The following is a 72089-nucleotide window of genomic DNA, read 5'->3' as shown; positions in this document are numbered from 1 at the left end:
TTACCTTATCACATCATGTCAGTTTATAGATTTAACAACAAAAAACATTCATATTATGTTCTTTACACACACACACGCACACACACACACCTCCTCTTTGACCCCTCCACCAACCTCCTCTTCGGGTCATATTCAGAGAGGGATCTGTAGGGGGTTGGGGGGGGGGGGGTGCAGCAATGCAGCAAAGGATTGTGGGGAACCGTGGAGAGGCCAATGAGAGCCCTCCAGACGGATTGCTGCCGGGCATCGCCACCCACCTATGACTGCTCTCCAGCCGTTGCCTTGGTAACAGCAGCGCTTGATGGGAGAAGATCCTACTTTCTGAAAGAAAAGTGTGTGTGTGTGTGTGTGTGTGTGTGTGTGTGTGTGTGTGTCTGTGTGTGTGAGTGAGTGTTTATATAAATCTTGAAAGCCAAACTCTTCACTGTTGACCCTGATACTTGATAAGAGGAAGAAGCACATGTCATGACCCCAAAGTCAGAAAAAGTTAGAAAAAAAATCAATAGTGGCATGAAGACTGTATTGATTTCTTTTCTTTGGCTTATAATAATCTCAGAAACAGGACTGAAACAGATGGATTTTGGATTTCAGCATTCAACAGAAAACCATTCTGTTCACGTGTGTGTGTGTGTGTGTGTGTGTGTGTGTGTGTGTGTGTGTGTGTGTGTGTGTGTGTGTGTGTGTGTGTGTGTGTGTGTGTGTGTGTGTGTGTATGTGTGTGCATTTGAGAAAGGTGTCTGAAAGTCAAGCAAAAAGAAAGATTGACTCTTTAAATGCAAAGTTTAAAAGAATTGTGTGCATGAAAGTACATTTTCAGATTGTTCTGCGTGTGTGAGAAAAGATGTTTTTGTGCATTTAAGAGAGGTAACGAAAAGAGATCGGCGTGGGCTGAGCTGTTCATGTTTATTCATAGCGGTGCTGATCTTTTCACAGGTTTGGCTATCATTTGCTCTTTTCTCCCATCCTTCCCTCCCCGTCTGTTCCTTTCTCTATCGTCTTCTCCATCATCATCATCATCATCATCATCATCATCATATCATTTTTATTTCTCTTTCTTGCTCGGCTAAGTAAAAGCTACAGCAGATTATGTTCCGTTTTCCCATCTTTCAAATCTTCCCAGACTCTGCTGTTCTCACTCACACACACACACACACACACACACACACACACATACACACACACGTCGTAGCTCAGAGCCTCCACACACTTGCACACATTTAGACGCGAGTCGTGACTAATGTGAACTTTGCTATGAATGCACTCTTAAATTATCCTCAGAAAAATTGGAAAAACACAGAAAAACACAACTCATGTTTTTAGAGTATGATCTCATATCAGATGGAGAAAAATCTGATATGGGAAAAAAAAAGGAAATGTAACACTAATTGCAACATTGGCTACTAACAGGGTTTCATTTGTATTTGTTAAACACCTTTAGCCAACTACCTTAACTGTTTATGCCTTAGTTTTAGCCACAGTGTATCAGAAAGTATTCGGACCCCTTCACTTTTGTCACATTTTGTTATGTTGCAGCCTTGAGCTAAAACGGTTTCAAGACGCCCTAATGACAAAGCAAAAACAGGATTCTAATGTTTTTTGTTGTCTCTGTGCTCTGAAAGTATTCTCTTTCACCTCGTGGCTTATGGTCTTTGCTCTGATGTGCACTGTGGGACCTTATATAGACAGGTGTGTGCGTGTGCCTTTCCAAATCATGTCCAATCAATTAAATTGATCACAGCTGTACTCCAATCAAGGTGTAGAAAAAAAAAAAAAACACCTTGGACATGATCAAGAGAAATGGGAGGCACCTGGATAAATTAGCAGAGAGTCTGAGCACGTGTGTCAGTGTGATATTTCAGCTTTTTTCTTTTAAATACATTTGCAAAAAATTCAAAAACCTGTTTTGACTTTGTCATTACGGTGTATTGAGTGTCGATTGATGAGGGGAAACAATATTTTAAATATTTTAGCATGAGGCTGCAACATAAAGTGTAAAAGGTGTGGTGATGGTGCAGTGGATATGACACATCCCTTTGGTGTAGGAGACTTGGGTTCGAATGCCACTGTGATACATCAACCAATGTGTACCTGATTAAGACACTTAACTCCCTAGCTGCTCCAGAGGCATGCAGCCTGTGACATATATAGCAATTGTAAGATGCTTTGGATGAAAGTGTCAGCTATATGTAATGTAAATGGGTCTGAATACTTTTTGAATGCACTGTATACTTTAATTTGTGTCTGTAACCTTTAGCTATCTCTATTACTTTAAGCTAATTATTTTAAATGTTTATTCATTATTTTTACCACTTGACTTATTTATTTATTTATTAATAGCTTAATGAGCTGCCATTTTAACCATTTATCCGACATATGGTGTTTTGGTGCTTCAGCTGACTGAATATGACAATATATTTTCTTAATCAAATCAGGTTTTCTTTCATATTAGTTGAGCTACTCTTTTCATGTATCACCCTGGCAAGTGCAGACGTGCCCCCTGGGATACCCCTGGGAATTACTTAGTCTGGATCAACGACTGTCTAACTCTGTTCTTTTTCTGGAAACAACAACAAACTTCGTGTTGCCAAGCTACACGCTGAAAATCTTATGTTTTGAAGGAAATTTGCATCGTAAGAAGGCAGGCCTGCTTGGTTCTTTCAGGGAATGATTGTAAAGATTTACAAAGAATATGTTTACGGTATTTACTAGGGATTTGCTATGAACAAAATTACACATTACACATTACTGCTCTGTGTCAACAGTTAACTTCATTTAATATTTTATGTGGATTTTTTTTAATTTTTTTCGTGGGGTGCAAATGTTCCACCAAAACAAGATCCTTCCCGAAACCATTCTGCGTCCGGAGCTTAGCGCCGCCCAAGCTGATTGTGATTGGTTTAAAGAAATGCAAACAACCCAGAAGGTTTTTTTTTCTCCTATCCTGGAACGTATGTGTGGAGGAGCCAGACCTTACTACGCAGAGCTGTGGAGATAGGTCTGGCAATGCAAGACTAGGAATGACTGATTTAATCTACACTGCATTATGTCATACCATTGTGACAAAATGAACGCAAATGTGATTACACAACTCAGTCTGTCATTAGATGTTAGGAAATGGATGCCTGGAATGTTTTTGTTTGTTTGTTTTATTTGGATTAGCTTCAGCATCAGCTAAAAAGCTATTCTTCCTGGGGTCCTACAATCTATCATGTGACAATACAATTTACAATATTATATTACACACCATACACACAAGACATTACTTCACATTACACAACATTTGAAAATACAAATCATATTTTACAGTTAACACAGTAATCACACAACATAAATAAATAAAGCAATTAAATAAAAATTACACTACTCCGAATAGATCCATTTTAAAGATAATATGTAATGAAAAAGCCCTATATCAAAATCTTTTTTAATTTAATATTAAGTATTGAATTCTCTTTGAAGGTAATATATCTTAAGTGATTTTTTAAATCCATATTGAGTATTTTGTTGTTTGATAACATTTGGGAGAGAGTTCCATTCACACATTGCTCTATACCTAACTGAACGTTGAATTGATTTGGTTTTCACTTGCATGTTATCAACATTATATTTAAACCCACATGAGAGAGCCACACGTGCCGCTTTATTCTGAATCACTTGTAGTTTCTTTATATTAATTGCTGAAGTGCTGGACCAAACCACAGAACAGTAATCAAGGTGTGAAAAAAACAAAGCATAAAGTACTTGTTTAACAGTCTGTGGTGTAAAGTGTTTTGCGCACCTTTTAATAACAGACAAAGTGTTGCCCATTTTAGTTACCAGTTTCTGAACATGTCTATCCCAACACAATCTGTTATCAATCATCACTCCCAAAAGTTTAACCTCTTCTCTTTGCTCCACAGAATTTTGCTCTATACTGAGTTCAAGTTTTGGTTTGGAACGTAAAGAAAAATGAGTTCCAACCACTAGACACATAGTTTTAGATACATTAAGAATTAATTTATTACTTCTTATCCAGTCCACAACTGACTGTAGCGCTCTCTGTAGTTTTATATTTACATCACCAATATCAGATCCTGCTAAATATATAGTGGAATCATCAGCGAACATTGAAATGCTTGCTTTATCTAAAACAGATGGAAGATCATTGGTAAAGATTGTGTAGAGGAGTGGCCCAAGACAACTTCCTTGAGGCACGCCATGTTCTACCACCCTTTCCTTCGAAAAACTTCCATTAAAATAAACTAGTTGTTTTCTGTCTGTCAAGTAACTTTCCATCCATAATAATGCAGTTCGTGAAAAACCGTAATATTCCAATTTTTTTAACAGTAAGTTGTGGTCAATTATATCAAATGCTGCAGTGAAATCAAGCATTACAACACCTATTATTTTCTTCTCCTCCATATCCTTGAACCAGTCATCAACCATCTGAGTCAGGGCAGTGGCTGTTGAATGTTTTCCTCTATATGCATGCTGAAAATGTGTGATTAAATCATTATTTGAAAAATAAGACTGAATCTGTTCATAAACAATTCTTTCCATTATTTTACCGAGAATAGGTAATAAACTTATTGGTCTACTGTTTAATCCAGAAAAAGCCATTTTCTTATTTTTGGGTATTGGCACAACTTTACATATTTTCCATGCTTGCAAACATATATTATCCATAAAAGACATATTAATTATATAAGCAACAATAGGAGCAATGATTGAAACTTAAGCAACTTATATTCAAGATAGTCAATACCAGGTGGTTTGTTTTTACAATTCATCAGAAGTAATTCCACTCTAGAACTACTGACATTCTTGAATTTAAAGCTACATGTTTTACCTTCCATTATATTATTTATCAATGTATTTGATAAATCTGTTTTGTGTATCTGTGTAGTATTTTTAAGATTAATTATTTTATTTATGAAATAATCGTTAAGATGATTCGCTATATCACTTGGTTTAGTAAGAAATTCACCTTCATTTTCTAAATAACCTGGAATTGATTTATTATTTCCTCTTAATATATTATTCAATGTATTCCATAATTGTTTACTATCATGTTTTATTTCTATAATTTTCTTATTATAATACAATTTCTTTTTCTTCTTATTTAACTTAGTTACAAGATTTCTAAATTTACAATATATTTGCCAGTCCGATTTGAGCTCAGATATAATTGCTGCTTGTTTAGTTAGATCTCTCTCTTTCATAAGATCTTTTAAATCTTGATCTAACCAAGGGGTGATGACATTTTGAACAGTAAACTTTTTTATTGGTGCATGATTTTCTACCAATGTCATTAAGGTTTGATCAAAAAGCTGAAATGCTTTCTCTGGATCCTTTTGTAAAAATACCTCTGACCAATCTGCATTTCTGACATCATCTTCATATTGTAATAGATTAAATCTTCTAAATGATCTTTTCATTATTACTTTTGGACCTGATTTAGGAACTTTTTTTTTCCTTACAATTACAATAAGATTATGGTCAGTACAACCAATCGGCACAGATAAGCAATTTGTGCAAAGTTCTGGTCTATTTATAAACATGTGGTCAATACAGGAAGCTGATTGAGTACCATCCCTTTTTATACATATTCTCGTTGGTTTATTAATTACCTGTAATAGTCCAGATGCCGTTGCTGTGCTCATTAATTTGATTTTCCTAGGACAATCAGAATAATTCCAATCTATATTGAAGTCACCCATTAAGTGAGTTTCAAGATTCATACTACTGGCATGATCTAGCATATCACATATTTTATCCAAGTACTCACTATTAGCATTTGGAGGTCTATAACAGCATCCTATAAGTATTGGCTTAAGATGTTTCAGACTAACTTTTAACCAAAGTACTTCAATACTAGAATACATTAATTCTGTTATCACTTTGACAGGTATATGATGTTGAATATAGATAGCAACTCCTCCTCCATATGCATTCCTATCATTTCTAAAAATGTTATATCCATCTATCATTAAAGTTGCATCATCAAATGTAGAGTCTAAATGAGTTTCAGACACTGCCAATATGTGCAAGTTATTTAGCTGCAGTATATCTGTTAAATCAATCAATTTATTCCTGAGACTACATATATTAATATGGGCAATTTTAAGACCTTTCTTTGGTAGTTTATGTAACATACCAAAGATCACTATCTTTCTTTAGACTCATACTTTTAGATTCTATGTTGGAGCAAAACAATTTACAAAAAATAACTAAATTAAACCACATATATACATTCATACACATAAATTCAAACATACAAATTTGTATTGCCACTCTAATTGTCAAGGTTGCAATAATAAGTGAGCTGAGCTCCTCTTAAATTCCATTTCCTTAAGTTCCTGCAAAATATCTTATCTGACATATTTATAATGCTAACAACTTAGGCAAAAATCAACAGCCCTTAGTGAAACGACACAGCTGTATTTTAATTTTGGAATGGAAGGAAAGAAAATCACAAATCCAAACCACAATGACATGGTTTGCTTAGCTATGATGTAAAGAGAGAGTACATGTCTACATTTCTACATACATGCATGCATTTTGGTACATCACTACGTCAGACTTTCTCAAGCACTTTGTCAGTTTTGATCCTGCAGATTCACTCCCCGACATTTCACCAACTTTCTCACTTATTCATCTGTGATCGCATTCATTCATCTGAGACTCTCCCTGTTTGTTGGGTAATGTGCCTTAACGCCCCGGCATCAGACCCGATCTGAAAACAGTCGAGCAGCCTTTTCTTCTTCATCACCTGCCTCCTCCTCCTCCTCCTCCTCCTCCTCCTCCTTTTCCTCCTCTTCACCACTTCCACCCACGCTCCGCTTTTGTTGACTCTTGTCCTAAGTGAGTGTGCTTGAGTGTGAGTGTGTGTGTGTGTGTGTGTGTGTGTGTGTGTGTGTGTGTGTGTGTGTGTGTGTGTGTGTGTGTGTGTGTGTGTGTGCGTGTGTGTGTGGTGTGCCATTTTACCATATATCCTCCTGTTTTACATAGTCTTTGACAGCTGTTTGCAGTATTTTGCTCTGAAAGGCTTCTTGCAGTCAGGGTATGGGAGCTGCCCAGGTACAGGAGGGGATTTGCTGTCATGTTCCATTCTGCTGGCAGGAGAGAAACAGACAAATATGTTAATTATCATCCTTAAAGAAGCAAGAAATAGCTGCTTGGAATTGGTTCACCAGCACTCTAAATATATGGGATTTAAACAGGAGTGGGTGTATCTCTCCTCACCCCGTTTGGGAAAACAAAAGAGGTGTTGGCAGGGTTTAAAAGTTTAAATTGTGATCCATTACATGTTGCTGATTGACATATTAAAGGCAAGGCAAGGCAATTTTATTTGTATAGCACAATTCAGCAGCAATGTGATTCAAAGTGCTTTACACAAGACATAAAGACACAGTTAAAAATATCATACAAATTGGTAACAGATGAAGAAACAGTTATAAAAAATGAATGAATAAAAAATAAAATTTTAAATTTTTAAATTTAAATACAAAAATGAATTAAGAAAAAGCATTGTTAAAAAGAAAGGTCTTCAGCCTTGATTTAAAACCTACAGTTTAGCGGTAGTTTGTTCCAGATGTAGGGACCATAGAAGCTGAACGCAGCTTCCCCCTTTTTTGTTCCGACTCTGGGTATGGCAAGCAGACCCGTCCCTGATGATCTCAAGGATCTCAACGGCTCATAGTGTAGTAGCAGATTCGAAAGGTAAATTGGTCCTAAACCGTTTAGTGACTTATAAACTAACATGAGTATTTTGAAATCTATTCTTTGATGCACAGGAAGCCAGTGTAAGGACTTCAGAACTGGAGTGATGTAATCTATTTTTTTGGTGTTGGTAAGGACTCGTGCAGCAGCGTTCTGAATCAGCTGCAGCTGTTTAATAGACTTTTTATGAATACCTGTAAAAACACCGTTGCAGTAGTCAAGTCTACTGAAAATAAAAGCATGGATACGTTTTTCCAAATCCTGTTGGCACATAAGTCCTTTTACCCTTGCTATATTTTTAAGTTGATAATAGGCATATTAAAGGGGGGAGAAACAAAATATTGCATTTGTCCTTAAATCTTTTGGATACTTTTAGTTTGCAGTAAAATCCTCAGCAGAATTGTTATCATCATTAATAACTACATTTTTTTTTTTTTCATTGTGAATTTGGTTTGTGCACGCCAACAATGGATTGCTGTTTTTTATTTTTTTTTATTGGAATTTAATTTCTCCATCTGTATTGCGTTGGCAGCTTTTTCTTTGCAATTACAAAAGACTCCATGCAGGAATCTATCATCCAATTTCTGTAAAGCACAAACACACTCTTCTCATCAGCGGGATTCACACTTGACTGTTGCCATGGCTCTGCGAATCTGCCAATTTCTATCCGTCAAGGCCAGAGTGTTTGTTTGACAAAGATATTGTCTGGAACGATGATTCAGTTTGCACTCAATAGCCAGGGTGTGTGTGTGTGTGTGTGTGTGTGTGTGTGTGTGTGTGTGTGTGTGTGTGTGTGTGTGTGTGTGTGTGTGCGCCAGAATGCAGACTGTTAGAGTTTACGTTTGTCCACCCTGTCAAGGGAAACAAGCATATGAAATTTCAACACAATGTCTTTCTTCGACAAGCAGGAGCTCCAATAAAAGAGGATTAGCCAAGGATTTGGCCTTTCAAAGTTCTGTGATCCCTACTGTTCAACAATGTTACCACTCAATACGCATACTTCACAAAATATATCTTGAAAATGCAGTGAACATAACAGTGCAGCAGTCTGACTCCTAAAAGTCTTCCCGAGCAAACAATTTGTCGCCAGAAATCAGATTGAATTTGTGATGGATCCGTGACATTCTACTGGCAAATATGAAATGTAACGTTTCGTGTCTTTGTTGTTAAGGAGGCAAAGTGGCTGTTCTTTGCCAGAAGACGCCCACGCGCCCCATGTGTTCTTGCTCGCTTCCCTTGTACACAAGATGCGCACAGAAATGCTTCAATATACATGAAATTCATAGTCTGCATCGGGAGGATGATGGTAAAGAATGCAGTAAATACCCAAGGTATCTACAGTAATCACCTGTCCGTCTAGTTCTCTTTCAAAGTGAGAAATGTCCTGATATTGTCGTCTTTGGAAAAAAAGATGACACTGTTAAAGTATTATTTTTGTCCAAAAAAACATCTATGTAGTTTTGAAATAAATTCTTCCCTTGATCCGCTTTCATCAATATTTCTGTACGTTCATGTAGTGTTTTCAGAGCAGTGCAGACTGTTTGCGAGGTGCCTCACAGTCTATCACAACGCAGATCTAAATGGTTTGCTGCTTTTCAATTAACTCATTTATGCACTTCAGCAGCATTTTTATTTTTGGTACTTTCATCCAATTAACAGCAGAATTGTCCTAGCTGTATCTCAGCACACATCGCCTGAGGCTTATTTGCCGGAAGGTGGATGTTAAATTCCAATTTATTTGTGCACAGTCTGAACATGTACTATTCTAATTTTGGTGTGAATTTTTTTTTTTCCATCTGTCACTCAGCTCCCCTTTCTCTAACATCCATGTTTAGCTGCTCATTCTAGTTTAAATATCACATTTTGTGCTTTGGGAGCGATTCATTTCCGATATGATTAACTCTACTCCACATGATACACACTTTATAGGGTTACCTCCAACAATAGATGATCCTGCTGCATAGGTTTGCATATTATGTAGAATAATAGAAACTCAAGTCAAGTCACAATTCACAGTAAACAAAAACAAAAAAAGACTTAACTTTATTGTTTTGTATGTAAAAAAAAGATTGTAATTAAATCCTGGAAGACAGAACATCTTTATGCTCTAACAGATGGCATACTGTAAATTAAAAATACCACCAACAAACATACACTAAATTTACAAATTTACATTAAACCGCCTTTCTATTCCATAATACTATATCCAACTGATCCATTGCTCTCAAAATGCTGCTTTATTGTGACTTTACGCTCAAACCTACAGAGTCCACGATAATCTTTCTCTCTTCGGATGCAGTGTTTTGAGCTAAATGCTCATGTGACAACGCTTACATGGTGTTGCATGCTGTAGTCACTGAACAGCATTCTCACAAAGGAACACATTATGTGAGACTGCCGTTTGCTTGACTATGGTGCAACATCCAACACCATAGTGCCCTCCAAGGTTGTCACCAAGCTTAGAGTTCTAGGACTAAACACCGCCCTCTGTGATTGGATCCTGAGCTTACGCTGCGTTCTCAGCCTTCTCCTTAACTCCCTGTTCATGCATAGCTCCAACACCATTATTAAGTTTACTGACGATACAAGCGGCATCGGCCTGATCACTGACGGCAACGATACGGCCCACAGAGAGGTCAGAGCCCTGACATCCTGGTGCCAGAACAACAACCTCCATCTCAACGTTAGCAAAAATAAAGAGCTGATTGGAGACTACAGGAAGTATATATATATATATATATATATATTTGCATTCACTTTTATTCATTTGCAATACTGTCTAAACAAATGATATTGCTTCATTTATGTTTTAGCCTCATATGTTAACTTGTGATAACTTTTCGTCTTAGATTCAGATTTTGCTTTTACTTCCATAGGGTGCCTGGGGCCTATGGAACTGTTATTGTTGTGCAGATGACAAATAAAGAACCTTAAGTAACCTTAACCTTAAAGCTATAGTGTGTAGTTTCTGTCGCCCCCATGAGGAATTCTAAGTAATGACAACAACACTGTCGTTGCATCCAAATGACACAAGCCTTCCGTGATCGAGCTTCTGCGCGCGAACGTCGCCGGACGTCCCCATTTTCTAAACACAGCCATACTGACAAATACAGAGAGAGTTTTGTAGAGCTAATATTTAGCTTTGTAGCAACTCATTTGGCATCGGGTTGCATGTAACAGACGTTACGCTTTAACATGCAGATATTTACCAGGCAATGTTTACCATTTAGCATGTTAACATTAGCAACTAATTAGCACTAAACACATATTTTGCAAGTATTTGGTCAAAGTGGAAAAGGATATAATTGTCGCTAAATGAATGGTTAAGTGATCACTAACGTTATTACAATATATTCTGTGAGGAAAATGAAGGTTTACTGAACAGTCAGGCGTATAGACGGAGCAAACAAAAATAGAAGTGGTGAATGAGTGGTTTCAATGGGAATGGTGGAGAATATGTATCCTGCTTCTTAGCTCCACCTCTCTGTGTGCATCTACAGCTATAGCTTCAGCTTGCAAATCCACCCGATTCATACACCCGGTGTGGAAAATAACAGCTTTGCCTGCTTCATTTTGGAAGACAAACACCACCCTGTAAAACCTGCGATCTGTCATTGATTCCAACGGTTCAATCTAGAAACGCAGCTGATGGCGAACAGTTGGAGATGGATGAAAAGCTCTTTAAAGCTCTTGGGCATTATTAAAGACACATTTATCTGCAGAGCACAAAAAACAATTTGATTGATCTTATTTGTTTACTGGAGAGTGCGTGTTTGAAACTGCTTCCTCCAAGGTTAGTTATCATTTATTCAACATGACACATTAGCCTAAAGCACAAATTCCTTGACAGTATGAACTCATGTTAAAATGAATGTTACTGCTCTCACACTTGCACCCCCACAATCCTGCTGCTGGTTTGCCCACACACACACACACACACACACACACACACACACACACACACACACACACACACACACACACACACACACACACACACACACGTGCAAATACATGCACGTGCATACACGCATACACACACCTACACAAACACACACATGCAGACTGTGTGTGGAAGCGAATGTTGTTCATGCATGTCTAGTAGAGTTGAGCTATGTGGAGAGGATCTTTGATCTCAGCCAGGCAGCCAACCAGCTTCTCCACTATTTGCATTTAGTCTCCTGGGTCTGTTGGCTTCTTGGCCCCTCACCAGCTTCAGATGCAGGTTATAGAGGTAGCCAGAGGGAGATTCCCACACATTCCTGTTTGTGAGAGTGTGTGTTTAAGGTTGTGTGTGTGATTTTGTGCATGCACGAGCCTGTGTTGTTGCAGGCTTAGAATATAGCCGTGCTTTGTGTGTTTGTGTGTGTGTGTGTGTGTGTGTGTGTGAGTGAGACAGAGAGAATGAAGAAAGAGGCCAAGCGAGAGTACCTGGGCCAGCACCACATCAAAGTACAGCAGCCTGACAGAGAGAGAGAGAAGGAGTGAGTGAGGGAAAGCGAGAAGAGCGGAGAGGGAAAACAAGCTTTGAATAGAGCGAGAGGGGAAGAGAAAGAATGAGATACAGAGAATGAGAGAGAGTGAGTGGACAAATTGAGGGAGAGGAGCAGGGAGAGAGAGTGAGGCCTCTCCAGGAGGTCATTGAGTTTCTGGATCTCCGCTCCTTTTGTCCTACAGCACATTCCATAGCAACAATCTGACCAGTCAGCCAGGGAGCCGCAAAAATGAAAAGAAATATAGTGGGGTAAAAAAAAAAAACTCACAGCCCACCTCAGACTGGTATAAAATCACATGCAGGGATGTTATTCTGCAGCACAGAGTTGGTTTTAGCATCTACTTCCCAAAAGCCACAAACAAATGATTCTATTTTTTATTAGACTTGCTTTATTGGCATTTAGATTTCCATTTCTTTGAATTATTTGTAACTCCCAGTGTCTTGAAAGAATTAAAGATTTTTCGACTAGTAGTGAAGTGAACTTTCTTTTGGAGTTCTTATGGTACCTACTCCAAAAAACAGCAATCACAGTCCACCAAATGGCTGACATCACAGGATAAAGCATATGTGCAGTATACTGTATAAAGGGTCAAATCTTTGCCCCTGCTCGGACATTGATTGGATGGATTTTGTAGTTTTGTGGTTATTTCTTCCTTTGGTGTTGGGTGGAGAGTACACCTGTCACTTATAAGAGCTCTGCTTAATTGATATAATTTTGGATAATGTTTGAATTACATAATTACTGTATATTAAAGCTGCTGTAGGCACTTTGTGGCGAGCTGCAACTTTAAACACCCAGATATCACATATGTGATCACATTAAAGCTCACGCAGCACATTCACCTTGTTTGACTGTGTGCCCCTTTAAACCAACAAAGAAAGTTCTGGTGTATATAAGTCATTGGCACCATGCTAGCAAAGAAATGCAGCTATGTACCTGCAAAATGTGGGGAAGAATATGGAAGAAGAGTGCTTTCAGCTTCAGATGCATTGGAAATATAGACCAACTCTCTAATTCTTAAAATAACTGAAATGAAATTGTGTAACACATTTTATGTGAAATGAGATGCAAAATAAATCTGATTTGTTGTTGAGTGAAGTGGCCCTTTAAGCTGATATTTTCAGCTATGCAAATCAGCGCTACCTAAACACAAGAATTCTAGAAATTACCTATTGCTCACTGATTTCAGCGCTCTTAATGCATTTCCCTTGCGGACCAAAGTCAGGGCGTTCTCTCTTGTTCCCATTGGTAATTTGAAATGTAATTACCTATCATTTTAGAGTGCTTCAGGAGCCTGACACCTACATCTCCCTCTTTGCCACTCTCATCCCCCCCTCCCCTCTCTCTCTAGCTGTTTTTGTATGCTGGTGGAGGATTGTATATTTTCCACCCCCACACATTTTTGAGCACTTCCACTACCATTACCTATGTAAATGAATCGGGCTCAGACAGGCGGTTTACAGAACCACCTCTCCTACACCATGACTAAATGAGTGCTTTTACATGCACGCAGGACGCCAGATCATATCCCTGCTGAGGTTATGTTCGGCAAAACCTGTTTATGTATGTGCATCTTCATATCTACATATGTCCACATAATGCATGAATGAGCATGCAGCAGAGATGTAAAATGTTATTTTTAACAATGTGCATATGATGATTAATGCTTTTATAAAGACAAATTAAAGCAGCGTTTCCTCACACACACACACACATGCATAAATTCATGCTTTCAAAGATAAAATAAAACATAGTGACAATGTGATACCTCTTCCTCCCCAGAACCTAATACACCATGTTGCACCTTTGCAGTTATATTTAAAGAATCAGGAGTTTGTGAGGCTTGGAGGAGGCCGCTGATCCTTATTTATTTTTTTGCTAGTCCAACCTGTCCACTTTGCAACCACACCACATTTTCTTCTTTTCAAGATGAGGTATATTAGTTTGGAAAACGTCCACTGAGTATTTCAGAGTCTGCCAGTTTATTAATGAAGCAGGTCCAGGGTCCAGCCCCGAAGACAGAGCAGGCAGAGTCGGGGCCAATATTATTTGCACATGTCATACGGTATCCACAGTACAAAAACACCAGACAATTAAATTCACTTCCCGACTTCCAGTGCTAACATTACAAGTGCAAATGCCTGACTGTGACCTTTATCATGGTACGATTAAATATCAGCATTCTGTGAGCATCACTGTAATCCAATCATCTTTGGCCCTCTCTCTTCTGTGCACATCCTATTTTTTGGTTCCGTCCATCAGACCAACACCTGGCGACACACCAGCACACGAGCCACAGGAGTTTGTTTGTTTCTTTATCCGCGATATCCAGCAGTTTGAAATTGTTTTCAGCTTGCAAAGCCAACCACGCACCGTCAACTACTTACATTACAGGCTTTTCAAAATGTCCTTGCTTTTATTTAAACTTGTTTACATTCACCATTCGCCTCGTGCGCGGAAAGAAGAAAGGGATGACATGCACGCTGTCAGTCTGCTACCTCTCTCTGTGTCTGTCTCATGGTCAAATAATCTTATGAGCATAACAAGACAGACGTACTCCCAATACAACTGACATCATTGTTACAGTGTTACCTCTGATGGTGAAATCAATCAACCGGTCAATTAAATTTGAATTAATCAGCTGCTTCTGATTTAGTTCAATAAATAAATGGAGGGAACCGCTCAGAACCTGCAGCACCTGCCATAGGTTTCATATATGGCATGTGTGAGCGAGGTCAAACTCTAACAAATGACCCCAGAATGCCTGAAAGATAAACTGATATCATCACAGACTCAAATATCATCTGCTGCCTTTCCCCTTTTCAGCATTATACGCCATCTCTTTCATTTGAGCTTTGTGTGTGTGCATATGCAGCTTATCAGAGACAGATATTTGAATGTCTTCTTTAGAAATCGCTGTAGCCCGTGTACTTGGCTAACCAAGGCAAATATGTTTCCTTGAATCCAGTGCAGAAGTGGTGGATTCCGCCACTGACAAAGCAAACTACTATAGAGAGAGGTAAACGAATGGCTGTAGCAGAATAATAAGAGGAAAACAAGTAATTTAATAAAGCAACGTTTCCGTCTAACAGAGATCTTTGTCAGGCATGGTTAAATGACTATCACAAAGCAGAACAAGAATCTGATCTGCATGATTGAGAGTCAATCTACTCTCAGACTGGACCAATCAGATCAGAGCTGGATAACACTGTCTTACACCCTTAAACTAAATTGCTGGGAGCTATCAGTACAGTGTGCAGATCTTTTGTCTGATTTGTGCCTGTAGCAGAATAAATACCGGCAATAAATAGTATCAACAATTTGCTTTAATATGACAAAAAAAAAGAGGATTAAGTTAAGGTTGGTTCAATTTTGCAAAAGTCCATGCTGACTTGAACCATAACCGCCTCATTCAGCCTATATAGCATTATGCACATATCGCCATAGGGGCACAATTCTGTCATTTTGCAGAGGTGGATGCTGGTATATCTGTAATTGTATTTAAAGTAGCTTGAGGCTCATTTTTCTCTGTAATTGTTACGTCAATCTTTGCTGCTATGAGCACCCATCATGATGGTATTTTTGCCCAGCATCTGTCACCTGTCAATCAGCCTGTCTCGTCTGTTCAGCCATGGTGCCAATCACCACGCATTACCCACTTCTTCTCATATTTGCTGCTTGCATGAAACATTGAACTTTTTTTTGTTTAAAACTAATATAAGGTTAAAGTTGTTTTTACCCTGCTTTCCTATTTCAAAGCTTAGAAATGCTGTTTTTCTTAAGCTTGCTGACATTCGGTCATCGGTCACCCTGGGGCGTCAAACCGGTCATTTCTTTACTGTTGTTAGATTTAACCCCTCGTGATGCCACCGTTGAATTGCCTGCATTTATTCTCATCTGATGGCTTCTCCACCTCTCGCAGCAGGAAATGAGTTCAGCTCAGTATTTATAACTATGTTGCAGTGCTGGTTGCTTAGATTCTCTTCGTTTAAAATTAGCTTGAGATGAGCGATTCAAACTGAAGTCTCAAGCCTGTTTCCTCGTCTCTTTTTCATTTGTAATCTCTAAAAACAATTCAAGAGGGTGTGAAAATGTGATTTTTTTTTCAGCTTTGGTGTTGCTTCATACAAAGAATGGATTCAAAATTACTATTTCTGTTATGTTCTGTTACGCTGATGGAATTACAACAACATAAGCTGTTCACCAAAGTCGCCGCATGGCCTGGAGCTGGCTATTCAACCACTAAGCCTTATGCATATAATGGATATAACTACTGCCGTTATGAGCTGCTCCTTAAGGAGAAAGATGAGTCACAGGTGTTCAGAGCTCCTTGCTTTGGTGCCCTTGTTAAGACATGCTGGCAAAAAAAAATCAACTTCAGGTGACAGTGTAATGTGGGCGTAGCTTTTAATGGCCCTAGTGTGTGTGTAGGTGTGCACACACATGCACACAATTGATGCGTAGGGGTGTGGAGTGGTCAACTGATGAGGCACTGTGGAGGCTGAGAGCTCTGGAGAGTGGTGTGTGGGTTGGAAGCCTCCTCACAGCGAACACACACACATACACACATACACACACACACATAAAGCTGGGGGAGGTGGAGGCAGCAGCACTTGCTTCGCCGGCTGTCCATTGATCAGTGGAGAGGTTGGTAGACTTAAAAGATCAGTGTAGAGACTGGTGGAGAGCAGAGAGATGGATGGATAGGAGGATACTGATGTTCTGTAGGATGCAGCGGAGGCAGAGAGTAACAGAAAACGGGGAGGAAGACAGATAGAAAGACAGACATAAGCAAAGTGTGTGTAGAGATAGAGATGAGGGAGAAATAAAGAGGCAGATCACGCATCTGGGGTTGTCCTGGGGTTTAACAGTCTGGATGAAGCCTGCTGGTAAGCCCTTGCTGTTTCTGTTTTTCTACTTGCCATGTATGTGCCTGGGTGCCTATTTGTATGCCTGTCTGTGCCTCGTGCTGCCCATGCTTCAGTGTTGAGCCACTGCAGAGACAGAGAGAGAGAGAGAGAGAGAGAGAGAGAGAGAGAGAGAGAGATAGAGAGAGAGAGAGAAGAGAGAGAGAGAGATGCCAGGCGTTTGTCTCCACGGTGCAGCAGGAGTACAAATCTTCCATGCTTCCTTTCCACTGCAGACGAAACCATTCGGACTGTTATCTGTTCAATTAAAAACAGCAGCGCGCTCCGGGCTGCTGCTGCTGCTGCAGGATTCATTCAGACTGTGTGTTAGTGTATGTGTGTGTTTGAGAAGGTGTTAGGGTGGAGAAAATCATACACAGACTTGCTTTTGCATTTTCAAGTTGTCGCCCGTGAGGAAAAAGAAGAGTGATATTCCCCAGATGCAGTGTGTGTGTGTGTGTGTGTGTGTGTGCGCGTGTGTGTGCATGAATTGGTGTTTCGGTGTTGTTCTATGAAATGTCAGATTGATGTGATGTTGTAGGAGGGATTGATAGACTGACTAATGCTTTGCATTGTTCCATCACATCCACACATCCTAAATAAACCACCAAATGCAACATTATTGCTTGTGCCTCAAGCCATTTTGAAAACATTTACACTGTACAAACTTAGTATTCCTACAGTGACTCAATCTCGAGTTCAACCTCAAGACATGTACTTTATGTCATTTTCTTGTATCTCCTATGGTAATATTTGTAAATGGATTTTAAATTAGAGCAGCACTGAATTTTGGATATAACACAGCTATAGCTGCAGTCGGTGGTGATGCAGTGAGTCTTAGAAGCAGGTAGGTGAACCCTCAGATGACCATCACAGCCCACAGTTCAGAGCCAAATCTGAGATTTTTTTAATTTTAAATCTATTTATTATAGAATTTGTCTGATTGGCTGAGGTATTGTACAATAGCCAATAACACATGTGCAACTACAAAAAGTATATGCAACAATCAGAAATGCTTTTATGAGTGTTTAAAATGCTATTCCACTAATATTCATAACAACAATGCCAAAAGCAAGATTAACATTTAAAACTATATTTACCAAAAGGGGGATTATATGAGCTTTTATTATTATTTTGGAGACCAAAGATCACACATAAAACACCACAAAAAAAACAAAAAAACAATAAAACTTTAGTGTCCTAACTGATCACATCTTGCCAATCAATTCTCTCATTTGTGGATATTTCAGTGGGATGTTCTGATTTAACAGCAGGGATTAGATGCATTTGATGCAGGGATTGGAAGTTCTTACTTTAATGAAGTGACAATGATTTTATGCAACATTGCTCTTCTAAATCACCTTCAACCACAGCCACTTGTGGCTTGTTACACTCCTCATTCTGCTACATCGGGCCCCCTCGGAGGTCCCCGGACCCCAGTTTGTGCACCACCGAGCCAGGCAGCAGCTGAAGAATCCCCCTTATGATATGGAAGCAACACGCGTTGACGTGTCGCGCTGCGCTTCCGACCACTAGTATCGGTATGCGTCTCCTGCGCGCACACACACACACACACACACACACACACACACACACACACACACACACACACACTCACACACTCACACACTCACACAACACTCTCATGGGGACATGCGGCCAGCAGACGCAGCCACGGTAAGTGGAGCCACTTTTCATACAGGCACTTTATCTTCCGGTGCGGTGTATAAAAACTTTGTCCAGCCTCGGTCTGTCGTTGTTGTTGTTGCCCGTGTTGGATAAAGGGAAGTTTAACAGACTTGTTCTCGTTCTTCGGCACCGTTTCGCCGATCGCAGCCTATCCATGCAGATTGCGCAACGCGGCGTGTGATCGGACCGAAAAACATGAAAACAATTCAATATTGTTGAATACAACATTAGTATGAATTCAACACTAGTGGCGGTACTAATCGCTCACTTTGACCAAAGTCCATCTCATCATCTCAGTTATGCTTTGCTTTGGCCATGCGGGGCTTCTCCAGGGAGCACATTTCAGTCTCTCCACTTGGTTAAAAAAGGGAATTTTCACGCACCAAACTGTCGGTTTTTTTTTTAAAGCAAAGCCACATCTACAGGGTTGTTGAACAATTGTTTTTTCTTTTTCACAACTTTAATGTTTTGCTACTTTGAGGGCCAAGTGTGCTGCTCGGCTGTGTGTGTGTGTGTGGGGGGGGGGGCAATGCGCAAAGTGTGTGGTCTCCAAGCTCTCCACCCCCGCAGGGACGCACGGTTTGCGCGCACACATACGCACACATTTACGCACGCACACACAAGTCGGGCATTGGTGTCTCTGGGTCTCAGGAATGCGCCCGGCGTTTTCTCTGTATTTTTCACATTAAGAGCAGTTTGGGAACCGCTCTCAAAGCCGCTCTCTGAACCGCTGCCACCAGCGTCAAGTGAGCTTCATTCAAAAGATTCTTAGATTTCCGGTTGGGTATTTTAAAATAAGAGTCACTTGCAGTAGTGACGCAAACAAAGTACCTTCCCTATTTGTCATGCACATCAAGAATATTGACTGCATTGTGAAATGTTGACATGATTTTTTGATTCGAGAGTATAGGCCTATGATTAAAACTTTTAGATTTTGATCAGCTTTTATTCAAATGATTATTTCATTATCTGTACCATTTTTTTTTTAATGTCTTACTGTATTCAACAAAATGTGTTTTCCAATCAACAGTCAACACCTAACAATTGTCAGTGTACTATACCATAAGACAAAGAAAAACAATGTCCATCACAACAATGGCCAATCAATTTTCTGTTGATCGACTATCAAGTGATCAACTATTCTTTTCAGCTCTAACACTTCAACTCTGATAAATGCTATGCATTAGCCTCATTTCACTATAATTTCTGTAGGATTTAAATAAAAGTGATGTCCTAATTTGCCAGCAACAAAAGTCTGTAAAAATGCTTTTAGTTTGAATGCAAAAACTGGCATAGTTTCCGGTTTGTTCCTAGTGAAGTCCGGCCAGCTTGACAGCTGTAGAGGGAGGGGGTAGCCCCTGCTTGGAGAGGAGAGAGGGGGAAATTCTTGTGTTTTTGGTATGCGATTACCCAGCGGAGAACCCATGACTGAAGGGGAGGTGGAGGAGGAGGACTGGGGTCGAGTTTAGGATACATTCTTCGCCTTCCTCTTTAAGTTAACCACATTATTGGAGCTGCTGACATGTTGCCTCCTCACATGACACCCATAAGCTCCCAGCTGATGCATTACAACTGGACAAAGTGGTCCGATGGCCTCAGTACTGACTGGTATGTTACACACTGATACCACAGCAAAACTAATACCATGATCATACCATAGAAACAAAAAGAGAAGAAAACACACTTTTATTGAAACAACACATATCTTATGCTATCTTATGCTAATGAATTTATCTTCTGTTTATTCCTGACAGGTTTCAATCTCTTTTCAAAGTTAGTTAGTTAGGGACTGTGTGAAAGTTATTGGGGTGGCGAGTTGGGGCTGAACCTTATGTTTGACTTTTTTTGTTGTAAATTTATATAAAGAAAGACCTTCTCCATAGAAGAAAAAAAAATAAAACAAAATATATGGCAAAATGCACCTTTATGATCCCTGAGACAAGTCACCTTTGACGTAACAATTTTTATATTCAATTGATTCATTATTTTTTCTTTTTGGACAGCAAATTGCACAAGACTAAAATACATAAATCTTTCCCTGCTCTCCCAAAAGTTTCAGACCAACCTCCCTTTACCAAAAAGTATAAACTACATAACCCTCCCTCGTTTCTGACCCCACCTACCCCTAAATCATTTGTGCACAGTCCCCCAAAAAAAACCTATATTAAATTCATAATTTCTATCAAATAGTTTTTACTGTTTACGCACTGTGTAATCCCACAGCTGGTCACACAGACACACACTCCCTGGCTCTGCGGTAACTAACGCAGAAATCAGCGACTTTACATCTGACATATTAACGGGGGCTTAGCATTTGCATAAAACCAGTGGAGCTCTGCCTGTTCTTCAGCATCTCTGTCGAAGCTGTAATCGCCCACTCGCTAATGACAATTACTGTAATGGACTGATTGTTGGATTATACCACCAAAGTGGTTTTAGCACACATCTGCATAATTGTTCTTAGCATATGCGCGCCTGTGGGCCCCTGGCTGCCATTAGCTGCTGCACAGAAGAGTGTGATTGAGGAGTCGTTCGATGCTTGAAGAACAGCGGCAAATTGTGAGCCAACTGTGTGGGTGTTTTGAGAGTGCCGGTACTGTGAGGGAAATGCACTAAGCATTGTCTTATTAAACATTGTGGTTAGGCTAGATTTGTTGTTGAGTGATGCAGGCGACAGAGCAGCTGAATGAAGGGGGGCCAGCTTAGGGGCCCTTGAGCAAGGCATCGAACCTATAACCTTTAGCTCAGTGGCAAAAACTAACTTGCTGCTGCTGCACAAATAAGTGGAAATGTATGAAATTGAAGCAGGATATTTGTGGTAAACAGCTTCTGAAATTAAGATTACACAATAAAAAATGTCACCCTCTGTGAATGATGCAAGAAAGCCAAGGGCCAATCAGTGATGAGACGCATCATTGCTGCCAGCTTTATCAAAATTGTACCAGTGAGGTTGCAGTTACGGTCTTTCCAAACTGATTGAAACTGTAAACTTTAAGAGTAGCCTCCACCAGGTTAGCTACAGTATATATAAAATAAAAACTGACTTTTTCACCTTTACAGCTCATCCATTAAAATGGTTTAAATAAAAAAAAATGTTTTAAATGTCAGCAAAAGACACATTTTATATCAAAATGTAATGCTTTTCAGACTCTAACTCATATCCCATTGGTTTACACTTTGAACGATCCTTTCTTTGTTTATGTCCCATCTCTCCTGCTTGCATGCATCTAATTAAAAACAGCAATATGACCTTAAAAACTCTTTTCGGCTATATAGCCTTTGTTCAATTGCTGGAACACAATGTGAAGACGTGCCCTGTGTGCAAGCCTTCGTCAAAGATCAGATCAGTGAAAACCACATGACCAACAGATGGACAGACACATCCGTAGTACATGGGGGACTGTAGCAGCGTGAGCCAGATCGACAGCTGAACCCAGCTTTCCAGTTACAGTCCCTGTTTAAACATGCAGCGAGGCTTTGGGGAGTGGGGTGTGTGTGTGTGTGTGTGTGTGTGTGTGTGTGTGTGTGTGTGTGTCTGGGCGGGGGGACTGAGGAAATCTGTCCGACTCTTTCCTCCAGCAAAAGTGCTAATTTGTTTATCAAATTTAATATGAAAGATTGAATCAGCATAGAGAAAGTTATTGTCTCTGCCGGTGTGTAACGATACCTGAAACCTGCATGACTGTTACTTCATCTCCTCTTCTTCTACCTCTCATTGCTCATCTCTTGAAAGCAAGCCAACATCCCACACACGCAAAATCATGCATCATGCTCCCTCTCACTCTCTCCTTTTCTCTGAACAACACTCTAATTACTCTCCGTTTCCATAGCAATGGGTAGCACCTCTTCTTTTTTTTTGTTATTTTGGATAGCCCATCACAAACATGCCTCACATCTCATCATGCCACTGAGGCAACAGTTTGTATTGTTGAGTGGATGGCAGCCAAGCAATTAACATTCGTCCGCAAATGATCAAAAATGTAAAATAAAATTTAGTTTTTCTTTTGTGATTCTTATAGGAAAACAACAGAAATTCTAACAGAGCAGAGTTTTGCACCACTTTTGAGTCTTAAACTCTTAATAAATAAATACCCACGGTTGTTTTTCCCCCAACTAATCTTTGCTTATTTAGTCAAAAATATATAATGTAATGGTTTCATATTTTACAGCTTTAAAGTGGTTTTGCCCTACGAAACACCTACAAAGACACAGACATTGTATAGGGATATATTATTTGCTTTCCTAGCACTGCGAGACAACCATAAATGATTAATACTTAATTGATTAAGTCGTAGGAATTGTTTATGCTATGGGGATATTTCATCAAGTTATTATAAAAGGATCTATTCATCTTTCCCTCTCAGCTACAGGTCTGTGCTCTGGGTGTCACACATTAGGCTCCATATAAGGGAGTCACTTTGACACAGTCACACATTTCAATATAATAACATGTAACTCCCGGGAGGAGGTGGGGGGGAGTTAACACTGAAAGGGGGCAGAAAACTAGCAGACTATGTAATTACAGGGGGAAGAAACGACACTGGTTTGGATTCAGAGAGTGTGTTTGCGCCTGAGTCAAACCTGAGCGATGGAGGGATAGAAAGAGAGCGATAGCCTGAGAAAACAAAAAAGGGAAAATGATCACGGCCTGAAGGGCCCTCGGTTCATTACTCATTAAACACACAGGAATGTTGTATCTCTGCGTCGGGCTGAATGGAGTGAAACTTAAAGGGATAGATTTAAAATTTGACATATATAAGGATAAAACATTCATTTGAAATCCCACTAATTAAGAAAAGAGACTTTGAGATAAACAATAAACATCACTACACATTCAATTTAAATTGCACCACCAATATGCATTTTTTATCAATAATAAACCCATAAATGCATCTGTTTATTAGATTTTTTAATCCTACTGACAAATATTCATTTGTTACATAAAAATGTAGTGCAAAAATTAAAAAAGTGGGTTTAGCCCTCCTCTTTGCACATGCCTTAAAAGGTACATAATCCTCAATGACCCAGAGTTTTATGAATGGGCATCAGGAAGCTCTGCCATTGGCTAAGAGTGACAGCCAATAAGGGAGGATCATTTGCAACATAGGCAGGAGTGGATGAATGGACAAGTCAGACATTTTTAGAGGCCAGGGCCTGGTGTATGTGCATAGGTGTGTGCGCGTGTGTAGGTGTGTGTATGTGTGTGTATGTGTGTGTGTGTGTGTGTGTGCGCGTCTGTAGGTGTGTGTGTGTGTGTGTGAGAGAGTCTCACACAATGACCTACTTGGTTTATTGCAGGCATCTATACATAGCTGTGGGAAACGCAGGCAGACAATCGGCCTGGTTAAAATTAGCAGTCAAGGCCACCTGTTTGTTTCTCACAAAGGCGGAAACGCCAGAGCAGAGATGGAGGGAACAGGAAGGAAGGAGAGGGGGAAAAGAGGGATGGGGGGGCATTGATCACACTGCTGGTTTAACTCCTTCTCTCTCGTTCTTTACTCTCCCTTTTCCCCCCACTGCGACACAGGGAGACATTGTTAGTAGGTCTGGATTTGGGGAGGTGGGGGTGGTTGGTGGTCCAAGCCAAGCAGAGTTCACATACCTCTCTGCTGGATCACTGCCAGATTTCACAGAGGATGTAGGTGGAAGATATATAGGGAGAGTTAAAGGACTAGTCCAACTTGTTGGGACTGAGCCCATTGAACACCTTGTGTGATGACAGAGTTTTGGTATGAGGTAGCTCTGTATGTGCGCAATACTTTAGCATACATAATGTACCTACATTTTTACTCTTTTGTGAATAATTGCATAACCCTTCTGCCACCTGTATACCATATCCACTCTCTCTTAACATATTGTCACTGTAACGCAAAAACTAAAGTTTCCTGCCTTTGTCGTTTCAGACAGCCAACAGGAAGTCTTAATTTTCTTAACTGATGAAGACTTCCTGTTCTAAAACTGGCATCTTGTTTCCTAGAATCACGATTTTTTTCAGCCCACACTTGGTTTTGTTCCTGTGTGCCTCCAGCGAAGTGTTTGTGGGTTAAGTATTACAGAAAGGCGACAGCAGCAAAAAGTATATATATATTCAGTATATCTGTTTTATGACCCCCAGAGAATTCAGCTCGCATTACTGTTTTCAAATTGATATTGTTGAACAATGCTGGATTCTTAATTTTCTTGACTCAGCCGTCTTGTTGTCTTCTGTACAGTTTTAGTCAAATATATATATATATATATATATATATATATATATATAGTCCTCATATGATTAAAGTGATTCTTACCCCAGTGTCTTTCTTTTTCAGGACTCCTGTCAGACGTCAAACAACAGATGGACACTCCAAGAAAGGCGGTAGAAAGTCCTCCAGCAGCCATCTGTTGCAGTCAAAATGGACGCTGCAACAGACGGCCATCTTGGTTTCAGCGTGGGAGCAGAAGGACAGTACGTGCTGCAAGGCAAAGAGGGAGATGAGGAGGGACATGGCAGCTTAGCTTCTTCGACGCATGCACCTCGACCTGAAATGCGTCAGTTTTCATTGATTTACTGTTAAGACACTGATATTTTTTAAAACAATCTTTGTGCTGATAATTAAAAGAGAGAAGAGTCGTCAGCCATGCTAGCAGCTCTGCGAGGCTGTAGCCCACTTACAGTGCAGTGCTATGAGCTAAATGCTAATGTCACTGCGACAGTGCTAATATGCTGATGTTTCGCAAGTATTTGCCAGGTTGATTTAGTGTGAGCAAAATATTCTTAAATTGTTTTAAATACCATCATCTACACCAATGTTTCCCAACATTTTTGGCATGAGATATTGATATTGGCAGAGCATTTATGGGTGAAGGTGCAAGTGTGAAATAGGCTGCCTGCTGTATTGTTAGCAACTCTTCCTCTACTTGTCCATTCACATTTAAGAAGGTGCAATATTATCATTTAGGGGGATTTCTTTGTATTAGAACTGTATTACAGTATTCTGAGTCACATCCGCACCTGCATCATATCAGCAGTGGCCAACACTGACGACACATCTGACACCCAGGGAAGCTGCTTGTTTGTCATATTCCCTCTGCATGATGTTGTTTTCCTCCTTATCATTTCCTGTCTCAGCTGAAATGTGGCAGCTGGGACGGCCATTTTGGCTCCAACCGGAGCTGCAGAGCCACAGGGCGCACAGCAGTTGCTCAGTAGTCAGTGTAGATCCTGTGGGGCTGGCAGCAGCTACATCTGGCTACTGGGTCTCTGCTGGCAGCCATGTTACTCAGGATGCATGAGAATGACACGAAGGCTAATGTTTAGCAGCATTTGAAGTTTTCTAATGTACTCTGTGGAGTATTTTCAGATGTATTTGGAATTATTTTCCAACAGTGATTTCCATGTGTATTTCACCCACTCTCCTTGTGATCTCTTCTGCCATGCAGATTTTACATTTCAAAGAAATGACTTGAATGCCCACCCACTGTGAAGAGAAATGCCTTCAACAGTTTATCCTAGAGGCAAATATAAAAAAAAAAAAAAATTACATTTTAAAGATACTGGGTAAGTTCTGGACCTGGCATTCAGTGTAGGATTCTGTGTGTGTCAGTCTACAGCTACATTGTCTGCTGGGTTTCAGGCCTTTACTCATTCACATCAATGCCAAATTTACAAATGTTTGTTATTTACTGTAAAGGACAATATCAAATGATTATATGAAAGTATTGTGGCATGTTTGAGGAACCAAAAAGCATGGATAATTTGACAACTTTGTGTTTATTGACTCATCATAAAACATTCTTCAAACAATAAAACAATTTTAAATGTCCGTTTCTGTACAATGCTTGCTAAGCAATTTTATTTATATATAGAAAATGTAAGAGGAGTTGTGTTAAAATGACAAAACTCCTTCAAATTTAATGGCAGGTACTCTGGAAAAAATAACAGCATTCCATCAACAAATATTTTCAAGCAATAAATATGTATTTATAAATAGTGTAAATTTACATCAAGATTAGAAACAAAACAAAAATCACAAATTAAACTTTATTTCATAAGTCTATGTGCAACCCATTCTCTTTGTGACTTGGCTAGTAAGTTTTTTTTCCCTAGATTTTTCCTTTTTTTTACCTAAGAAACAGTTTTTGAAAAGAACAAGACAAAAGATAAAACAAAAGCTGTAAAAAAAAAAAAAAAAAAAATGAAGAAAAGAAAATCACCTTAACTCTTCACATTACAAATTTTTTTTGGAGATTTTGCTGTCCAAAGAGTCTTAAAATTACTATCTACCATAGAAAAGACCAGTTAGGCTAGTGCTCCTTAGAAGGAAAACTGAAGAACATTTGGGAAAATTCTATAAATCAAAGCCAACATTTTATCCTGTTACCAGAATAGGAAAACAAAAGAAGGGAGAGAGAGAAAGCTTGTCAAGTCAGTAGTCTTTTACGGGTGGTGTTGCCAGTTGTGACAGTTAACAAGTATCTACAAAACATTTTTTATCACGCATTAAGAATCCCACTCCTCCTCCTCCTCGTCCCCCTTTCCCAACCGTTTTTGATTAAGTCCTCCATTAAAACAGGGCTGAACCATTGTCACTAGAGGGGGCTGGGAGGCGGGGGAAAGGGAGAAGAGAGAAACAAGTCCTGTGAGCAAGCTCGGTGGCGCCCCCCTCTGGAAGGGCCAGGCCCCAGCACTTCAAACAGGTTGCATAGACAGACACACTCGGCCGCCTCAGCCTCCAGCCGTCGCTATGGAGACCAGCCATAATGGGAGGGGTGGTGGTGAGGGTGGGGAGACGGCCTTGGCTTTCCTGAATATCAGAAATGGTCCGCGTATGTAGATGTTTGTTTGTTCTTTTTTTTCCTTTTTTTTTTTTAAATCTTAATACAAGTTCCTGTAAATGGCTCCACAGCAGAAGAAGAAAGAGTTGACACCTAATGTCAAGATGAATGAAGAGGAGGGGCCTGGGGAGGAAGAGCATACACGAGAAGTCAAGTCACTGAATTCATCAGCTTGATGCCTTTGTAGTCAACATACGTATACCATATACAAAAAGCTGTGTAATTTCAAGTATTTTCCAATCACTTTTATTAGCAAGTTGTATTGCACATATACCTGATCACCAAAAAGTCAAAATGTATACGTTTATTGGCATAATGTGGTATGAAAAACAACTTCCACAGACTTACAAAATCTCAGTGCATGATAACTGTTTGCAATAAACCTCTAGCTTTAAGCTAGTTTTGTCAAAATGTCCCTGTCTCTTTAAGTGTCAAATTTAAAAGCAGTAATAGGAAACTGGGTGTCATTAAGTGCAAATATAAGTAATTATTAACCCTCAAAATATATATTTAAAAAAAAAAAAAACGTTACAAGTTGAGTTAACAGATTCATTGGCTATCACTGGTTAACCACTAGTTTTTGTTTGAGTGGAAAGAAGTCTTGCTGACTAACAGCACTCTATAGCACATAGTCGTCTACATTTTAATTCAAATTTCAGATAAACCAATATTTGTTCGGTTGATTCACATAAATGTACTGGAACTTTCTTTGAGTCGCTCTCCATCAGTCTGGTGACTTACTAATGTGAACTGGTCGTAGACCTGCATCAGGTCCTCCATCCTGTGCTGTTCCAGCACCACAAAGTTGTCCAGCGTGGCGCTGCCTTTCCTGGCACAGTCCTGACAGTGGACCACGTACTGCTTCTTGGACAGGAGCTCGCGGCGCACAAACAGCAGGTTGAACACCTCCACCTGCAGAGTGTGCATAAAGAAACATATATAAAAAATAAATAAATAAAAGTTGTGGCACAAATTGAATGGCTTCAATTTTTTGTTCTAATAAAACTCTGAGCTGAACAGCAGAGGCTGCAGTGATGATGTCATGTAGAGACAAATCCTGAAACTGCTCCACAAACAAAACAATAGTGTACAATAGACCAATTCCTAGGTCACAATGACAACAGACATTTAATTGGATATGGACACATTGCTGCTAAACGCTAGAAAGCCCTGCATTCAAATGAATCCAATCGCATACCCATTAATTAGCTCAAACATAAATGGAGTCGGCCTTTAATTCAATGATAATGGGCCGGCAGATCACATGGTTTTAATTATTTCAAATTATTAGATTCAGACCAGCAGAGAGACACAATCAGGGGAAAAATACATTTGGTTCTACTCCAATATGCACGGCACATTAACAATGTCCGCAGTTAAAAAAAGACAAGACAATTATTTTATACTAGAAAAATAAGTGTGAGCTGCTTATCCAGTGAAAGAAATGTGAAATCCTGTTCAAATTCACACCTGATGCGGAAATGTGTGCTTACTGACCTCACAGATGGTGCAGTAGTGGGCCGGCTCATCCCTGGTCCTCGGCCTCAGCACCGTTTCCTTGCCTGATGTTGCCAAGGCTTCCTTTACCCACTGGCACTGCTTCAACGTCCGCAACAAGCAGTACCTGTGACAAGAATGCATTGTGTCAGATTTCTAAAAAATCAACAGATTGTACAAAACCTGGGACCCTCTGATAACTTCCAGCTTGTGAAAACATAATTAGGGCTGGGTATCATTCAAAAATGTTCGATACCAGTACCGATACCAATACTGTGACTTTGATACCTGTTCCTAAACGATACTTTTCCGAATCCAATTTCATACAACAAAAATAAATAACATTACACATCACAGCACAAACCTTTTATTCATTTTTCAGCTCCTACTACGTGAGCCCCGTCTCTGTGCGTAACCTAGAGTTCTTCCTGCGTGCCTCTATGACGCCTAACGTTAGACAGCCAATCACCAGCGCCTAGATCTTGGTAGAAACATACCGCATGCTTATTGGCTCACTGACGCGGGTATGATTTACTCTTTAGGTATTGAATGACTAGGCATTTTTAAATACTCGATACTTTAGAGGCAATTGGGTCGGTGCCCAAGTATTGAATTTGGTACCCAGCCCTACATATAATACAAACAAACAGCTGAAGGATTTGACGACTCACTTGATCATCTCAAACAGCTTGTGGTCGGACACTTTGATGTTGCGTGCCATGTTCCAGGAGAGGTGCACCATGGGAACCATGGACTTGACACTCTGGAGCTTATTCCACTCGTAGCGCTCCACAGCCAGCTTGTACTGGTGGGCTGGAGAAGGAAAAAACGTACTGCACGTTACTTGACACGAACACAAGAAACCAGGAGAGGTTTAAATGCACTCAAAAGATGCCATCGCAAAGAAAAGAATCATCACAGGTTGAGAGAGCGAACGGGTGCACTGGTTAATATGCAAGTGTATTCCTGCCATCATACGGACAGCGGAAAAATGCCTCGGTTCTAGACGGGGAATAAGATCTTGCATTAATCAGCTCAGTTCAGATCAGCTAAAAAGGTCACCAATCAGCAGAAAACTATTTCAAACATCACAGTAAAGGTCAGGAGGTGGGGGGGGGGGATGTGTTCAAAAACAGACACTCAGTCCTCTAGACACTTGAGTAACATTAACATTAACCCATAATCCCAGGCGTACCGGTGAGAGGTCCAACGTTCCAGGCGATGTTGTTGCACCAGCCAATGGCCTGCACCCAGTGGACGGTGCCGGTGTTGAGCCACACCAGGTCGCCGGGGCGCTGGATGAACCGATAGACGGGCACGTCGGCCTCGTACAGGTCCTCCAGGTTGGGCCACCACGAGCCCATCAGGAAGTTGATGTTGTTCCTGGAGGTGTGACAGGGAAAGACGGTTGTGATGGATATAGGAACAGCGGGGGCGGGGGGAGATCTGTACAGCATAAGACACCCTCTATCTTTAGACCTTTGTCCAGAGTATCTTACTTTTCACAGAAGTTGCTCATCACTCCCCAGTAGGGCTCTGGTACAGCAAACCATTCACAGTCTCCCGGTCCAATGTTAATGTTGACGGCACAGAAGTTATTGTGTTCCTGGTGACCTGGAGAGACATACAAAAAAAAAAACTTTTAAAATGTAGTAATCCACACACCAAAACTTATGCACAATAGTGTAGTAATCACTCGTCCCAGAAAGTTAAGCGCGAGTGTGTGCATTAACCTGCTATCCTGCTCCCGGGGACCTTCATGTAGAGCTGGACTGTGTTCATGCCCAGGATGGTGTGGCCCACGTGGCTGAGCAGGTTGCCGGCCGATACGACTCGAGCGAAGGCCGGCAGTTTACTGAGCTCCTGGAGTTGCTGTTTCCACCTGGAAGAGAGTGGGATAGACGAGGTGTCATGATGGCGCGTTCAAGTCAAAATGCTCTGGGCTGAGTGTGTCAAAGCATAGGCTAAGGCAAGCATAGGCAACAAATCCAGATCCATACTCACTTCCTCTCATCCGACACGTCGATGTTGGTTCCAAACTTGATGTGCTTTAAGGGTCCCCTTCTTTTGCGTGCAACACTGAAGACACACATACACAAACACACACTTTACAATTAGCCACATCTGGTATGTTTAATGTGCTCAATATCTCACGATGATACATTTGAGACTGGATATTGTCTGGATTTTGATGTTATTTCAAAACCATTTCTCAAAACATAATACAATTAAGCTAAACCTAAAGCTACATCTTCGACCTTCCACTTCCGGGATTGCGCCGGTGCCGCAGGAAATTCAGCCGGATGCACGTATTTTAGCCAATGTCCGTTACCTTCAGCTTTGTTGTTTGGAATTTTAAACTTATTAGATTTATGAGGACTATTGATGACTGCTCCTCAGATCTCTGCAGGGTACATTGAGACAGCTAGCTAGACTATCTGTCCAAATAATATATCAGAGCCTGGAGCTTTCTAATGGGGCTAAACAATCAACGTAAAAGGTAACTAAACAGAAAGAACAACATTAGGTACCTCTCTGCTGACGCTGGCTCTGTGTCCGAGGGCTCCTTTAGTGCCTTCTTCTCATTTTCCTCCTGAAACCAAAACAGGAAACGCAATAAGTCAGCAGTATGCTAACAAATAAATCTATATATGTTTTTGTATCCTTAGAAGTTTAGTTTCAGTGGAATCCGGAGAACGCAGATAAAGCATCACTGACCCGTAGGGATTCCTGGAAGGAAGCAGCCTGATACTGCGCATATTTGGCGATGGTGGCGTGGGCGCGGGCGCTTTCACAGCGCCACATTTTCTTGGTGCCGGCCGGGTCCCAGTTCTCATCAGCGGGCTGAGAGAGCTGAGTCCAGACCTCCACCAGGTGCTCCGGGTTGGCCTCTACCAACGTCTTTGTGGAGAACAGACCCAAGTCTGCAGAGAAACGGACGCCACAGAGGGACACAAGTAATTAAAATACGCACAGCTTTGTGATGGACACAGTACCAGTCAAAAGTCTGGACACGCTTTCCCATTCGGGTGAATGAGAAAGCGTGTCCAAACGTTTGACTGGTACTGTATATATTTAAGGGAAAAATACATACATTACATATAGTAAACAAAGCATTTACCCAGTTTGAGTGCTCCAGCCAGTCCTCTGATGACAGTGACGGGGTTGGAGGGGTTTGTGCAGAACTGGTGCAGTGGGGGGAAGAAAGCATCCCTCTTGTTCTCCAGCTGTTGAAGTTAAAGGATATCATATAGCACTATGACCACCTGCTTTAATGAACAAGACTCATCAGGTAATGGAAACAAATATCCTTAATAATACTTTCAAAACTGCTGCCAAACACTTTCAGGTCATCTTAAAGTAGCTTGGCGGCGCCCTGGGTAATACTCACATAGATGCTGGGTGTGGGGGGGTTGAGCTTGTCTTTGGGCAGGGCTGGTGAGGGTGGAGGAGGCAGCCGGGGTGGGGGGCACTTATCGAGGAGGATACTGCTGTTGGAGAGACCATTCCTCCCCAGGTTCCTGCGCACGCACACACACACGGTTTGAAGTGACAGCAGCAGTAGAGATACAACACACAGAATATAAACGGGGCAAGGAACAACAGACAGACGGGGAAATGACACACCAGTAAATAATACTTAGTAGAATTGCTGTCCTACCTCAGATCTTATCTACCAATACTCCTTAGCAGTCCATTTAACGGAATAATCTTAACTATATGCATGGCCACATGCAGATGCCACATTTGACCAATCATATGTAAAACAGGGGAGAATTCATTTCCATGTGATAAAAGAAGCGCAACCAAATAGGAGGAATTTATTCAACTGAATAATCTGCCCTAAATAATGTGGGCATGGCAACAAGACTGCCCAGTAGCCTTCGGTGTCGTTTACAGTTACATAATAATTTGCCTGTGGTTCTGTAGTTACTCTGAAATTCCACTGGGAGGAGACATCTTCAAAACAAACCACACTGTTCAACTGTTACGTCTCTCACACGCACCATTTAATATACAGCGGAAGCCTTTTAACTCTCTGATAGATTAATCTCACAAACTATTGTTACTATAACACACAGAGCAAGCAACAACTGAGTGTTTGGAAAACAGTTTGGAAAACAGGCAAGGAATATATCAAACAGTCCAGTCATCCTTTCTATCTATTAGAAAAAAAACAAAAATACATTTACAGTACAAAGCATTTAGTAAATGTTTTTTTTTATTTCTCAGTAAGTGAGGTGCACACGTTTCCAGGCTTCATATTCATACACACTGAAGCAGCCACCCATTTCCACTAATCAAGGCCATTTTCCAGTTGTATGCATTACTAAACTGGTCTTGTCCCTGTCAGAATGTATCCACTCAGACTAGATTTTAAAACCCTGCTTGAGTGTGCAGGATGTTACAAAAAGAGAATTTGCCACATGCTGTAAATCTAGTGCAGGTCTTGTGTACCTAAATCTCTGTTATGGCCCGATTGTGTTCGATCTTTTGTCCACACCGCAAGTTCCTCGCTAAGAGCAATTATTCCTGCCAAGAATGAAACGGGGCCGGCAGGATACTGTCTGAGTGCATCTGCGGGACACCACGATGTGAAAGGAAAAAAAAAAAAAAAACAATGAGGGATTTCAGTCTCACCTGCAGGCCTTCAGCACGTCTGTGGAGCTGGGGTAGATGGATATTGAAGATGACGAGGACGATGATGAGGAGCTGTGTCCATGTGGAGGCGTAGCTTTGAGACTGGTGACAGCGGGAGGCTCCGCCTTCAGCGGGCTTTGAGAGTCCTCGGAGATACCCGCTTTGCCGTTACCGTTTACGGCAGGTGCAGCAGATGTGGCGGCGATAGCGGGACTGTGGACGCCTGTTTGGGTGTGTTCGGAGGATTTGGGGGAGGGCGTGGCGGTGGATATGGCAGAAATGGGCGAGGAGGCGGCCGAGCTGCCCTGCGCGTGGGGGGTGGAGGGCAGGACGGCCGGGTGGATGTTGTTGATTTTCTTGTGGGACTCGGACGTGGTGGATGCTGCGGATGAGGTCCCCTGTGACGGTCCCTCACCCCCCACAGGGTACTTCCCGCCTTCCAGCAGGGCAGATAGTCTAGGATTGTCTGCGCTAAGGCTCGGCTTCTCGCCACCTTCTGCCACCTTGCCCTCCCCCGAGTGTACGTGATTGGCCAGGCCATCTGCCTGCGCCACTTTGCCATCAGATGATGGCTGGGGCGATGGCGTCTTGCCCTCGGAGCCCCCGTTGCCGAGGGACGCGGCTGCCGTGACGAGGGCGGCTGTGGTGTTGCTATCTTTGGTAGCGGACGCACCAGGTGCTGCTCCACCTGAGGTAGAGGAGTGGGGGAGGGAAGGAGGGGACGGGAGGTGGTTGTGGGCCTGCTGTCGTGGCGATGGGGCGTTAGTGGAATGTCCAACCTGATTGTTGGGGTGCACAGGGGCGATGGAGTTGGGCGTCTGGGGGTGAGAGAGGGTCCCCTCACTACTGGAGCCCGTCGCATGTGGAACACACCCCTTCTGAAGCCCCTGAAGGAAGAAGAGAGCAACTGTTAATGAGGGAAAGCAGAAAGTCCAGGCGGGGTGACTTGTATTGGATGTCATTATAAATAATTAAGTTACCATATTCACAACATTTTGCCAGGCATATACCTAATGATCCTTCGTTGGGAGAATTGAGACGCTGTTACTTTATAAATAGAAGCATAAAATATGAGTTGGGACCCTTTTCTATTCTTACATGTGCTACGTACATATCTTGGCTCTGTACCAGACATTGAAGATAGAATGCGTAAGAATTCCTGCACACTTTCATTTACAGTCTCATGGGAGGGACATTTTTTTTGATCCATGATGAGTTTTTACAACAGAGCCAAGTAAGACAGCAGGATAAAACTATTTTATAAATTATAATAAATTATACTAATTACATCAATATCCATTTCTTAGCTGAGGTTTGGAGAACCTGCCAGAGGGAGCTTTACTTTTTTGGGACGTGCGGATGCTCTGTCACAGGCACTGAAAAAAGCGGAACAGTGAGTGATGTCTAACCTGAGAGGAGTTTAGGTGCAGGGCCTGGCGCGGCGTGGCGTCCTGTGTTTGCGTGCTTGTGCAGGTGTGAGGTAGCAGTGCTGCGCCGCCGCTGCCGGCAGGTTGCAGGTAAGGCACGTCTCCGTTGGGTCCTGTGGCTATGGGCCCTGGCTGATTATTACTACTGTTACTACTAACACCCACAGGGAGGGAGTCTAAGTGTCCATGTGTCCCAGGGCCCACGGGCCCATTGGCCAGTGGCTGAGGTGGGCACAGGGGCCGCTGGGGTCCCAGGTGGGGCCGGGTGGGGTGGAGGCTGGGGTTAGGGGAGGGGAGGGAGTTTGTGGTCGGGCCGTTGGGGAGAGAGGGGCGCACCTGACCTCCTGAGGCATTCTGTCTCATCTACAAATGGAAAAGATGACAACCATAAAACACTACAGTTTAACTGTAATTAAAGCTTAGTATCTTGTGTCATTTATTGTTGGTTAAACCCAGACGGGTGAACACTACCATCCATAGACAATTCAGAGTCCGTTAGAAAAACACAATCGACGTTAACATTCTTATCGGTCTTACTTGCATCGTATTATGTGCCAAACCACAACAGTTGAACGCCTACGCATGTCACAACACACCGTGAAAAGGATTTAACAAGCTTACATCAAGTCTGAATGCCACAGTAGGATCATAGATCATGCAGTGTCTACACACTCTGGATTAATGAGTTTATTTATTCTAACAATTATGGATTTAAGCCTTCAACTACCCAGTACACATGTGGAAATGTCACGTAGTGGCACACACAATACTAGCATGGATCTTCATGCATACGCGTACATGTAGAACATATTTTGTGCAAGCATTCATGGGTCCCGATGTGCATCATGTATGGAAATGGCAGTTTCTGAGAGTAAACACATGCTGATTCATCAGTACTAGGCCTTGTTTGAACCTGACAGGAACAGTGAATGCTAGACCAAGATGAAGATCAGCAAAGTATTTTAATGTAAAATAGATTTAATTGAATTAACCAACGGCCAAGTGGCATGTGTAAATGTTTGATCAGGAAAAAAAAAAAAAAAAAAAGAGAGAGAGAGAGAGAGAAAAAAAAAAAAAAAAAAAAAAAAAAAAAAAAAAAAAAAGAGAGATAATGTGAGTGATAGTGAGTGTGAGAGTGTGTGTGTGTGTGTGTGAGAGAGAGAGTGAGTGAGTGAGAGTCCGGAGAGGTTTTTACCTGGTGCTGGTGCTGCTGCATCATGGCGAGCTGAGCCTCCAGCTGCCCCAACATCTGAAGCTGTTGGGGCTTCAGGCTGGCCCGGTTACTCCGCATCTGTTCCAGCACCTGAAGACCGACAGCAAAAAAAATAAAAAAATAAGAGTTCACGTAAAAGCAGAGTTAATAAAATTAAGTTAAATATGAGATGAGAGCAATTACTAACCTGTAATTTCTGCGGGGAGAGGTACCAGTTGGGAACTGGCTGCTGTGGTGGGTTACTGACCCATGAATCGCCCTGAAAAACACATGCATAACATGTAAGGTGTAAAAGAACTAGTTAAGGACAGAGTACAGATTAAACTGCATGACTGTAACTCTGCCTGCTCTAAGGAGGAAAGCAGCAGTTAAATGACGCCATCACGGTGGTATTTACCTTGGCAGGGCTGGAGGCTCTCCTCCTCTTGGCAGGGCAGGACTGGTCCTCTGCTTGGCCCAGCGGGCCCACGTGAGGGGGCAGAGTCTGACCCGAGCCCCCGCCTTCTGCACTGTGATTGGGCTTACAAGCCTGGAGGGGAGAGCATGGCGGGAGCGCAGGCATAGGGGAAGCAAAAGAAACGCACGGAGGAAAAGAACGTAAATGAAAGGACATAACAAAAGGCCATGGAAGACAGGAGGGGTCGGAATAGAGCGAGAAGATAGAAAGCGTAAAGCAAGTGGGGGAAATAAGTGGCAAAAACAAATAATGGAAAATTAAAAATGGAGGAAGTGTGGAAAAAGCAATCAAGAATATTTATTCATCAAGTAGCAAAAAGGGAGAAAACAGTACGGCAAGAGGAAGTGGTCAAAGGGCAAGGCAAAGCAAGGGATGAAGAATAAGAAAAAAAAAGAGAGAAAAAGGAGAGCAATACTGTGATTCTGTGTTGGCACTTCAAGCAGGACAGAGCAAAAACATTCCTGTGTATCTGAAGGAGTTACTTCGTAGAGCAACGACAGCCCGGGACAGTTCTCCTGGCAGAAAATCATCACTACTGCTTCACGTCAACCCCTGCAGCCCTCAAAGTTGTCCTAACGACTCTTAATATAAATTCTTCACAGCAAATCCATGTATTCCGTATTGCACGTTCCGACTATATAAAAGGCAGTTGCAGCGGTTTAAGGGTACAATAGCATAACTCAACCTTTAAAGAGAAAGGGTAAAACACATCCCACACACTGACAGCCATACCATTACCTCTGGTAACAATACCTCACTGTTGCTTTTAAACTGAAGTAGCATTAGCTTGCTTTGTTTTGTTATAGCTGCCTTTAAAATAAGTTAAATAATCGACTGCTACATGTCTATAGTCCTTTGAAGTCTCTTATTCTGATTCCACCAGAACTTCGATTTAAAAAAAAAAAAAAACACAATCTTAGTATTTCAAGCAAATATTTTCAGTTTCATTTACGTATGTTGCATTACAATAACAAGGGCAAACAAACAAAAAATGCTATGTATGAAGTCCCATCTGACCCTATCCAAAATGTCCCCATTCCATAAGCATTCACACTGGAATCTGTCTCACAGTGAATTGACTCTCACCAAGTAAAAGCCGATAAATCAACAATGATAGAGGTCAATCACACACACTAACACACACACACACACAGACACAAGAAAGTTACTCGCATCTACAGTATGATGGGCATGAATGAGTGAAGTGGTAATGAAACACTAGGGGGCGTTGCTGGCGCTTTGTGAGCAGCTCCAGGACATCTAAGGTCAACTACTGAAAAGGGGAGGAAGATGGACAGAGCCAATGGGAAGCCGGGGTATACTCTACGGCAGCACGACCTCACCAATCACACTGGGGCAGGGTCAAAAATCCAAGAAGGCCAAACGTCAATGAGTGTGAGAATTATCATAAACACAGCCACTTGACTTCGAATTAGAGCACTTTAATCGGTTCAGAAAGGCAATCTCTCCCGCTCTAAACCAAAGCAGATAAAGTGCAAAACTGGATTTGTGAATGAACTGCAGGGAGGGGAGGTGGGGGGGTAATCCTGAATACCAAATTAGATTAAAAACAGGAAAAATAGAAGGGGAAATTGAATGGGAAAGGGTTAACAAAAGCCTACACAAGTGTTTTGTCGATTTATTGGTTTTGGTTTACTTGAACGGAGCGTGATGGGTGAAGCCGAGTGACAACTGCTGTGGAGAAGAAAAGGGGAGTGCAGGACTGGGCAACACTTGGCTGGACCTCTCCTCGTTCAAAACAGATGCCATAAAGCAGCCATGACCTGGACGTGTTACACTTGAAAATAGTGTGATGAATGACTCGTTATTCAATTTCTGTTACCTTGAAGCAGAAACAGTGCACTTAAAATAAAAGTCAAAGTCTCCAATCTGAGTGTAATAGCATTCATTTTAGAGTAGGTATTCATAGGAGATTTTTTTTGTGCGTTGTTGGCTTCTTTAGACATCTGCATTCTCTCTCACACACACACACACACACACACACACACACACACACACACACACACACACACACACACACACACACACACACACACACACACACACACACACACACACACACGGAGTTAAGCTCAAGTGTTACCCATCAGTATGGACAACAGTGCATGCGCATTTGTTGACCTGCAGGTATGTCTGCGTGTACATTACGATTAAGTGTTTGAGTTCTTATGTGTCCGAGTGTGCACTCAGTCAAAGGGAAGGGAGGGTGGGGGGTGGGGGGAGGAGGTGTAAGTTGCTCTATCTGGTCTCTCACCTGCTGTGGTGCACTGCTCAGGCCTCCCTGCCTGGAGGTTAGCTCAGCTGGGATTGGTAGACTCCATGCCTCCTCAATTAGAGGGAGCATTTTACTTTTACCCTGTAGGCTACTGAGCTGGGAGTTACTCAACTGAGCCTAGGGGAATGGAAAACGACGTGAAAAAACAAAAAAAAATAATAAAACACAAGGCTTTTTTTGGGGGGGGGAAAACGATGACCTCAAAACAAGGAAATGATCAGCAATGGTAAATAGGTAGAGGTTATAGCACAAGTGAAGCTAGGTTGGAAACTGACAGCGATATGCAAACTTGTGTCTTGGCTAGCTAATATATCTTTGTTGTGTACAGCATCAACCACACAAGGAGGTACTCAATGACATTCAGTAACAGTAATCCCAGACACAGTCACAATTCCATTAAAACAAGCCTGTGAGCTTGCCTTAATCCATGGATTTATGCTAACATAACTGGTGGAAAATGTAACATTCCATCATGCATATGTAAAGGAAAATGACATTGCTTGGACAAAAATATAGATGAATAAACACATGAGATATGGGGATTGTTAAAACCCTGGTTGTTAAATCTATGGAAAGGCAAGTTTGAGTCTGCAATTGTTAGCTTCCCCATGAAACAATCTGTCTCCTATAGGATAAAAAAAAAAAAAAAATCCTTAAAATAAAAAAGGGAAATTAATTATTCCTCAAGGGTGCTACCATGTTTTCCCCCCTTTTCTCTTATATTACGCTGCATAGCATACGCAACAAAAGAGGTTCCAGTAAGGAGCAACTACCTATCAGCCAGGCATGAGTTAAGGTCTTGAAAGAATGGGGAGGTGAAAAGTCAGGCAAAGATACAGATCCCTGGTCCATTTTATTGCATTCTGGACACTTGATTCAGTTTCTCATGTTTTTCTCCCTGTTGGGTTTCAGGTCTTGTAGGTAAGAGGTTTCCTTTGTGCCCAATAGGATACCCTAATCACATCCCTGTGGAATAATATAGACTTATTCAACACAGTTGTGGCTGCACAGGGATGCTAGCAAAGAGCAGCAAAGGGCAGGAGAGGAAACAGAGAAAACCCATCGTTTGCTCCCTTTACTAGAGAAAAAGACTTTAAACTTTAGACGGGTTAAGAAAAACAAGAGGCCGCCGCTGCTGAGGGAGCCAACCATCAGCTGGCCAGTGCTTTTTCATAAAAGGTATTTGTGCATTTCTCAGCATGCATTTTAAATGGCATAATGAGAGAAACTTTGGTTAAGTGTTTTTTGCTTCGTCTACATTTTGTGGCACTAATTGCATGTCCTCTGGCCAGTGAAACTGGTCCGAGCGAGTGAACCCCAGAGCAGCATGAACAAACAAACAGCAGCCAGCAATTTCAATTAGTGATGCCCCAAACTAATCCGGGCATTTTTGGATGGATCTGTAATCTGCTATTTAAATCAAAACCTTTGTTTGTCCAGGTACACCAGCTGTCACATACGGCCAATTGAGCTCTGTTAAAACACCTGTGGAGCGCACAAATTATATAAACAGCAGCCAGCCGTGTCAGTTAATGATATGACAGCGTGTGTCATTAAGTGTTTCACGGATGTTCTTCACTCAACACTTTTAAACCAACTACACTACAAAAATATTGTAGGAAAGCTGTGATGCAGGCCAAGTTTCCTTAATGCAGAGCCAGACACATGGCACTTTTAAATAATGATATCCAGGCTGGCAGAGTGTGAGTGTGTGTGTGTGTGTGTGTGTGTGTGTAAGCAAAATGACAGCCCCTTTGTTTTCACTTTGCTTCTATTTTTGCAGGTGTCCCACACCCGTTTCAATGCGGTTGCTGGCAGCCAACTGAATTCAAACATCTTTTTATTGTTACATTCTCCTTATACATAGGACTATCAAATTGAAGCTGCATCCAAAACAGCCATTGTATGGGCACCTTTTGCTTTAAATTCCTCTTTCCACCCACCTGCAGGCATTTGATGCGGTGGGTTAGCGCGGTGGTGTTGGTGCAGCCCTTGCTGCGTGTGGCGTTGATGTAGCACTTAATGGCATCGTGCGGCTGGTTGCAGGACTCGTACAGCGTGCCCAGATCCATCCAGGCAGCGGCGTGGCTGTGGTCCAGTTGCACGGCGCAGATGTAGGCCTGCAGAGCGTCCATGGGCTGGTTCTGCTGCTGGTACAACACCCTAAGGGTGGGGGGTGGGGAGGTGGGTGGAAGTGAGGAAAGAGGAAGGGGTGCATGGAAGAAAGACAGAGGTACAGAGAGTGGAAGCAATGAGGAACGGACAAGGGGGAATTGATGATAAAGATAGACAGGAAAGATAAACAAAGGTTTGTTTTTTTTCATGCAAAGGAAAATGGAAGTGTAAGGGATAATTAAGTGATTGAATCAGGGGGTTAATTTGGGAAAATGAAGGTAGGATGGGTGAATAGATTTGAAAAACAAAAAAAGATAAAAAGGTAAGAATATAGGCCATTCCAAAATATCCATTCAGAACAGTGGCTTGCATTCATGCATTTCCACAGTCTATCGTATAGACACTTACACTATTAAAAGAGAATGTAACTGCAGCCTTGACTGAACATATGGACCCTTACCCTATAGAGCACCAGGTATCTGCACTGGCCTCTGATTTGTCTATGGATTGCCGATAGGAGATGAAGGCGTCCTGGACCTTCCCAATACTAGAGTAGCACCTGCAGGAGACACAGGCTGTAAGGGTTGTGCTACAGACATGGAAAACATTGATGCAAATGTGTCAAATCACTAATTCATAGAGCTTCTTTTTTTTTTTTACACATTATCACCATTTGAACTTTATAGTATAAGACTGCATGCGACATACTGTAAAGTTTTGGGATGGCATTTCAAGTGATCAAGGTTTTTATTTTAATTTTTTTATATCTTTGCCCCCCTGATCTCAATTTAAGTCAGGCTAACATTAAACATTAGAATTGCCATTACATTAAAATGACTTAAACTAAAATTAGAGGTAAGATGGATGCAGGTTTTTTCCCCCCCATTCATCACACCACATTTGCTCACAATATTATGTGTTAAGAAACAGTGCCAGTGATTGATGGAGAACAATGCTGGACAGCTGGCATACTAAAAGAATTTCTCAAGGATTATATAGCATCTCCTGATCAATTAAAAGAGGCCCCGGCAGATCCTGATTCCAACAGATTGGCTCACAGCATCAGTATTTAATGTTATAACTTTAGACTATTGTCCAGAAGAAAAAAAAAAAGCCTTCCAATTAACTTCCCACACTTTCAAAAGTCCTGAGCAGGACCACCTAAAGTACTTCAACAAAATTACAACTTTCACCAATTACTCCAGGACACAGTGGGAATCCCAGGACCACTATATGGACCTTTTTCACAGCAGACATGTTGACATGTCATAGCAGGAAAAGCACAGCTTAAATTGATAATCTTAATGATGGCTCAATTCCATCAAGTGTCCTAGTAAGCTATTTCAGTGAGTCAGCATGCACAATACCAGGGCCTCTCCTAAGTGGAATGCAGCCATCAGTAACGGTTTTGAATACACCTGTGCTTCTCCTACTACGACACGTCGACGTGCCTGCAGTGAAAAAGGTCTATTGATGTCGTTTGAGTCATTCTTTTTACCTGTTACATACTTAACCAAGTTTCCATGACCATAACTTCCCTGTTTTTGTTTGGCCAATTTCACAAGCACTGCAAAGCTAAATGACATCACCTTCTGATGTTGCAAATGTGTGTGCGCGACGTACCTGCCAAGGAAGTACCAGGACTGTCCAGAGTTGGGGTCGGCCTCCAGAGATTTCTGCAGACACTGGATGGCATAGCTGTCCCTGCTGGCTCTGTCCCCGAGCTGTTCCACTGTGTGATGCATCCAGCCTGGAAGACATTAATCAAACGCCGTTGACTCATAGCACCAATAATATGTCTTTGTTGAGACTAGGGCTGCACGATATGAGGCAAATATCTAATTGTGATTATTTTGACTGATATTGCGATTGGATTCCCGATATTGGAGGGAACGATCATTTTTGTTTAAAAAGCTTAATCCTCCGGAAAAATACTTTAATAGTGCAAAATACACAAACGTTTCTGGCCTTCCACTTGAGGATGGCCAAATTGTGGGCCGAAACGTTGTGTGCCTTTTATTATTAAAGTATTTTTTTCAGAGCGTTAAGCTGTTGTGCAGACTTTACCTTCTTTGAACATTTACTCTTTTGTCCTGCGCCAGCAACTATGTGCACAACTTTGCCTTTTTGAATGATCATTTTGTATCATTCACAAAAAAATATTAAAATTAAAAAAAGATTTAAATGATTTTTGCGAGGATCTGTACCAAACAAAGATGTTTTCTTTAGTCTGTAGGATACGATTTTTAGGCTGGGACGTCTCTGCAGCACCACAATACTTATTTCAGAATGGTTTAACACATATTTTGCCTTTACCAAATATTGTGCCCCCTGCGATTTCATTAAAATTGCGATTAATCGTACAGCCCTAGTTGAGACAGAGGGCAGACAGGAGTTTTCTCAGATTCACAGGAAAAGGAAGTCCCCCTAGAAACACATGGTCTTACCTAGCTGCTGCAGGGTAGTGGCCTTCACCTGTGCAGGAAGATCGTCCGTCTGCAGAAGGCTCTCATAGGCCTCCTTGGCAGCCCGGTACCTCTTCTGGATAGGAGGAGTGGAGGAGCAGTGAGGAATAGAAGGTCAAAGACAGTAATGGCACAACGAGAGGGTGAGGAGAAGAGAAAATAAAAACGCCGATTACAAAAGAGTTAAGTTCTCTACAGCATCAAGGATTCAATTTCGATCCATTACTTTTGCCAGGTCATCCCTCTTGTCTGTCTTTTCACCTCTCGAATGCACAGCATAACAAAACAGGAATGCCATCGTAACATTCTTCATGGCCCTCCCTACTCCTCCAAATTTAGTCACACTTTTGCATCCAAAGACTTGCTGCTCACAGGCAGCACGTAATCTAAGTCTGAGACTTCTACTGCAGTGTGTGTGTTCTGACACAGCACAAAAAAATAAATAAAATAACCTGCATTAGTCGTGAAGCGCTGCTACTCCCAGAGCCGGCTAGAGCTACTGTACTTCTCTACTGAAGAGAGAACATAAAGAGAGAGACCACCAGCATACAAAAGGGGGGAAAGACAGACTCTTGTTTCCGTGGCAACCCCGTCGATCGGCTGACAGTAATCTCCTATTCCCTCCCGCATGCCACCCACTCACGCACCCTGCTCCCTCCTCAATTTGTCAGCACCTGGTTCAAAATACAAAACAAAAAAACAGGGCTATCCCTCAAATTAAGATGCGCTGTGATTTTACAGTGGTGGAGTGGTGCCTGGGTTATGATGAGCTATCGCCTTGGACATTCAATCAACATGCAGCGCTTATTATCATTTTCTTTTTTACAATTGCAAATGACAGAAACTAAACAAATGTCTTGAGTCCCTGGGAGAAAGCACAACTGGACAACACACAGGTTAAATAAAAGCAAGTACTTACCTGAATCTCATACAAATGAGCAATGTGGAACTGAACTGTAAATGGAAAGAAAAGGAAACGTTAGGTTGAGGTTATTTGGCATTTAAGAAAGGTTTCCCCATCCCTACTGAAAGTTATTTCTCCTCATAGTCTTTGAAAAGTAGTGCTGCGTTGTCAATAAAAGGAGGTGTCAGAAACCCAAGGTTGCCTGTCTACACTAAGTGTAACAGACCAGAGAGGTAGCTGTGCTCCTGGCGGCACCTTCCTTTGTCTGAAGCGCTGCAGTGTCTGATCTAAGCTGCCTGAGTGACTCTTAGCAGATGGAGGGAGGGAGCGCGAGAGAGAGAGGGGAAGAAAGACGGGGGCTGCCCTTGCTACGTCTGTGTGTGCGACACACACAGACACACACACACACACACACACACACACACACACACACACACACACACACACACACACACACACACACACACACACACACACACACACACACACACACACACACACACACACACACACACACACACACACACAGCGAAAAATGGATATTGCCGTCGCCAAGGTAACAGGTACCCGGACGGGAGAGATGAGATGGCAGTGGCATATCAAATAATGCCGGTACTGAACCCCAGCAGCTGCACATAAACAAACACAATAAGATGTTTTGAGTTTCCTTGCCACTATTTCCTCTGTAGGCTGAGAAGATAAAAAGGGGACTTTTCCATTCCATGATCGACTGTCGTGAGCGGTGCGGTCCAAGAATGGCTTTAGTTTGGATATGTATACCACAACAAATAAGGCAATGCAATGTGTAATGCATATAAAATAACTAAACATATATATTTGCTGTAGGGCTAACAAGTCAGTCAGTAAGTCTACAATTTCCATCCTCTACAATATAAAGTATTTTATTAATAAGTAAATAAATAAATGATAAATAGGTGCTTACTTTCAGCTTTGGACAAAGTGCAGGGGTTGGAGTCAATCAAAGCCAACTGAAAATGCTGTGAGAGAACATGGGTAGAAATTAGTAAAAACACACAGAATAACCTGCAATTAGGGCTGAAACTAACGATTATTTTCATTGTCGATTAACGTTGTGGCTATTTTCTCAATTAATCGATTACTTGTTTGGTCTATAAAATGTGTTTCCCAAAGCCCAGGATGACATCCTCAAAAGGCTTGTCTTCTCTACGGTCATGGAGAAGTAGAAACTAGAAAATATTCCCATTTAAGAAGAGAATTTGTACTTTATTTTATTCCAACTGATAATCAAAATAGTTGGCGGTTATTTTAATAGTTGACAAATAATCGATTCATCTTTGCAGCTCTACCTGCATTCCTCCCTATCCATAATACTTTATTTATTTATCACTTGTAGCCAGGAGCTACGTGACATTGTTGCGGTGGGAGCTATTTCGTATGCCTCATTGTAAAGCCTCTTGCTAGCTAGGTTAAACATTTTTCTATTAGTACAATAAATGTTTAAGATTTTGCTAGTTAGTAGGGCTGCACATATAGGGGGGGTGGGGGGATATTTAGGTGCCTTGCTCAAGAGCACCTTAGCAGTGCCCAGGAGGTGAACTGGCATCTCTCCGGCTACCTGTCCACACTCCGTACACCGACCCTCCGGTTCCCAACTCAGCTCCCTACGGACCGAGCTACTGCCACCCCTTTTATTAGTTGAAAGAAAATATCAGTAGAAAACTGCACTTTAAAATGTAACTTATTCCTTTTTTTAGTGGCACCTTTTATATTCAATGTTCAATTTGTTCAATAAGGGAATGTTGGAAATTATTTCTTTTCATTTGTTTTAAATTCACCAAGCAATTTGTTGTTTTTTGGCAGAATACTGAAAGCAGCAGAAATGCAGAACCGAGTACACTTTTATAGCTGTTTATTTATCGCAAGTAATATCGTTATCGGGATATTCAACAATGTTATGGCATATTTTCCTCATATCGTGCAGCCCTACTGGTTAGAGGAAATAAAAATCAACCTGGACCTACCTTTAAGCTTGACTCATAGTCGGTGTTGACTTTGAACATGAGACCCAGGCGTAGGTGGATCTCCTTGGCCCGGGAGAAGCCTGGGTCAATGTACAGCACCTCCTGGAATGCTTTGATCGCCCTGTGGGACCAATGGAGGACATGATGAAGGGGCATTACAAGCATTACAAATAGAAAGAGGGAATAAAAACATATGAAAAGAAGATGCAGGATAAGACTGGATTGTCGAGGACCAGTTTGTTTGGGATAAATCTATGAACCCTGACGAGGACTGCAACTAAAAGCAAACTCTTATTTGTTCTGGACGTTGAGAACAGAAGAACAGGTGTGAACACGATCCAAGATGCCGCACATTCTGTTGTCAGTGTTCATTCAAGTCACGCTGCGTGTGTGCCATCTTGAACTGAACACTAAAGCTGTTCCTTCCACAGTAACCGAGATAGCACCTCGCATGCTACTCGTTTTGCAGTGCTTGCTTCGCAATCAGACGGCAGCTTAATAAACTAATTCCGCAGCACAAAGTTAACCAGTACAAGCTCTATTTGCTTTTATTGAGGTAGCTGAAATGTTGACGTATAGCTCTTGCTATATAAGAAACGTTACAGGCATGAAGGATGACCTAGGCCTTTTCAAAATACTGGATTTGCAAGTGCCTCTTTGTAAGCTATTTGTAGTTTGCCCGCAGCCACTGAGACTAATAGCTGTATTTTCTTTTTTAATCTGTCCAGAGAGTTAAGACAGCCGATTCCTCTCAGGTTGCGGTGTTACCATGGAAACGATATAGGACAGCTTCACACAAGCATTTTTTCCCCCCCGCTGGTAACAACAAACACACGCATACAGTCCTCTCCATAAGTATTGGAACTGCAAGGCAAATTCCTCTGTTTTTGTTGCTCACTGATGACATTTGGGTTTAAGACCAAAAGATGAATTTGACAAGAGTTCTGAATTTCAGCTTTTATTTCCTGGTATTTACATCTAGATGTGTTAAACACTCAGGACATATCATACGTATTAGACCACAGCATTTTTAGGTGAGCAAAAGTAAAGGAACAAATAATCTTAAAGTAAATAACATTTCATATTTGGTGACATAACCCTTGCTTGCAATAACTGCCTCAAGCCTGCGACCCATCGACACCACTAAACTGTTGCATTCTTCATTTTTGACGCTATTCCAGGCTTTTGCCGCAGCTTCTTTCAGTTCTTGTTTGTTTCGGGGGGTTTCTCCCTTCAGTCTCCTCTTCAGGAGGTGAAATGCATGCTCTATTGGGTTAAGGTCAGGTGATCGACTTGGCCAGTCTAAAACCTTCCACTTCACGTTTCCTTTCTTTCTTTTACAGGACATTCCAAATTGTTGTGCTTGCTTTGCCCAATGTTTGTCCAATGGCTCTAGTCAATTTTCCTTCTTTTCTCAGCTTGAAAATGGCTTGCTCTGGTCTTCATGTTGGTTTATCCTCTTTAACAGGAAATACAGTCTTTATAGGTTTAAACCAAGGATACAAACTTAGACTAGTCATGCACAGCTATTCAATGTTTGAACAATCAACCTAAAAGGCAACACCTGGGCAACAAGAAACATCTGTCAGTCACATGTTCCAACAGTTTTGCTCACTTGAAAAATGGGTGGGTTCAAACAAAGAGTGATATGTCCTGAGTTGTTTAACACATCTAGATGTAAATACCAGGAAATTAAAGCTGACATTCTGAACTCCTGTCTCACACTCATCTTTTGATCTTAAACCCAAAATGTCTTCAGTGAACAACAAAAACAAAAGGAATTTGCCTTGCAGTTCCAATACTTTGAGGGGGCTGTATACTGACTACAACTCAACTGTGCAATCCTGTGCATTATTAGCCTTGTCTAAAGTGTGTTCAGCTGCATTACAAAACAGGATTGGTTTACCCTTTGCAATAAAATGCACAACAGAACGAGTGACTTGTTTTGCCAATTTCGGAAGTTCTGTTTGGCATCGAGCTAAGCTAACCGGCCACGGGCCCCCACTTCATATTTACCGTACAGACTTGAGTGGTTTGGATCTTCTCGTCTAACTTTCCTCTTCAAATTTTCCAAAAGTCAAACTATTCCATTAACACCACAGCCATCCTTTTTCACTGTACATTTTTTTTTTTTGTTATAGATTAAGGATTCAATGCTTTAATGTGGAAGTGGTCAAAAAAAGAGAGTCAATGCTTTAAATTGGGGGTGCAACCGATCACAAAACTCACGGTTCAGATCACAGTTTTGAGTCACAGATCGGAGCAGCACAAAAAAGGGGGAACAATATTCTTTTTTAAATGCTTTCCATTAACTACTTAAAAAGCTGCCATTAAACACAGCGCGTTCAAGCAGAGAAGCGGAGTTCGGTTTCCCGGGGAAAACAAATGACTCACCCAGGAAATGCGTGTTCCTTGGGAGGGTTTTAATCCAAACCATCAACCATCTTTTTCCCAAACTTAACTAGTAATTTTGGTGCCTAAGCTTAACTGCCGTTGCCGCATAAAGCTACAGAGACACTGACCGGACGGCTGACCCTCGGCAGAAAAGGCAGCTGGACTGATCAGTCTCTGATCAGTTGGTCAAAAAAGTGCCACAGAACACACCGAAGCGACGAGACGTAATACGCCAGGCGAAAAGGTGAGAGTCATGCAGCAACGACAGTAAACAGGCTGGCTACATTGCACGTGTAACGTAGTGTATGCGTCACGGAGATCCCCTCTACAATCTTAAGTTAAAAACAGGACAGTCTTCCATTTATATTTTTTTTTACGCGAGGTGTGTTGAGATTGTTTTAAGAGGACCCTCAAAACTGGCGGAGTACTTATGCACCCCGGCTCCACCCTCTGAGAGGGTGTTCAGTACAGGGGGGGGGAATGTGGTGACCGGCCTTCGCTCATCCCTCAAGCCAGAAAATGTTGACAGGCTAGGGTTTCTTTCCAAAAACCTGTAAACTAGTCTTTCCTGCATAGTTCTGCCTTGAAATGTTCTCATTTGGTTACATTCTGTTATGGAGTTTGTTTTTTATTGATTGTATATTTTGAGTTTTATTCACATCCATTATGCAGGTACAATGCAAGTTTACATTTAGCTTCCTAAAATATATTTACACAATATAAAATCGAAAATAGTGCCATGTTGAATTTTGGTGAATAAGAGGACCAATTTTATTTTGATGTACATATTTGTACATTAGCAGGAATGTAGCACAATATGGATGTGAAAGCAGTTTTAATTAGCCTATGTGACAATAACATTTGTTTTGGTTCAAATCAACAAATCGTGATAATTAATCGTCATCTCAATATTGATCAAAATAATTGTGATTAGTCATTATCATTTTGGCCATAATCATGCAGCCCTAGTTCTTCTGCTCCTCCAGTAGCCATGACTGTCTCTATCCACCGCTCCGCTCACGTGAACATACAACTGATTTTAAGATGCCCCGTTCTGAAAATTGCATCGCCTGTATCATTTCACGGCAACCCTCCATAGAGATTTATCAGTGACAGTAAAAAAATTATTTCACAATATTATTATGGGTGAAGTTGAACGTGGTTCACATGCATTCCGAATCCTGCGTGTTGATCCGTAGTGTTGGTCAACTAGGGTCCGTTACACCACTACTTCAAATGAGAAAAGATTTTTCCACAATGATAGTTGGTACTCACCACTGAAAGGCATTATAGTGGAAGTAGACCATTCCCAGGCCATACAGAAAGGCTGCATTCTGGGTGGGATGGAAAGAGGTGCAAGGCCATTAGGACAAAAAAAAAAATAAAAGACCTTATACAGATTTATAAGACCAACAAAGAAACCAAGTTCAAAATGCAATCAAACGTCTCGGATACAGTATGTGTTCTTGTAAACAAAAGCCATACACCTTTACATATCCTTGCAGCAATGTGGTTCAGTAATCAGAACAACCAATAACTAGCTATTAATCTCACCGCAAAGTTTCAACTAAACAGGAAAGAAGCACAAAATGACTCTGACACGAAACCTGAAACCGCATTTTACGCCAGCATGTAACCAAACTGAGATACATGCTTCCTGTGTGTGAGCAAGTGAATGTGTAGGAAAGAAAGCAAGATTGTGTGTGTGTGTGTGTGTGTGTGTGTGTGTGTATATAACTGACAGGGCGTGATAGTATCACTAACTGAATGAGAACGGGAGCATGCAGGCACGTGTGTTGGTGTGTCTCACCTTCCAGTAGTCTGACTGTAAACTGTAGTACCTCTGGTATGCCGATAATGCTGTAAATAAAGAGGAGAGTGAAGCTGAGGATTTATCAATGCCACCACTAACGTGGAAAGTGGACAGTCAGCATTTAGGTCAAGCTGGAATGGAACCAACTGTCTCCAGATTCACACACCGGGTCTCCGAACAAAATCATGTGAGGAAAGGATGACTCTACAAACCACTTGGAGGTGAAGAGGAGAGATTACTCACCTTTCGGGTAATCCTCTAAGAGGAGGTTGAAGAGGCCTAGCTGGCAGAATAACTCAGGCTCCACTTTGCCCTCGGCCTTAAGGATGAGCGAATCGTAGCAGCGAACAGCCTGTGGAGAACACAACAACTATTTGTCTCTCCACTGTGTGTGTGTCTGTGAGATATGCATAAATGCACGGTGCCTGCGAGAGGTTGGGAAAAACATGCATCGTCCATGTCTGCATTATACAAAGAAAAGAAACCTTGGGGGGGTCGGGGGGGGACTAGAGAGCGAGAGAAAATCATTCAGAACTTTTGAAAGTCACAGCATGGCTTACGTCAGCTCCCTAATTCTGGCTAAGTTGACTTGCCTTTTTCTTTCCAGCAGATACATATCTGCCCTACACTAACTGATTGGAATGAGGTTTGCTGTAGATAAGGAGCAGTGCTTAAGGCTATTTTTCTTTTTAAAGATTATTTTTGGGGTGTTTTTTTTTTTAATGCATTTGTATTAGATAGTGGAGACACACAGGAAATAGGGGAGAAAGGGCCGCGAGTCGTATAAGAGCCCGGCCACTGCCAAGGACTCATCCCACATGGGGCGCACACTACCGGGTGAGCTAGAGGTCACCCTGTGCTTAGGGCTTTTTGTTGTTGACTTATATTACAGATCTTTCTGTCCTGATAAAAAGATACAAAAGTTTCTGCTGCCTGGATACCATGCAACAAGATCTTAATTTAGTTGAAGGGCCAAACCAATGTTTATTTTTTGTAAGCGTTTTTATCAATATACTTAAAAACTAGGGTTCCACTATGGTACCGGTTCCTACGCAAACGGTAGTATTCGGACCGGATTAGAACGCGAATTTCGGTTCCGACTGAAATATTTTCCCTCTGTCGCTCCGGACAGCAGCAGCCTCTTTTTTTTCTTCTTCTTCCCTTTCTCCTTTTCTGCCGAGTGGCGCACGTGCCCGCTCGCGGTGTGAAGCGTGTGTCCGCGCTATTCCCCCGACATGCACTCTACAATCACAGCTGATAGACGGCTTTTTGTACACGCTGTGAAACGGACGTAAAAATATCACACTCTCTGTAGTCTACCGTTAGCTAGCTACCGTATATGTAGGCTACTTTTAAAATGGCATATTTTCCCTCTGGGTTCACCAAAACGGACGTAAAAGCATATTAACCATTCACTGACTGCACGTGATCGCTAGTAAACATATTACACTTGCTCTGCTAGTCTATCGTTCAAGACAAGACCCTGTAGCCTGGTGGTGGGGGAGGCGAGACAGCCTCCCCAAATTGTCTGCCCTTTCAAACTCCTACCTGGGTGTGTACAGACCTCTTGGACACCGTCTGAGAGAGTTTTCTCCTATGCAGTAGGCCTACATGCCATAAGTCAGGAGAGGTGTCCTATCTTGCCAGAGAAGGCAAATATGGTCATTTTTCTGCAAAAGAACTGCTAAAGTTCAACTCAACAACATTTATTTTGTTGTTACTTGTTAATAGTGTAACTGTTATTTGTTAAATTATTGTAGTTGTGTGTTAGGTGACTTAGGTTTACTTATTATATATTTAAGTACTTTAAAATATTAATATTGTTAAATTTAAATAGTTTTCAATTTAAAAAAAAAACTCCATAACAAGCCTTTCTTTTATGTCATTTTTCAGTTTTTCAAAAATCGGTTTAGGAATCGGAATCGTTTTAAAAGTACCGGTTCGGCATCGGAATCGTAAAAATCCCAACGGTACCCAACCCTATTAAAAACAGGCTTGAAGTAGTGGGAAGTATAGTGTAGATAAGATACACAACAGAAATAAGTACAGATAAGTATGGAAAGTAACAGAAAAAAAAAAGAAGGTACATAAACCAAAAAAAGAACAAAATAAATTAGTAACTATACAGAGTATTTGGAGACAAATTACAAGTGAGTGGTGTATATGGTGCACACTAGGGCTGAGAAATACTCACCCTATAAATATTATCGCAGTACTTCTAGGCAGTATGGAGATACACAATATATCAATATTTTGAAATCTTCTCTAAAGCACTTCATTAATGTTCAATTTAACCCTTGATGCATACAATCACACCAGTATAATAAAATGAGTAGCCCCTACAACATATGTCTGCATTAAAACATTCCTGTTTATATTTATTAGGGGTGGGAATCACCAGAGGCTTCACGATACGATATCATCACGATACTTCTGTCACGATACAATATTATTGCTATTTTAAACATATTGCAATATTCTGCGATATATTGGAATGTATTACCTTTTTCCAACTTCAAAATTTTTCCCAATTTCAAATGATGTCCCCAAAAGAAAACTTTGTTAACATCTGGTTTTATCTAAAAAGATACATTTCTCTGTCTGTTCATCTCACTTAAAATTGTATTGCTGCAAAATGGGATTGTCAAGCAGACAGGCTGACCAACACATATCATAAAAGATCGATACTTGGCGTCTGTGTATCGATAGAGTATTGCCACAAAAAAATACCGCGGTATTATGCTGCATTTTTTTCCCCACCCCTAATATTTATTAGTTTCTATTGGAACAATTTTAAGCGTGCATGCAAAAGGGGGTAGAATCACAGCCAGGTTAAATTTAACAAAACTATTTCTACAAACTAGACAACTTATCAGACAAGCCGTTTGAAAAATAAAAAGGCATGATGTAGTGTTACTGTGCGCGACGCCAGGCTCAGAGGCTCTCTTAGTTAGCTGCCTATTTGTTTCAAGTCCGTTCACTCAGAACAGTCTTACATACATACAAACTTTATCGATGATTCTCTGACTCACGCTAGAGATGGCCAATAAAGTGTGGGCTAACAATCTGGATCGGCCGACTAGAAGCGCTTGCAAGCGGCGTTGAGACCGGAAACAAATACAGGGAAACAGAGGAGGGCTAAGGACTAAAGCCATCTCCTCCTCTGCTATCACTACCCAGCATTTTTCTCGCCGATGTACAGTCTCTGCTGAACAAAATGGATGAACTGCGGCTGCGCATCACCACTCAAACTAATTATATGGACTGTGTACAAGGCCTTGTGCAAGAACACTGCTACAATCACCAATAGCCATGTATAAACTTGCTTTGGCGTTTACCTTCCTTCACTCTCTCCCTGTTCCCTGCTTCCCTCTACATACAAAACCACACACACGCGCGCCTAGGACAGTGGTCTAGATGGTCAGGGGAGTGGGTTTGTCAGCGGCTTAAAAAAAAAAAAAACTTTCATGACAATTCATACTCAATGTTAAGGATATAGTCATTTACTATATCCCACATAGAAGAAGCTGCAATACATCAAGTATGTTCCATATATCACCCACAATACACATACACGAGAATGACCTATTCTGGCACCTAAGTTTCTCTGGTGCAACACTGAGCTCACATCAAAGATGGGTCCCCAATGCAAAGTACTGCTCTGCCATTCAAAGCCAAAGAGAGGCAGCGGCATCAGTAAGTAAAACTGAGAAATGGCTTCCAAGTTTATACTGAAGTGGATAATACTGCATCTCTCACCTCAGTTTCTACTTTGAGATCATTTTGCTTCATTTGAAATTGAAACCCTATCGATCACCTTTGACCTCCACAACACAGAAGACCGGACATTTCCCTTTGGTGAGTAGCATCGTCATGTCTAAAAGGCAGTTACACACCAACCAGACGGCCAACCGTCGGCAGAAAAGCCAGTCGGACTGATCGGTCTCCCCGAGTTGGTCCAAAAAGTGCATCAGAACACACCAAAGAGACGAGATTTAATACGTCTCCATAACGGCAGGCGGCGCTAATCTGTATTGTTGCCCAAAAAATGAAAACCGGCAGCTGATTGGACGAACGCGTCACGTGGGTTTGTTTTCTCCGGAAATTCAAAGCCACACTTGTTCAGAATACGATGTCATAGTGTACTAAAATAGTTCATGAAACATGTTTCTGAAAACATTTTAAGCGAGAAATAGGCCGTGCAGTTGCTGAATCTGTCTTCATTTCAGATCAACAAAAGGTCCGTTTAAAAGATTTGTCAGATTTTGAGAGACTAGTCACGCTCATTCCGCTCGCCATTTCCGGGTGAGTCCCGACTGCCCTGTCTCCGACTGAACATGTCAGGTCGGCCAAAATGAAGGCCGACGGCCCCTCGGACGGACGACGGCGGGGAACAGACTTGAGTCACCGACCTCTTCAGATTATCGGCCCGGTGTGTAGCTGCCTTAAGAAGCACTTACGGAATCAAATAGTTATTTTATATTGTTATCAGGAGACTGAAAAGTAAAGTATTTAGCCAACAAAACATGCAGCAGATGCAGAAACAAATACCATGACAGAAAGAGACAAACTCACTGAAGCTAAACAAGTAAAGTGATGGACATGGAGATTTATTAAATTCAACTCAGAAGCCAGAGCAGTCTCACGAACACAACCGTACACAACACACACACACACACACACACACACACACACACACACACACACACACACACACACACACACACACACACACACACACACACACACACACACACACACACACACACACACACACTTCCTCATTACAGAGGATTTGGGGTTAACGCTTCAACATTGTGTCATTTCTGTGGCAAACATACAATATATGGGAGGAGAGCGTTAGAAAGCAGACAGATGAATGCATTATGCTAAGGTTGAGCAATGTCAACCTTTTGACATCGTAATTTTGCCTTTATTAAATAATTGCAATGTGTAATAAAACTGCCCTGAAGGCTGGAAGCGTCTCATTACTGAGTAGGAGTCTGCTACTATTACCACGAGCACAAGCTGTGTTTACCTTTTTTCATCGAGTGTGCAAGAGAGCAGCGATTGTGGTGAGCACAAGGTTTGCATTAGAGATGGGTTTTGCTAGATAGGAGTTAATGACAAGCAGCAGATTACCGAGCCTTTCCTCGCCTTCCACAAGCTGACCAATCAGTTTTTGCGGCTTTATGTGTAGTTACATTTTTTTGAGGGAGGTGCACGACAGTAGCATGGGTACGGTGGATACGTACACATCCTCTGAAGTGTCACATAGTTCTTCTGAGGTATCAAGGCAAGATCTAAGAGAATATATCTAGGTTGACTTGGAAAATATGCACAGCCTTTTATAAACCGACTAAAACCAATAATGCAAACACGGTTTACATTAGCTATTAGACTTCCTAATAGGAGTTGAGAACTAGAGCAAACACAAAGGAACAGGCTAGGCAGCATTATTTAAGAATCATTGGGGATTATGGAGTGTCATTCCACCCTGCATGACTGGGTGATATACATACTCTCAATTGTCAGATATTTCGCCATACGGTTTCTACCATACAGTATCCCATTCAAATCTGTGAGTGTATGAGGCCATTGTAGACAGTGTTGCCAACCAATGAGCAGGATCTACAAGTAGTCTCAACAACTGTTTATATCAATATTGGATCTTCATACATTTTCTGCCACGCATTTACTTTACAATTTTGTCATGCATTTACTTCCCTGGATTAGCCACAAACTATAGATATGATATCCATGATACAGGATATCTATACTGCCCACCCTTACACACAGGCGACACTGTCCCTTTATTTCATGTTAGCTTAGCAAGAAAGGCCAGGTAAGTCCATGCATCACGTGTTCCCTAACTGAGCTCAACCTAGTGCATAACGTCAACGCAACACAATGATTCTGTTTCATGCTACATCAGCAGCAGCACGACCCAAGTCCAAGAACAGGCTTGCTGTTCAATTTACAGAGCACCAAAGTCAACTTGTGCCAATGGTAAGTTGTTTTTTTACTTGAATAATCCCCATGGGAAATACTGTCCTCTGTAAATGACCTCTCTTAACTAATCAGCAGAAGTCAGCCACAGCTGCAAAAGGTGCCGCAGTTTAATGCAAAAAAGGATGAGGTGAAAAACTAAAAAAAATGATCACCAATACAGATATTCTCACATGTAGAAAATAAAAATGGGAGCACACTTATGTTCAAAATGTTCTCCTGTCTAGTTATTCTAAATTTACGTCATTGCCACCTAGTTACTAGAAATGTTAAACCCAGTTAACTGCAGGTGGATCTAGAGTAACAGTGCGTGCAACGCTGTGGCCAAAGTGCCAGACAGGGTAGTCAATCAAAACGAATAAGCTATGAGGAGAAATCAGTTATAAAATGTGACAGTTTATGCAACCAATTCTCAGCAGAGACAAATACAGAATATCCGACATTGGAGTTAGATGTAGTTGAGGTTAATTATTTGTAAGGCCAAATTCTGGTTAATTTGCCATTTTGTTTTCATAAGCCATTTCTCAGGGGGGTGCAGAAGACAACTATTCAATGAGTCAATGTGTCTAAGGCAGGTATTGAATCTTAACACATGCAGAAAGCCTTTATTGAAGCAAAGTAAAACTTATAGTGCGCTTTTCGGCTTTCAGCTAATAGTTTTTTTATTGCCTTTGGGGAAAAATAAAAAAGCAAAAATAAGTGTGTATATATATATATATATAAAAAATATATATAGCGGCCCTACAATATAGACCTAACAAACAGCAATTTCCATAATGTGCTCTATATGATTTCATCGTCTAGTATCTGAATTATAGCTATGCTATTTTCTTTAGTGTCTGTTGCTCACAATGGATCCAACATATTCATCTCTCAATACCCAAACTCTAGGTATTGGCATAATCAATACCAGCCCTCTTTTCAATATAAATTGTGTCTGTGGACGTTAACCTGGAACTGTTAAAAGACATTACTTCCAAATGGTTTCTTTTGTCGACATGACTGCGTAGAGGTTTGTAAAATTGCACTGTTCCAATGTTTTAACAACACTGCCCGAGTACAGTATTTAGTGTAGATCGGTCACATTTCGCAGATACTTTGTTTAGTAAAGTCAGTGTCTGCCCCAATAACAAATCATTCAGCCATGTTAACTACCTGAGATATCTGACTGGTGTTGCTATCTGGATGTAATACCCTACACATAAAGACACCTTAGGCTGGGAGTTATTTAACTGGATTGGGCAAGTGCCCATAGGACCTGTGTGTATTTATTAGGGTTGGGCATCGAGAACCGATTCCTACTTGGAATCGTTTCAAAAATTACAATTCCATCGGAATCGATTCTTTATTGGAATCGTTTGGAGGATTTGGTTTCAAATCTGATCATGGGAACCAAAATTTAACATGCGCACGTTTTGGTTTCTGTAGCGGTCAGGCGCTTGTTGTGTTGCAGCCTTGGAGCAGAGTAAGCAGCGCTCTAGTGTGGCTTTATTTTACGTTGAAAAAGCCCCGTCAAACTGCAACCCACCTTTGAATCAAAATAAAACTTTCCTCTTATTTGTGAAATAAGCATGTGACCTGTTTCAACTCCACCACACAAAGAACCGGAATCGAGAATCGAGAAGAACCGGAATCGAAAGGAAGAATCGGAATTGGAATCAGAATCGTTAAAATCTAAACGATGCCCAACCCTAGTATTTATACCAGGGTGTACAAGAGTAGGACTGTAACAGGAAAGTCTGGCAACAGACACTAAGTATGGAGCAAGATATGTCTTATGAGAGTGTCAAATGTTACTGCCACCATAAGCACCATTGTCACCAGCAACACATTCACTGCGTGAGACACAAAATAAACTAAGTATGACCCATAACGTGCACCATTGACACCAAACCAATTCCACAGGGTTCATGACAAAAGAGACCCTTTTTATGACAGGGTGGGGTGTTTCAACAGGGCAGGTAAGCAATTTTTAATGGCAGGATTACCAAAAAAGGCATATGAAACACTTAAAGACTGAAACACATCTACATATTGTGCGTGTGTTAAACCATTGCATCAGTTAGTACTCGGTTTAAAATTATATTAGGGCGAAAGGTAGCATGTTAATGAGCTTGTTCTGCTTTAACCATATGCACTGTACAGTTCAAATTCAAACCTAATACACTGATTGTAACGCACACGGTTTTTCTTCAGCATACTATGGTACACCAGAGCTTTCGGCTGCTCCTGTGCATCTAATGCCAGAGGAGTAGTCCCACTTCCTCGGTATCCCACACCACCTAGCGAGCAGATTTGCGGATGGTCCCTCAAACCATGAGCTGTCAACTGCATCATCTTCTCTACATCATCCACTGTTCAAGATTAAAAATCACAAGAGAGGGCTTTGTTCTTCGTTAGCCAAGCAGTGTGTTGTGTACAGGTAGACTGAGCCTATTTAACATGTAGCTTTCAAGTCCGAGAGCACATGCAGAGCCAAACAGGGGGCAATAAAAACTGTAAACAAAGGACCCCGACACCACCTAGGTCGGCAAGAGGAACACAATTTAACAAAGAGCAAAGACCCGAGAGGAAACTCAAGACACACTTTAGCAACACACACACGATTCGGAGCAATATATTCATATCAAATGGGTTATATAGCCATCGGTGTCACTCCGCCATGTCCCGCCATCTTGGACAGGCAGCCAGCCATTAACGTTACTCGTAACGTTTGTCAACTCGTTCACACCGACTACAAACGAAAACGGCCAGATTATGCCCTTAAGTGCATTACGTGGAGCAATGCAATGTCACAAAAACAACCTAACAGAATGTGGCCAAGACACTGGATCAATGCAAATGCTACAGGCACTAGCTAGCGTTACCAAATACCGTAAACGGGGGATCTGTATTTGGTGCACCCTGAAGAAGGCTACAACGTAACTTTCACAAACGCTATAACAGTTGTAGCCAGATAAAGGTATTTGGAAGCATAATGCTGCCAGTGAGAGTATAATGTTTGCAATAAAACAATCTCCGAACGACAGAAAACTTTTCTCATTTAAGTGCAAGGTTTCCAGTAATCAATGTGCTACACAAAACCGTGACGACGTTGTGTTGCTGGTGGTACAATTGCGTACACAAGGATACGCTGCAAGGAATAACGTTAGCTATTTAGCTAACAGGGAAGGGCGGCTGCCTAGCAAACATTGACATATGTTACCGTTAACAAGCTAGATACATCAATAGAGCAATTGCTACTTTGCTAACATTGATCTTGGCTAGCGACACCGCGTAGCCGCAGGTGCAGGGTCGCTGTTCATCGGATGAGAGTAGCTACCTAGCAGGCTAGTTGACTGGCTAAAAGAGGGGCTGCGGCTAGCTGGCCTTGGTCTCCCAAGCGAGTGGGCCACTTGCATTCAGGCTGGCTTGCTACTTTGAGAGCAAATTCACTATGCATGGTAGTTGAGTGGTTGTAGTGAATCCCGGGGATCAGGGTGCTGCTTTATTGTAAAATACATCCAGTTAGATTCACTACCTTCATCAACAAGGCCTTCGTTCTGGCGCCATCTTCATGAAGCTTCTGAAATCCAAACAGTGAGCTGCAAGCAAGAAGACAACATAGGCGGCTCAGAATCACTTGCAGAGCGGCTCAGAAACATTTTCGACATGCAAGGAAAGAAAACAATTCATTTTCAAAGTGTGCGTTAGTGTAAGTGCACGGGGTTACTATTCCGACCTGTCGATCCCGGCCAAACTATCCCTCTCCTGGGCTGTCAGTGTCGGAAAGTCCTCCTCTGTTTCACTCGCTTTTCCCGCCGCCATTTTCTTTCCCTCATCACCACTACAAGAAGCCGAGCCGAGACTCCGAGCAGCAGCGCAGGCAGCAGCGGCGAGCGACACACCGCACGATTGCATGGAAAATCGCGACGCGGGGACAAACGGTTTGCTCCGCCGAATCAAAGAAGAAAAACCGGAGAAAACAAAATGATCAAAAACTTTTTCCCAGGATGAAAAGATGCGATTCGATATAGTAAATCCTTTCGGGGGGACAGACGCGCTCTCCGGGTAGCTCCTCAAACGTCACATTTTTCATCACAAAGTGATATTCCACCGCTATTTGAATGCGAATAACTGAGTACAGTATCTAAGATGTGACTATTTCACAATAAAATGCGTTTCGGCCGCGAAGATAAAGTTGTTATAATTGTGTCACCCAAGCGAACCCACGCGCCGCTTTAGCCACGCCCTCTCCTCCCTCTTTAGCCAATAGGAGCGTTCGCATCCCCACCATATGACTTCCCTGATATATCATTCTTTAATCTTAAATACTTATTTTCTCCCTGCAAACCACTCATCTTTTATACCACGATTATTCTGGAAGCATACTCAGAAGTATTTATTCTATGAATGTGTCTGTCACCCACGTGCATTAAAGTAAAATATTATACTTTTCCTGAGAAATGCAATAATTTCCACATGGCAAATTATTATGTCGTATTCAGTAATATGTATTGACACCATATACTGTAAATAAAACTAGATTGACACTTGGGAGTCAGTTGACCGTTTTTCCTTACAGACCGCTTAAACGATGACTGCAATGCATCATTCGTTCTGAGCCTTTTTCACCGTGTATCCTTTGTTTGCACTTTTCCAGTCCCATAATAATTCCTAGAAATCTTCCTCATCCGAAGAAAAAGTTGTAGCATTTTAGTAATAACGCTGCTAAATTGCTGAGCCTAATCAAGCGAGATCAAAGCATTTTAATTGACGTGGCAGAGCATCACAGTGTGGGCGTGGTTTAGTAATGTCAACATCCTGGTGACATAACCACTCTCTCCAAAATGGCGACGGTGGATCACAGAGAAGGTTGGTGATTTTGTTTGTTAGAAATACGGCGCTATTACCCTAATGAATATAGAATTTAGAACGTTTTCCGCCAACGATAATGAAATTGGGATGTGGTCTTGACTTCGATGCGTAAAATAATCCAAAAAAGGAAACATAACAGTTTGCGTGCACGATATTGTATTGGTAGCCATTTGACGCTAGCCAGCTAATATTAGCTTCCCAAGTCATTTACAAAGAACAAACGAGCAGCATTCACAGTCTGTGGTAGCTAAACTGCCCTTAACAGTAAGCGTAATATATCTGAAGGGTCGCTTTTACGTTGTGGGGTTTGAACAGCCAGACAGAGCGCTGTAATTGTTAAACACCACCGTAATCTAAGTGCTTATCACTGTTTGGGATGGAAACAAGAGGTGAAGTGAGCGAGGTTAAGTGCCATTTAATGTGCATATGAACGGCTAGTGGCACTACATCTAAAGTATTTGATTTTTTTAACTTCATACGTTACTTTGTCGTAGCAGGTCAGGACGACCCAGAGAGTGAAGAGGAGGTTTATGAGGTTGTGGACCTGACAGAATATGCCCGGAGGCACCAGTGGTGGAGTAGGGTGTTTGGGAGCAACTCCGGCCCGATTGCAGAGAAGTATTCTGTGGCCACCCAGATCGCGATGGGAGGGGTGACTGGATGGTAAGGCATGAGTATCTATCTGCTCATGGGTGACATCTGTAACAACAGTAGGGTTGGGCATCGAGAACCTATTCCTACTTGGAATCGTTTAAAAAAAATTACGATTCCATCGGAATCGTTTCTTTATTGGAATCGTTTGGAGGATTTGGTTTCAAATCTGACCATGGGTTCCAAATTTAACATGGCAAGTTTTGGTTTCCATAGCAGCCAGGCGCTTGTTGTGTTGCAGCCATGGAGCACAGTAAGTGGTGCTCTAGTGTGGCTTTATTTTACATTGAAAAAGCCCGGGAAAACTGCAAACCACCTTTGAATCAAAATAAAACTTTCCTCTTATTTGTGAAATAAGCATGTGACCCGTTTCAACTCCACCGCTCAAAGAATTGGAATCGATAAGAACCGGAATCGAAAGGAAGAATCGAAATTGGAATCAGAATCGTTAAAATCTAAACGATGACCAACCCTAAACAACAGAGACTAAAATACTGTCCCAACTTTACACCTGACTGACTTAAAGGTGCTCTAAGCGATGTCACGCATTTTTTAGGCTACATGTTTTGTCACATACAGCAAACATCTCCTCACTCTTCGCAAGCTGCCTGTCCCCTAGACAGCCCAGGCTCCACAAACGGCAACAAAAACAAACTGTGCCAACCTGCACCACCAAACATAACAGTCTTCCAGCGTTCCAGCCAATAACCGACAAAAGGATTTTGGGGTGGGGGTTTCGGGGTTAGTGTGCGGAAGCACGGAAGGGAGGGCGAGGGGACGGGATAAGGAGGAGAGAGGGGCGAGCTAGTCTCGTTTTGTTTGAAAATACTTCAAACGTCAGCAAGAAGTGCTGTCACCCAACATCGCTTAGAGCACCTTTAATTTAATGATGCTTGAGGAACTATTATTGGTAAAAAAGATTGTCTGAAAAGATTTTACAGCCAAGGATGTCTGAGTGCACATGTCAGTGTTTTCCTAGGTTTGTGCAAGACTTATGTCCATGTATTTGGTGGGGGGGTTTAGGGGCCCTCCCTAAAGAAAATGTTATGTTTTTCAATAAAAAAAAATGTAATTTCACATTACTTTGGATCATTTTTATATAACCATATCTGTGTCTAAAAGTTGGAAAAGCTAGAGCAGATAATAAATAAAGAACACTCAAAAAGCTCAAAGACAAAACTTTCTAAAGAAGTCCACTTGGGACCAACTACACCCATTAGATCTGAAAAAAAGTTTTAGTTTTGTGTTGAGTTAGTTTAGTTTTGCTCACATTGATTGTACAATCATTCAGCTTAGGCGGTCCTCAAAACGGCTTTGGTGCTGCACCTAAGCCTTATAATGGTAGGGGAAACCCTGCACGTGTAATGGACGCTACTCCCTTCCTCTCAACACATGCAGGTGTGCTGGTTACCTCTTCCAGCGGGTTGGGAAGATAGCTGCTACTGCTGTTGGAGGAGGGTTTCTTCTTTTACAGGTAATAGTACCATACCACTGTTTATGTAGCCCTAGTTATTAGATAATTACTGCATCAAAAAGTGCATTCTTTGTAAAATTCCCATTTTGACAACTGAAGATACTAGCTGTACAGCAGGACGCTCAGCACGTCTCCTCTCTGCAGCAGAAAGATTAGCATTGTGTGTTAGCTGGCTCTAGATGGGCGCAGGCCATCTGGATGCCTATTGGGTGTCGCAACGCTGTCGGTGTATTATTTTGTGTTCTTGTAACCTTTTTACAAGTAGATTAGACCGGATGCTGCCAGTAGACTTGATTCACAGGCTGAACACACAAAAGTGTTGTTTAGATGTGGTCCACGGGTAAAGTTCACTTATTGTCAGCCTGAGATGAGAATTCTCCAAATTCTCTCAAGGTCAGGAAAACATCTTCCTGGGCTAAATATTGCCTGAATACTTATTTATAAAGTCTGGCTGATGCATCATACATCATCCTTTTTAAATGCAAAAAAATGATTTGACCTGCAGAGCTAGTCACCAGTGATTACTCATAGAAGGCCATAACCTTTTCTAAAGTTAGATTTCAGGCACAGTGTGTCTTTTAATGAAATTAGAATGTTTTTTTGTATTGCTTAAAGGGATTTTGTTTTGCAAACAGGGTCTCAATAATGCACACCATAAACCAGACGGTGATGCAATACAGCACAGAAAAACTCTGTTTAGTGGAAAGCTGGGACCAAAACAAATGCAGCACAAAATAAAGCATCATTAAATATTTCCAAATGATTCTACCCCCCCACAGATTGCCAATCATAGTGGCTACGTGCAGGTGGATTGGAAGAAGGTGGAGAAGGATGTGAACAAAGCAAAGAAGCACCTGAAGAAGAAAGCAAACAAAGCAGCCCCTGAAATAAACACATTCATTGAGGAGGTAAAGGTACCTGCAACCAAGCTTGCTCTTTGTTTCACGCTTTTTTTTTTTGTCAAATCTTAATTGACTGTTGCTAAAACTGAATCAAACATTTCTGAGTTGTATTGTATACTTTTTTTTTATACTAGGGGGGAAAAAAAGCACAAAGCCTCACAGTCAGCGTACTTCTGACATGTAATTAATTCGAACTAAATGCATGTGTCTGTCCTTGATGTCCTGGTTTTGGTGGGGAGGTTTATTTCTTAATCTGCCAACCAGCAGTGCCCTCTAGTGGACCGTTAGCCATGCTACACCCCACTAGCTGTGACACACAGGCTTAAAGGGCCTTTTAACACCAGCACACTGTAACTCACCACCTCCAGTCATTTCAATAAGGGGAAGGCGACAGAGGGAAAGCAGTTTTGACCACGGTGGTTGGGGGGGGGGGTGCGAAGCGGTTGCCGCCCATGCAAAATGTGTACGGATTCTGCCGTGCCCTCTAGAGTTCACTGTGCTGAACTTCTGGTGGTAACCGCCGAGCAGCAGGCACCGCTTTAAAAGAACGCTTTTCTTTTTGGGGAAATGCTCTTGCAGGTTGGTTTTTGTCAGGGTGGTTGGCGCGCGGCGGTGTGAAACCAGCTTAGGAGAGATGGTAGTTGTTGTATCCACTCTCGGGTATATATAAAATGGTTTTAACATGCACAAGATTAGTTTTACATTTTCTAATCCAAACTAGGCTTACTCTCTGTTTTATTTCTAACAGTTAACACCTGTTCACTGGTTAATACAGGGTGCGGCTTTTAAGCTCTTATCAACTCATTCTCCGTCTCTTACCTCCTTCGCAGGCCACAGACTTTATAAAAAGGAACATCGTCTTGTCCAGCGGGTTCGTCGGTGGCTTCTTTCTGGGTTTGGCCTCCTAAAGCCGCTGCAGCGTCAACTCACTGAATCACATCACTACATAGGTCACCTTCCTCTCAGCCACATATATGCATTGATTTACCTTTTTAATGAACTGAACGTTGGGGGGAGCTATGTTGAACCTTAAAGCATGATCTGTTGTGACAGTGGTATTAACTGTTCTACTCCCTCCCCCCCGTTTTACACCATCCCATCTAATAATTTCCTTTTTGGAGGATTTTGTGCAAATTCGTGTGTGTGTGTGTGTGTGTGTGTGTTGGTTGAGTAGGGAATTGGAGTGGGTTATACTGTGAAGACTTTGTTCTGTGGGACCCATACTGGATCTTTGCCAGAGTGCTGAACATGTCAAGCTGCCACAAACTAGCACAGCTTCCTCGTTGCTTTTTAAATTTATATTGTCCATCCCCTCGTGAATTCGCCTGGTGGACACTGATCTCAGATTGGTGTGTGTGTGTGTGTGAGTGTGAGTGAGAGTGAGTGAGTGTGTGAAGGTATATATATATACCCACACAAGGGTAAATGTTATATAAACATGGAAGGCAGCAGAGTGGGAAGTTAACACCATCCCCCAGTCTAGTACATTTTTAAAGTAGCTGTGAAGTTTATGTGCAATTTAAGCATGTAAGCAAACACAATTTTGTTTTTAAAGTTTGTCACACTGGCTCGGGGTTTAAAACAAAGTTATTTTCCCACTCTGAATTTATATACAACACATATCATGAGCAGAAATCACAACTAAATGTGAATCTGCGAATGTTCTCTGACTTAACACCCCGTACAAAAAAAAAAGATTATTCAATAGAGATCCTTTATTTCCATAATCCTCAACCCCACAATGCCCTTTAATGGCGGGATGAGCATCTTCTGTACCCTAATTACCACAGTCACGAGCTAGACAGCGAAAGTGAAATCAGTCCCGTCATTACAGAGCATAATGGAGCAGCTTATTGTGACTCCTACGCTCTCGCTATTGTCATTGTGCATTTAGTAGTGTCAGTGTAGCAATAACACAACCGAGATGCTGCCGAGTCGTGTGCATTCACGTTATCTAGATAGGACATCCACATATAGGAGTCCACTTAAGTTGATCACAAGTTGCTTATTTTGTTTTTTGCCTTTTTCTACCAGTGCAATATACAGTAATGTTACAATGGATTTTTTTGGGAGGGAGCTTGTTATGTCTCTAACTGGCATTTATTTTCTATGCGTATTATCTTACATTGTATCTATTTGTCATTTTGTTATCTGAGCTGTATATGAATTTGGTTGGGTGTCTTTTAAAATAAAGTTGCCTGATTTTGTTTTGAACAAATGTGTTGGTTTTTTTGGGCAGGGTGGGATAACTGCTTAAAGCAGATTACTATGTCAAGTTATGTATTTATATCTAACATCTGGCCATTTCAACAGCTTCTGAATTTGATAAGCTTGTCAAATTTGATGGTGTAAAAGGGAAAAATTAATTAATGTAGAGCGAGAATCTTTAGTTGAGTGACCAAAAATTAAACTGTTCTGAGAATAGTAAAATATTGTAAACTTAGTATATCTTGACTTTTTACTTCTTGACTGAACGATGAAATATGAATTAGCATCATTAATTGCAGCCCAGATGAATGAAAACCCACAGTACAGGGCAAAACCCAAGCAAGCCAGAACAAAACGGAAGTAAAAATATACACATTTGTGACAGTGTGACAGTGAAAATATGTATGCATCTGCATGCACGGACCCACAGATACAAGCATCGGCCACAGCTGCAGTGTATTTCATCATGTACCAGTCAAACAACCTTTTTTCCTTTTTATTTACGACTATAAATGACACAAAATATATAAACAGCAAAAACATATATGGTATAGTTACTTAGTTATTGTTCATTTACAATAAAAGGTGGAACCTATGCATGTTTGCCAGCACAGCAGACAACATGGTAAACAGGGAACATTTTCCTCAATACTCAGTCATTATTATGGCCACAATATTTCCTGTATTGCAGTTTGATGCAGGAAAAAAATAGCCAGAATATGACTTGTGCTTTCATTAAAGACAATATTGTGAAAAATGATTTCATGCTTTGAAAAGAGGTTTAAAAACACATACAAAAAGCAATCTGCATTTGCAGTCTTTCCATATCTTAAATCTGTCACTCAGATGGGCATTTTGAGGAGGGCACACTCCGTCAGTAGAGTCAGGGTGGTGATCATGTATCTGCTGTTGGAGATCTAAAATGAAAGGAAACAAATATTAGTATAACAATTACATTTGCTGTGTGTGTTGAAATACTCCATTATAAATAAAAAAAAGACAAGGGTCTTATGAAAAACTTTTCTCTCATGAGAACAGCCGTTTGTGTCAGACGGTACCTTGATCCTGCCGCTGTACTTGGCTGAGCCCAGGGCTGTGGAGACCTGGTTGAGGCTTCCCGCTGACAAATCCAGCCTGAAGTGTCTGTAGAAGTGGCTCTGCAGCCCCTGCATGAACCGTCTCACCTCCTCAAAGTCAATACTACTCTCCTCCTCCTCCGCCGCCTCCTCCCCTCCTCCTCCTCCTCCTCCTCCTCCTCCTCCTCCTCCTCTGTTCCCCTTCCGCACACTGCCCCACAGCTCCCAGGCATCTTCTGAGTTAACCGTGTAGGTGACCTGCAGCGGCGGCACAGCTGGAAGAGTCCAAATCATTTTGAGGTGCTGAATGCTGTACTCATTGTGGCAGTTAGTCCATAATGCCATCAGCCATTGTAGGCTAGTGTGGCTGATTTCCAGAGGGCCAAAGCAGCAGTCGAAGGACTGCTGGAACCAGGATTTGACCAAAGTAGTGAGACCCTCGGCCCCGCTGCTGCCGAAGAGCGGCAGACAGATGAAGTCCTTTGGAAGTGAGCCCAGGTATTCAGGGTTGCCGTTGATGCAGGTCAGCCAGCCGCTCCATACTGGCTTCTGTGGCTCGTCCTGCCTGGCAAACACAGGCTTTGAGTAGATCTGTGGTGGGAAAGGGAACAGTTAGACACAGCAACATGTGGTTTCAGTTTCACAAAGAGGACACAAGGCATACTCAAGATCCAAAACGTATAAATACCATTCAAGCCCATGCTTTTTTTTTAATTCATAGGAAGTGGAAGATTAAACACATTCCATTTTCAAATTTAGTTTTGTTGCAGAAATATGACATACTACCCACGATTAAATGTGATTTTTCCAAACCGTAGACAGCTGTAAGCCATCTAAACTAATTTAGTTACCAATAATTAAACCCATGTAATTCTCAAGTGAATGCTGTAGAACATATCACAACTTTGAAAGACCTTGAAGACCTTGTTTGTATGCTTCAAAATCCAACTTTGCACCACATAGCTGAGATTGGCTTTGGATATTAGAAAAACCCTTTCAGGCAATAACACTGAGGGGAAAAAAATGGACACCATGAGCATGAAAAGCTTCTCTCAGCTCTACAGAATCCTGCGCTTACCTGTACGAGGACAGTCTCGGCATCGTCATCCGACTCAGTCAACCCCTGCACCAAAGAGAAAGAGACTCTGAAGGCTTTCTGTGGTCCCTCCACCTCCACTGCCATACCTTGCTGCTTCTCTGCAGCAATAAATGCTGAGAGCTGCCTGGAGTAGCTCTTCAGCTGGGTGTGCCTGAACTGATAGAGAGGAGTAACGTACGACAGCTGCCACTCCGTTTTCACTAGTAAGGTCAGCTGCGCCGCATCCACCTTCTCCTTTGACAAGGAAAGGAGAGGATAGAGAAGATGAGCATTCTGTGTCATGTTGCTATTGATTCCATATTTTTAATGGCATTAAAAAAAAAAAAAAAAAAAAACACGGAGAACAATGGCCTTGGCTGACTCACAGTGATATTGTGTGGCTTTGGAGCCCTTCTGCTTGTGTTGAGCCTCCGTGCCGTCAAGGCTGGAGTTAAGCCGAGACGTGAAGCCGCACCTAAGCAGCTGCGGTACGACAGTCTGTAGCTCTTACTTCTGCTCCTCCTCTGAACTACAACACTGTTGAGGGGAGTCCTGGTCACACTGGGAATCATAAACAGACCATCACGTCAGCTTTATCTGGTGTTTATCTTTACAGTTAGTAATGCAGATAATAACTTTATGTGTATAGCACTTTTTAAAAGATCCAAGAGTAAAAAAGTATAAACAAATAAAAACAAGATCCATAATTAAAATATAAATGAAATTAAAATTCAACAACAACAACAACAACAACAACAATAATAATAATAATAAAACAATAATAGCAATAAATACAATGCCAAAGTGAGTCTTAAAATGAGATTAAAAAGAAGCCACTGAGTTTGGATGCCTGAGATCTCTCAGCAGGGAGTTCCACAGCTGAGGGGCCTGAACAGCAAATAGTCATTGTAGTGCTCTTTATATAGCTTAAGTGTGACACAAATAATCAAGACTGTGATGAAAAGACCCTCCCTATGTGTAAAGTTGTAGTGACCATGTTCAACTTTCATGATGAAATTACATACGTTTATAGCCGCCTGTCAATTCCCACATTGGTGAATATTGGATACTCCAAAGATATATTTTGGATGCAGTATTACTAAAGGATCACTTGGTCCCACTTGAACTAATGTTGTTGTTGTTGTTGTTGTTGTTGTTGTTGTTGTTTTTTTTAAACAAAAGCAGCAGCAACAAGCATACAGAGCGAAGATCTGCTTTGTTTTTGCAATAACATAGCAAAGAGAAACTAAGTACTGTCCTGATACTGTACGTGCACTTACATGTTTAGAAATAACATAACGTAAAAATAAAAACTAAACATTAGATAAAGCCGCACTTTGTCAGTAGAAGTGAATACAGCTTAAGTACTAGTATTTTGGCTGACAGCCATTGTGAGAATAAGAGGAGAAACAGACATAAAATGTGAAATTTAGATTTAGTACAGCGCTCCCTTGGGAAAAAGATACTTGCCGAATTGACAAGTGAAAGCAAACGATTCGTAAAATGTCGTGTATCATTGGACCAGATTGGTACCTTTCATGAAAAGCAAGGCAACATTAAACTAGGCGATTATTGAATGATATTTGGCGAGACAGTCTCTTCATACGGAAGAGAATGGCAAGCACCGGTGCTAGAAGATCCGTAATACACGGTTCACAATAATGTGCTGCTTTTGTTGTTTGCGAACGGAAACATACTTTATGAAATAGTATTTTTAGTAGAAAGTAGAAAGAGGTGCAGGTTACCTGTTATGATGTTGCTCCATGTTTGGGGTTTTGGCCGAGGCAGAAAGAAACCGGAAACAAATTTAAACATCGCGCTTTCCCAGGAGTCTGCGCGGTTAGAATCGGCCAATCACATCAATCCAAACAGGAAGTGGTTTTATTTTTTATTTTTTTCCGAACACATCTTTGACATTAAATCAAATATAAAATGTGTTCAATTAAATATAAAATTAAAGGGGAAGTGATTGAGAAAAAGTTAGTGAAAAGAAAGAATAAGCACAATAAGACAATAAAACAATCTATATTGATCATGGCAATCTGATTTTATGCAAAAATAATTGTATTGTTTTTATTATTATACCAGAGACACCACACATTTCAGCATTGATAAATCAAATAATCTTTGTTTTGTTGCATTCCATACATTATCAACGTTTTTGCAGAGTCAGTGATTGGAAGTTTAACAGTGTTCTATGTCTGACTCCAAAAGAAAATTAAGAAAATATAGAAATAAAAAGAAAATTTTGAATAGGTGAAATATAAAAAAACATCAGTGTTTCAGTTAAATCTAAAACTCTGTAAGGCACTTAGTGTGGATGTTTCACATGTTGCAAACTGAGTAGCTGCCAGTCTGCCTTGTTGTTTCTGTTTGCCTCTTCGTGGCTGCAATTGTGCACAAATTGAGCAGATTAAATGTCCCAATTTTTCTACATTTAGTGCTCCCCTTCTTGTACCAGATAACACCTCAATATCACAAAACAGATAATAAGTGAATTTATAGGACAGCCATATACTAATTTTATACAGTATTATACAGCCTAAAAGAAAACAAACCAAAAGTGAAAAAAAGTGTGTATTTGTATTGGTGTGTGCGCATGTTTCACTTGTTTCATATGCAACAACTGTAACCGTTCCCCTCCCCGTTACCATGGAAACTGTGCCCTTTCCTTTTATTCTCTCCCCATGTATGGTGCTTCCCTATTTTCTTTTTATTTGTCTTTTCGCTTTCTCTTTTTAAGCATATACATTCTCCATATTTCTTTTTTCCTTGTCTTGCATTTGCCCTTATCTTATATTTGTGTGAGCCTTTGTCTAAGTGTTTGTGCATGCGAATGTTTTGAAAGTAGGCTACCTATGTATTGAATGAAGGGCTGTTTAATACACATACACTGCCATACATCTATCTATCTATCTATCTATCTATCTATCTATCTATCTATCTATCTATCTATCTATCTATCTATCTATCTATCTATCTATCTATCTGTCTATCTATCT

At 41.3% G+C, this 72089-nt stretch overlaps 3 protein-coding genes across 8 annotated transcripts; 1 reads left to right on the top strand and 2 right to left on the bottom strand.

Annotated features, from left to right (window-relative positions):
• Positions 1–26524: 26524 nt before the first annotated feature.
• On the bottom strand, positions 26525–61029 carry LOC120554180 (histone demethylase UTY-like). 2 transcript variants are annotated; one of them, XM_039792872.1, is made up of 30 exons: positions 60563–61029; positions 60362–60425; positions 51076–51184; positions 50830–50879; positions 50295–50353; positions 46626–46746; positions 45566–45620; positions 44638–44672; positions 43701–43794; positions 42877–43003; positions 41714–41812; positions 41082–41301; positions 39118–39255; positions 36783–36914; positions 36573–36644; positions 36368–36475; positions 35155–35535; positions 33746–34632; positions 32496–32625; positions 32226–32331; positions 31823–32028; positions 31636–31697; positions 31109–31183; positions 30838–30986; positions 30604–30718; positions 30300–30487; positions 29776–29917; positions 29105–29231; positions 28349–28519; positions 26525–27730 (listed from the first exon to the last, which is right to left on the bottom strand). In XM_039792872.1, exons 1-30 carry the CDS (start codon positions 60739–60741, stop codon positions 27707–27709), a joined length of 4425 nt encoding a protein of 1474 aa, XP_039648806.1. In that variant the 5' UTR covers positions 60742–61029; the 3' UTR covers positions 26525–27706. The 2 variants fall into 2 exon arrangements, with proteins under 2 accessions (XP_039648806.1, XP_039648807.1); XM_039792873.1 differs by lacking the exon at positions 39118–39255.
• Positions 61030–61066: 37 nt separating this feature from the next.
• LOC120554181 (FUN14 domain-containing protein 1) lies at positions 61067–66939 on the top strand. Of its 4 annotated transcripts, none has more exons than XM_039792875.1 (5): positions 61067–61695; positions 62196–62361; positions 63748–63823; positions 64603–64737; positions 65556–66939. In XM_039792875.1, exons 1-5 carry the CDS (start codon positions 61671–61673, stop codon positions 65631–65633), a joined length of 480 nt encoding a protein of 159 aa, XP_039648809.1. In that variant the 5' UTR covers positions 61067–61670; the 3' UTR covers positions 65634–66939. The 4 variants fall into 4 exon arrangements, with proteins under 4 accessions (XP_039648809.1, XP_039648810.1, XP_039648808.1 ...); XM_039792876.1 differs by having other exon boundaries at positions 62193–62361; positions 64603–64731; XM_039792874.1 differs by having other exon boundaries at positions 62193–62361.
• A 447-nt stretch (positions 66940–67386) lies between these two features.
• cenpl (centromere protein L) lies at positions 67387–70938 on the bottom strand. Of its 2 annotated transcripts, none has more exons than XM_039792870.1 (5): positions 70833–70938; positions 69474–69648; positions 69088–69342; positions 67992–68600; positions 67387–67850 (listed from the first exon to the last, which is right to left on the bottom strand). In XM_039792870.1, exons 1-5 carry the CDS (start codon positions 70850–70852, stop codon positions 67776–67778), a joined length of 1134 nt encoding a protein of 377 aa, XP_039648804.1. In that variant the 5' UTR covers positions 70853–70938; the 3' UTR covers positions 67387–67775. The 2 variants fall into 2 exon arrangements, with proteins under 2 accessions (XP_039648804.1, XP_039648805.1); XM_039792871.1 differs by having other exon boundaries at positions 69088–69339.
• Positions 70939–72089: the final 1151 nt, after the last annotated feature.

This window comes from Perca fluviatilis, chromosome 24 (genome assembly GCF_010015445.1).
Source record: "Perca fluviatilis chromosome 24, GENO_Pfluv_1.0, whole genome shotgun sequence".
Classification (NCBI taxonomy): domain Eukaryota; kingdom Metazoa; phylum Chordata; class Actinopteri; order Perciformes; family Percidae; genus Perca; species Perca fluviatilis.
The sequence above is the reverse complement of the archived record's forward strand: the minus strand, read 5'-3'. Positions and strand labels throughout refer to the sequence as shown.

Coding starts and splice junctions, on each gene's coding strand:
- LOC120554180 (XM_039792872.1), bottom strand. CDS start 60,741: ATGCAATCGTGCGGTGTGTCGCTCGCCGCTGCTGCCTGCGCTGCTGCT. Junction 34,633..35,154: donor TGCACCTAAACTCCTCTCAG/GTTAGACATCAC, acceptor TTCTTCCTTCAG/GGGCTTCAGAAGGGGTGTGT. Junction 30,488..30,603: donor ATGAGCAACTTCTGTGAAAA/GTAAGATACTCT, acceptor TCACACCTCCAG/GAACAACATCAACTTCCTGA.
- LOC120554181 (XM_039792874.1), top strand. CDS start 61,671: ATGGCGACGGTGGATCACAGAGAAG. Junction 61,696..62,192: donor GACGGTGGATCACAGAGAAG/GTTGGTGATTTT, acceptor ACTTTGTCGTAG/CAGGTCAGGACGACCCAGAG. Junction 63,824..64,602: donor GAGGGTTTCTTCTTTTACAG/GTAATAGTACCA, acceptor ACCCCCCCACAG/ATTGCCAATCATAGTGGCTA.
- cenpl (XM_039792870.1), bottom strand. CDS start 70,852: ATGGAGCAACATCATAACAG. Junction 69,649..70,832: donor ATGGAGCAACATCATAACAG/GTAACCTGCACC, acceptor TATGATTCCCAG/TGTGACCAGGACTCCCCTCA. Junction 69,343..69,473: donor CAAAGCCACACAATATCACT/GTGAGTCAGCCA, acceptor TCCTTGTCAAAG/GAGAAGGTGGATGCGGCGCA.